The sequence below is a fragment of the Crocodylus siamensis genome, chromosome 2 (genome assembly GCF_052110815.1).
Source record: "Crocodylus siamensis isolate JL-2025a chromosome 2, ASM5211081v1, whole genome shotgun sequence".
Classification (NCBI taxonomy): Eukaryota; Metazoa; Chordata; order Crocodylia; family Crocodylidae; genus Crocodylus; species Crocodylus siamensis.
In genome coordinates this window covers 257,170,291-257,242,379 of record NC_143396.1, presented here as the reverse complement: position 1 = coordinate 257,242,379, position 72,089 = coordinate 257,170,291, and the positions used below count along the sequence as shown (strand labels likewise).

At 44.8% G+C, this 72,089-nt stretch overlaps 1 long non-coding RNA gene across 1 annotated transcript; it reads right to left on the bottom strand.

Annotated features, from left to right (window-relative positions):
- Positions 1-28,273: 28,273 nt before the first annotated feature.
- LOC149872089 (uncharacterized) lies at positions 28,274-57,719 on the bottom strand. Its single transcript, XR_016440577.1, has 3 exons — positions 57,358-57,719; positions 54,222-54,446; positions 28,274-28,577 (listed from the first exon to the last, which is right to left on the bottom strand). It is a non-coding gene; the product is annotated as an uncharacterized LOC149872089 (long non-coding RNA).
- Between the last annotated feature and the right edge of the window lie 14,370 nt (positions 57,720-72,089).

The window sequence follows — 72,089 nt, the reverse complement described above, 5'->3', positions numbered from 1 at the left end:
TATGATAGTGTTGTCAGGAACAGTACTATCTTTCAGTGGAGAACTTTACTCCACAAAAATGCATGTGTAGGCACTGACTGGAGGTGTAAATTGCTCCTGGTCAACCCAGCCAGCTCGGGGCCTGCACCATCTCAGCTCAAATTGCTGCTGTCCCAGGAGCACATGTAGACATTATACCCAGGAGCAGTTTACTCTGGCTCAATCTGCTCTGGACTTTATTGTGTTGCATTAATTGCACATGTAGATGCACCCACTGAGCACAAAAGTAAAATAAGGGATATTTAATTTTTTGGAAGAAAGGCTACCTAGTTGAGATTATTATTATTTATCCCATGGTGATTGTAACAGGATGCCATCCCCAGAGGCATTCATGAATGCCTGAAGGCAGCCCAGGTCCCTTTTTATTTTGAATTTTCTTCTGGGAACAGACTCCCTCTCACTTGCCTGCCACATCTTGATGTTTTTTCGGGTTTTCAAGAGGAAGACTGCCCAATGGCTTCCCAGATCTGGTTTTGGTTCTCAAACACCTAGAGCTTATTAGTTCCTGCCTTAAGGGCTGTTTGCACAGCTCCATACCATCCCTTTACTGTGCCCATTGCCCCGCAGCTGTTACCTGCATCTTTTTTTCCCCACTTTTTTGGGGTCTCAGTCAACACAGCTTCTACCCCTTTGTATGTAGCTAAGCCATCCAGCTTAGACACACTGTGTTGGGCCTGGCTTTGAGGCATAAGCTTCAATCAATCTTACTCTCATCTCTGGGTCCCTGGCCCTGTGTTTCTGTGCCCCTGGGCTCTCTGGCCCCGTAAGCGCTAATGAGGCCTACGCCTCCCCTATAGACTCATCCACAAACCATCAGTTTAAACTGCAACATAAACACTAAGCCTATGGGCTATAACAAAGAAAAATAATAGAGGAAGTTAGACTGCTTACCCATGGCTCATATGGGTCACTCTGCCTGGTGCTCTCACTTGGAGGGCTGCTTCCCAGTTCCTTGGAACCTTCAGGAGCCCCCACTCTGTCACAGCCTGGGCCAGCCCCTTCAGCTGGCTCAGGGCTTATATAGCTCTGGCCTGAGCTCTCACATAGTCATGTGACAGTCCCAGTCAGCTGACTGGCCTGTGGGCTACCCTTTAACCCCTGCTGTGCTGGCAGGCTGCATTCTGAAGGCTCTGGTCTTAAAGGGTCTGCTCTGCTTCCTAGTAACACGGCCAGGGTGCCCTGTTACAATGAACAACTGAATATTAAGCAGCAGTACTAGACAGGCCTCAGGATGTCCCAGTTCAATTTTGGTAGAGCCACATAGAATATTTAGGATACTTTTTCAAGCACTTTGAACCTCCTTAAAGCTTTTGGTATATGCCCAAAAATACCATAAAGAGTATTTCCTGTGGTATTTTGGTACTTCTGCTTGGCTCCAACTGAAATCAGGAAATGCAGAGGCAGTTGCAGACATGAGAAGTCATAATAATAGTTTGCATTTATAAAATGCTTTAAATACTAAAATTTCAAAGTGCTTTACAAACATGAATGGGTTGTGGTTTAAATGAGTAAGGTAAAATGGCTCGGTGACAAGTGCACTGTTTCAATTCATGCAGCAAAGAGATGTTAATTATGTCAGGGCTGGAAGACACAAACTAAAACTCAGTTGCCCACAAGACTGAAAAGGCCTTTAATCCAATCAGTGACCTCATTCCACACCAAAAAGTAAAGGGTGGTAATTTCTTAAATTAAATTAGTATAGTAAATCTGACTCTCTTGGATTTTAGGGAAAAAAGAGCAATGCAGTCTGTCATATCCTGTCCTGTTTCTCCCTCTCGTTTGCTCTCTGGCTGAGACCTTTATAACTGAATAGAGAATTTAGACACACAACTCCCATTCGTTTATGTGGCTAAACCATTTTGTCAGTTTTGTAGCATTCAACTGATTACTAAGGCACCTACCTCCTAAAGGCAAAACCAAATGCAAAATTATCCAAAAAATTACTATTTACAAAAAAGGGATTGTTTGGAACCACCTGGCATGTCTTGCCTTTGTATGAAATGAATATGCTGTAACAAGTTCATGAAAATTCAGTATCTGCACTTCAATTCAGAACCCAAGATAGAGCCCACTAAATCTGTCTGGTTTCTGAAACTTGTTCATTCTCCAAGTCCCAAACCCATGGACAGTCATCCCTGCCCATTTGCCACATATGATATTTCATAGAATCATAGACTCATAGAAAATTAGGGTTGGAAGAGACTTCTGGAGGTCATCTAATCCAGCCCCCTGCTCAAAGCAGGACCATCCCCAACTAGATCATCTCAACCAAAGCTTTGTCCGAGGATGGAGATTCCACAACCTCTCTGGGTAACCTGTTGCAGTGCTTTACTACCCTCCTAGTGAAAAAATTCTTCCTAATATCTAACCTAAACTTCCCTTGCTCCAAATTGAAACCATTGCTCCTTCTTCTGTCATTTGCCACCACTGAGAACAGTCTAGTTCTATCCTTTTTTAAAACCCAGGTAGTTGAACGCTGCTATCAAATCCCTTCTCAGTCTTCTCTTCTCCAAACTAAATAAGCCCAGTTCCCTAAGACTCTCTTCATAAGTCATGTGCCTCAGCCCACGAATCATTTCTGTTATCCTCTGGTGGACTCTCTCCAATTGGTCCACAACTTTTTATAGTGGGGGGGGGGTCCAAAACTGAACACAGTACTCCAGATGTGGCCTTACCAGTGCTGAATAGAGGGGAATAATCATTTCCCTTGACCTGCTGGCAACACACCTACCAATGCAACCCAGTATGCTGTTAGCCTTCTTTGCAACAAGGCCACAAAGTTGGCTCATATGCAGCTTATTGTCCACTGTAACCCTCACGTCCTTTTCGGCAGGGCCGCTCCCCAGCCAGTCAGCCCACAGCCTGTACTAGTGCATGGGATTTTTCCGTCCTAAGTGCAGAACTTTACACTCGTCCTTGTTGAACCCCGTGGGCATGTCCACACATGCAAGCATGTACGCTTGTAGCAGCTCAAAGAAGTGGTGCAAATTTGAGCTGGGGCTTTTTGCAACGGTGCACGTGCTTGGACATGCACTTTGTTGTGGAAAAAATTGTGCCACTTGGGGCAAAATAACCCTGTCTGGTTCCTCCCAGATCTGCAGCCAGGGGGAGCTAGAGCTCAGGGCCAGCACCTCTGCTGTCCCCACCAGTATAAAAAGCTGCCCTGTCCTGGCCCCATCCTTACAAAAAGCTGCCCTGGCAAGCAGCTCAGGACTACTCACTCTCAGGAGCTTCTGGGGAAGGAGCCTCTGGGAGGAAGTTGGTCATGCCCCTTCCTGTCCCAGGCTGCTGCTGCTGTAGTTGGTTGTTGTAAGCTTGGTTTCAGGAGATTCTGGGGAGAAGATGCCTCTGGCTACTATTAGTTGCTGGCTTGGTCTCAGAGTTTTTGGAGTAAGCTGGCTGCACCCCTTCCTGCCTTGGGTGGCTGCTGCTGCTCGCCCCCCCACCGGGGGGATCCTCTGCTGCATGCTACTACCCCCATCAGGGAGGGGCCCACTGCACTGCACCCTGCCAGCATCGCACCCCAGCTTTTACACCCCTGTTCTGATCTGCTGCCCAGCCTGCCACCAAGCTGCAGTCGGGGGACAGCCTGGGGAGGGAGTCTGCATTGCTTGTGGGCCCCTCCCCCACCATCACTGCCAGAGTCTAAAGGAACCTTGCCTGCCTCAGCTGCCTTGGCAGGCCACCCCCACCTTCACCTCCATTTTCACCAAAAGCACACCCTGAGTAGCTGGACTGGACAGCTCCTACCATCACTGCTGCTGGTGCCGTTGTTTCTGCTGCTGCCCCCTCTCAGGAGAGAGGAAGATTCCCTGCTGCATCTCCTGACACCACACCTGCCTCAGCAGTCTTCCTTGTGTGTTTTTTGTCCTTGTGTGGTAAGTCCTGTGGTCCACTCCTCCTGACCTGGTGTTTGTTGTGTGGCTGAGTAAGCCAGCTCAAGTTTCCCCAGCCCTTGTGTGTGTGTTCCCCCTCCCCACCACATTCTCAAAACATAGGCCTCCTGGTTCTTTTCTTCCTATGGGGCTGTGGCTCAGTGAGCTTCAGCCCTCTTCCTCCCTTCCTCCCTATCCTGCTTCTGCCTCACAACCCCAGCCTGCCCCTACTAGATTCACCAGCCCCATGGGATATTTTGTTTTTCTTTATTGTCTTCCCTGCCCTCATGTGAAACAGTGGCAGGGCAGGAACCTTCGGGGAGGGGGTGCACATGTCCCCACAGAGCTTCCTGCAGCCCCCACTATGGGAGTGAAGCCCAGCCAAGCCCCCAAGGGGATGCATACCCCTGCAGCCTCCACCATGGTGGCAGAGTCCAACCAACCTCCTTCAGGGATGGAAAAGCCTGCAACCTCCACTGCAGGGGCAGTGGGATTCTGGTAGGGAGTCACCCCTGGCCAGGGCTTCCCTGGAGGGGTTCACAAGCCCCCTCTCCCATCATTGGAGACCAAGGACAAGAGCAGTGGGAAGGGCTCCTCTTCAGCCTCCTCCACAGATGGGGTTAGGAAAGGCAAGGGCCCTGCCCTGAAGTCTACACCACCAGCACCTGAGGGGACCAGGTGCACTACACCAGCCAGTACACCCATTCAGCCTGTCCCTGGCCCTAGCTCAGGCCCCACCAACATGGCCCCCTGGGGAGGGAACTGCAGCTATGCACAGGCAGCTGAGGGGAGACCTGAAGTCAGGGGGCCTAGACCCTCCACTGCTGGCCCTTCCAGCTCAGGCAGCGGGGCCCCCTTTTCTGGCACTTACCAGCAGGCATGGGGTGAAGTGCCAACTGCGCAAGTGAGAGAACCTGCACTTTGACACCTGGGTGCAGGCCTTGGCTCGGGTAGTGGGGGCTCCCAAGATCATGGTGGCCTCCCGCTTTCATGGCAAGGGGGTCTTTTTCCTTGCCTCGGAGGCCACTGCACAAAAGGCGGTGGAGAGGGAGCTTGTGGTGGAGGATGAGTATGTCCCCCTTGAGCCTCTAGAAGAGCTGGGGACCAGGGTGGTCCTCAGCTCCATCCTTCCCTATATCCCCAATTGGGACCTGTTCCCACAGGTCCAAACCCTGGGGAAAATTATCTCCCCAGTGGTGACCCTCTCACTGGGGTGCTGAGACCCTGGCCTTCCACCACGTGTGCTCTTTCTGTCACCAGGTCATGATCCAGCTGGTGGTGGGAGCATGGCTGGAGACTGATATGGGTGCCTGGTAATTCCTTATCGGGGGCCCTGGTGAGGATTTTGTATACACTGGGGGACCTGTTGTGCTTCTGGTGCTGTGCTCCAGGGCACTTGCATCATGAGTGCTCCATGGGCCAGGAGGGGAGGGCATCTGTGGCTGCCACTGGAAAAAGGGATGCCCCTACCACTGGTGCTCCACCCCCCTCAGGCCCCCCTGGCACTCCAGCCACAACTATGAGCCCACCCATGAGCTCAAGGGACCCTGCCACCCCAACCAAGTCTAGTGGAGTCCCAGGGAGGGCACCAGCAACCAGGGGGAGAGAGGGAGCAGGGCCCCCCTGCCCCTAGTAATTCCCCTGTTATGGCTGCCCCCCCTCACCTTCTCTTGCTGGAGCTTGTCCACCTGAGGACCAGCTGAATGGGTGCAGGTCCCCTCTGGGTATAAAGGCAAGAGGAAGGCCCGGGCACAGCTGCGGTCCTTTGATGTGGAGAACTCCTCTCCCCCTCCCAAGACCACCACACGGGGGGAAGGAGTGGCCCAGTCTCAAGTGTCCTCCCCAGCTGTGCCTGACACCCCACCCTGGGAAAGATCAAATGGGTGAACCCCACAGAGGAGGTTTTGGGGCTACCAGATAGTCCTGAACAGGAGCTCATGGGGGAAGCCCTTCATTCTGCTGACCAAGGCTTACCCCCTGAAACCACAGGCATTGTGGCTGAGGCCTGCCCAAAGGAAGGCCTGGAGGCAGAGCCTCCTCCCTCTGATCTAGGGGATACAGAGGCCCTGGGGCTCACCCTGGTGAGTTCTGAGGGAAGAGGTCCCCTTTTCCAGGACCCTGAGGCAGACACCAGTGCCACCCTGGTGCCTGGTGGGTCTCTTCCCTCCCCCTTCCAGGAAAACCTCACTTGCAGCCTGCCCCATAGTCCCTCACCAGAGGGAGTCTTGGTAGGGTCCCCTAATCAACAGGCTGATTTGTTGGGGACCCTGCACAGACCCCCCCAGGGCTCCAGCTGTACCCCACCATTCTATGAAGGAGCTCCACCCCCACCCTTACCCCCATCCCTATCCCAGGGGGCTGCAGAGTTCTCCCAATCCCAACCAGACTCTGGAGTCTTAGTGGACCGGGGGGTTCAGATGGTGCCTGAAGAGCCCTCTGAACTCCAGGAGCAAGAGGAGGATGCCTAAGAACCAGCAGGCTCCAGTCCCAGCGGTTCCCAGGGATGAGCTACTTGCATTTCTTGACCGTGACTACACCTGCCGGTCCGCCAGCAAGGTACAGCTAGCCTTGGACTGCTGGGGAGATTTTGACAGCATCCTCGCCACTGCGAGTGTGCTGGCGGGGGAAAGCAAGGGTCCCAAAAGCTGTAACACCCAGATCTATGGGCAGGCCCACAGTTTCATAGATGCCCTCTATGTGTATGAGAGGGTGCTACATGAACTGGTGGGCCCCACACCAGGCATTGAGATGTGTGAGGCTCCTGCTGAACCATCTACTTCACCCCCCCCAGCCATTATGTCATTTAAGATCATGACCCTCAAAGTCCACAGCTGTAGGTAGGGTCTCTGTAGATGCTGGGTGCTCTCCTTCCTTCAAAAAGGGGTGTATCCCATGGTATTTTTGCAGGAGACCCTGACAACTACAGCCAATGAACCAAATTGGTGGCTGGAGTGGGGAGGCAGGATCTTTTTTAGTCACCTCTCAGCCACCTCATCTCGGGTGGCCACCCTGTTCTCCCCGGGATTGCAGCTGGAGTTTCTCCAGGACATTGAGGTGGTGCCAGGCTGCCTGATGCACCTCCAGGTCCAGGTGCGGGGTCTGGTCCTGAACCTTCTGAACGTGTCTGCCCCTGCAAAGGACCCAGAGTTGGCAGATTTCTTCCACCAGACAGCCACATACTTCAACCCTTGCAATTGCCTGGTCCTTGCCAGGGACTTTAATGTCACCCTAAAAGTGTGAGACTGGTCAGGCAGGGAGCGGAACCAGGCTTCCGTGGGTAACCTTGGGGAGATCCTGATGGACTACTCCCAGGCATGCCTGTCCACCCCACTGAACCCCCTGCCTTCACTTATGTGAGAGTGGGGGGAGGAGCAGGCATGCCACTCCTGATTAGACTGGGTTTATCTCTTTGCCGCACTTTGCCTAGGCCCACTCCTCTGGCATCCAGCTGACCCCTTTCAGTGATCACCACCTTATCTGGGCTCAGGTCATGCTGGGGCCTGGGCATCCGGGGTTGGCCTACTGGCATTTCAATGCCAGCCTGCTGGAGAACGTGGGCTTCAGGGAGGCCTTCCAGGAGTTCTGGTTGGCCTGGCGGAAGCAACAGGCAGCTTTCCTCTCAGCTCGGAGATGGTGAGATGTGGGGAATGTGCGCATCTGGCTTTCTTGCTGCAGCTACACTTGGGGGCACATCTGGCAGAGGGAGGCAGTCTGGGAGCAGCTGTAGTGGGAAGTGCTAGAGCTGGAGAGGTGCCTGGCCACCAATCCAACCAACCCATCCCTCTGCAGAGAGTGTTGGGAGAAGCGGGAAGAGCTTTGTGCTCTGGATGACCACCGTGCCTGTGGTGTCATCTGCAAACTTGCTAAAGGTGCACTCTATGCCATCTTCCAGGTTATTGATGAAGACATTGAACAAAACCGGCCCCAGGACCAAACCTTGGGGCACTCCATTTGATACTGGCTGCCAACCAGACATCAAAACATTGATTACTACCCTCTGGGCCATATGCTCCAACCAGTTTTCTATCCACCTTCCAGTCTATTCATCCAGCCTGTATTTCCTTAGCTTGCCTGTGAGAATGCTATGGGAGACTGTATCAAAAGCCTTGCTAAAATCAAGGTATACCACATCCACTGGTCTCCCCACATCCACAGAGCCAGTCATCTCATCGTAGAAGACAATCAGATTGGTCCGGTGTGACTTGCCCTTGCTGAATCCATGCTGACTGTTCCTAATCACCTTATTTTCCTCCAAGTGTTTAGAAATGGATTCCTTGAGGATTTTCTCTATGATTTTTCCAGAGACTGAGGTGAGGCTGACTGGTCAGTAGTTCCCTGGATCCTCCTTTCCCCCTTTTTTAAATATGGGCACTATGTTTGCCCTTTTCCAGTCATCTGGGACCTCTCCTGATAGCCATGAGTTTTCAAAGGTTATTGTTAGTGGCTCTGCAATCTCATCAGACAACTTCCTCAGCACCCTCAGGTGCATCACATCTGGCCCCATGGACCAGCTTTTCTAAATAGTCCCTGACCTGTTCTTTCACCACTGTTGGCTGCTCATCTCCTCCCCAAACTGTACTGCCCAATGTAGTAATCTGGGAGCTGCCCTTGCTTGTGAAGACTGAGGTGAAAAAGGCATCGAGTAATTCAGCCTTTTCTGCATCCTCTATCACTAGATTGCCTTCCCCATTCAGAAAGGGACCAACACTTCCATGGTCCTCCTCTTGCTACCAACTTACCTGTAGAAGCCCTTATTGTTACCCTTCACATCTCTTGCTAGCTGCAACTCCAATTACACTTTGGCCTTCCTGAATTCATCCCTCCATACCCAAGCAATGCTCTTATACTCCTCCCTAATTATTTATCCAAATTTCTACTTCTTATAAGCTTTCTTTTTGTTATTTAGTTTACTGAAGAGTTCCCTGCTAAGCCAAGCTGGTCTTCTGCCATACTTGCTGTCTTCCTGTGCACTGAGATGATTTGTTCCTCCACTCTCAGTAAGGCTTTTTAAAAGTACAGCCTGGACTCTTCTCCTCCTCAGACTGGCTTTCCAGGAGATCCTGCCCATAAATTCCCAAGTTGAAGTCTGCTTTTCTGAAGTCCAGGGTCCTCAGTCTGCTGCTCTCCATCATTCCTTTTCTCAGGATCCTGAACTCAATCATCTCATAGTCACTGCTGCCCAAGTTGCCATCCACTACTACGTCTCCACCAATTCATCCCTGTTTGTGAGCAACAGTCAAGAAGAGCATGGCTCCTAGTTGGCCACTCCAGCACTTGCACCAGTAAGTTGTCTACTCTACAAAAACTTCCTGGATTGCCTATGTACTGCTATATTGCCCCCACAGCAGATGTCAGGGTGATTAAAGTACCTCATGAGAACCAGGGCTTGTGATTGGGAAACTTCCACTAGTTGTTTGAAGAAAGCCTTGTCCACCATTTCCTCCTGGCCTTGTGGTCTATAGCACACCCCCACTACATATCACTCTCGTTGCTCTCCCCTCTAACCTTAACCCAGAGGCCTTTGACAGGCCTATCTCCAATTCCATACTGGAGCTCTGAGCAATCATATGGCTCTTTTACATGAAGTGGAACTCCTCCTCTTCTCCCCTGCCTGTCCTTCTTGAACAGTGTGTACCCATCCATGATTATGCTCCAGTCATGTGAGCTATCCCACGAAGTCTCTGTTATTCCAGTCACATCATAGTTCTGTGACTGTGCAAGGACTTCTAATTCTTCCTGCTTATTTTCCAGGCTCACTGCATTTGAAATATTACTGTGTTTGGTCTATACATAGGACCTGGAGAATTGGGCTAAAAAGGGACAACTGCCTTGGTTTGCATTTGAACATTTCATCTCACACCAAACCCCACACTTATAGACAAGGAAGTTCAATGTCCCACATTAAGTACTTGTGAATTATTCAAATTAACCTTTTGCCTTGGAACAATCATGACTAATCAGACTCAATTGCCTAGTGACTCAATTTAAGCCTAGTGTATAAATGGCTGGGCTGTGTCTGTTTTGAAGTGAGTCATATTCTGGCTTAATTACATCTGCATGAAATCAGTTATCTGTCCTAGTGTCATTACACTGGTACAGTACATCAATTTTGTGCACTTATATAAATTATCCTGGGATCTGGGACACAGAGAGGAGCAGCTATGCTAGGACAGATGCATTCACTAGGGCTACGTAGTGAATGACAACACACTTTTTCCAGTATAGGTGACTGAAAAGCAGTCTACACCCATAGCAGTACAGAAGTTCAGCATACATGGGCTCCTTTAAGAACCCAGTCTAAGATAGACCTGGATCAATGTGCATTCAAACTTAATTGATTTAGGATAGATGGGGGAAATAGTAGCTCTGTACCAGATCCCCTATTAATTCATGTTAGGGCACTGTCTGACCCAGCAGCCACTTCCTGCCCTTGTCCCCGCTGCCACCTCACACCATCTCATGCAGGCAATGGGTCTGGGTTCTCTGTCCAGCTTCTACACAAAGAAGTCTCTGGTCTTCACTTCCAAGTTTGGAAGATAGTGTGCCAGGTCTATGGTCCCCTACCCTGTGTCTCCCCTCCAAGATTTTCTGCCTGTTGAGTTCTGCCCCTAAAGCATTCTCTCTGTTTCCAACCACCCTCTCCCCGCTTCCCATTCTAACTGCCCCTTTCTCAAACTTCTCTTCCCCCTCCAAAGTTTTGTCTGTTTGTGTTACTTAGGAGGAGGGACCAATTTAAGACACAGGCAATATTCAACAGGTTTTCTTTATTAAACACAAGAAAAGTTTGGGAGTTGCAAGGGCATGGGCCCTCAAAGCCCTCTGGCCCTACTCATCTGGGGAGGACTCTTAGTCCTTGAGGGTAAGGAGGTAGTTGGCTAGGGCTTTTCAGATCCAGATGGCCTGCTGCTGTGCAGAGCTGCTCTGTGTATGCTTGCTCTGCAATGCCTGGTTCATGCACCATGCCTCCTTGGCTTTGTGAAAGACTTCCCCCATGGTCTTGCAAATGTTATGAAGGATGATGTGGTTCTCCTTGTCTACCTTGAGGTGCATGCTGAGAGCCTACCCGCACTCCCTGAGGCAGCCAAAGGTGCACTCCACTATCACGTAGCTCAAGGAGTAGTTGAAATGCTCCTTCTGGTGATCCAGTTGCTCCCATAGGGCTTCATCAACTAGGGAAGGAGAGGGTAAGCTACGTCCCTGATAGTGAGGGGAGAGACAGCAATGTCACTAAGCATGAAATACGTCAGCTCAGGAGCAGGGAGTTGCAGAAGACATGGCCAGCTGGCAAAGATGTGGATAAAGCAGGCTTGCAGGATGCCTTGCAAGATGATGGAGAAGTAGCCCTTGTGATTGATGAATGCCCTGGTGACCTGGGCCAGGCAGAGGATGCAGACGTGGGTTCCATCCATGGCCCCCAAGCAGCTGGGGAAGCCCATGTGGTAGAAACAGGTTGATGAGGCAGATGAAGTGGTTGACCAGGATGTTCTGGATCCTGGACGGCCTCTCCATCTGTGAACTTGCCTACACAGAACTGGTTAGTGATGTAGTGGAGACTAATGGGGCTGGCCAGTTTTAGGACGTTGATGCACATCCATTTCTCTGCAGTTGAGGGGGTTGCATTCTGACATCCTGGCATGCTATGTGGGGGCCAGCCGGCTGACAATGTTCATGAAGGTGGCCGAGTACATGTGGAAGGTCTGGACCTACTGGGTGCATCCAGAAAAGCCCACACATGCCTCTTGCAGTGTCTCAACCCCCTTTGAGATGCTGCAAGAGGCATGTGCCGGAAGGGGAAAATGCTCCCACACCTGCAAGGCAGGCCTGAGACCTTTATTGAATCCTGCCCCCTCAGGACATTGTAGTGTCCCCTATACCCCCTGGTTTATACTGGCTATGTTCCCAGTACTGTTCTCTCATTAAAAGGTATATGGTTAAGTCCCCATTGGTGACCTGGCTCTGCTCTACAGGGGGAGGTGGGTCCCTACACCTCCCACAGCGCTTGTGCCCCTGCTCTGATCCCTTCAATTGCAGAGGAGGTACCTCTTGGAGTACCGCCCGGGTTACACCACCAAAGAGTTCTGTTCGCTTCTGATCACCACCTACAGAAACCCATGTAGGTTTGAATGAGTCTGCCTTAGGTTTTTTGAATATTTGTACTTAACCTAGGTGGCTACTATAGTTCCATTGCCTTTTATAGTTTGCCTTTAGTAAAGAGCTACCCCAAGATAAACTGTAGACAGCTAACACCTATACTGCTTTATTTTACCTTGATTCTTTCGGGGGGGGTAATTCTGCACTATATTAGACAAAGTTATTCCAGTTTAAGGGCTTGCATTGTCTGACTGTTCTTTTTTTAACACCAGTGTAAAAGTCAGTTACACTAGTATAAAAGTAATTTGTCTAGGCCCGTAGAATAGGGAATAACTTTGGTGTCTCTAATGCTACTAAACTGGAAACTCTGTTTTTATGACTGTCATGTCTACTACAGAAGGAAACAAACACTCCAGTCAGGATGGGGTTATTTGGGATTGTATTGTGTTATGTCCTGGGAAAATCGCATTGGGAAAAACAGTCCGCCCTTTGAAACACTTACAGGCTAATATGAGTAACGCAGACAAACGTTGTTTTTTGTTTTGTGTTGTTTTTTATTTTGTAATAGTCACTGTTGGAGGCACATTCCAGTGGAAAACAAACAAGAATCACATTCATGCAGCACTTGTGAATGTGTAGAATGCAAAGCTACACAGAACAACATTTGTACAACATGATTCACTAAATGTGTAATGCACCCAATAAAATACCACAACATACCCAGAGAATCAGTTTTGTACAAGTACTGCAAATTCCTCACTACCAGCAAGAAAAATTCACTTAATACACACAATGCAAATTCCATAGCATATGTGAAAAACAAGTTCTACAATGTATGTGAGGTCTTAGAGACTAGGTAGTCTTGATAATCATTTAAACCTGAAATGAACCAAGCATCTCACCTATTGCATATGTATTTGTTTTGCATGGGCTTTTGTTGCCTCAGGAATTCACTTGTGAGGGTGAAATAATATGAAAGCTTGTCTTTTAAATGAACTAACACATCCATGACCTGAAATGCCTTGAAAAGACCAGATCTCACCTTTTATTGGCCCCATAAATGCCTCCCTGAGGCATTCAAGGTAGCTTCTGAAAAATAGAATCACAAACAGAAAGGAATACAACTACTTAAATGTAAGTACAAATACGATTTCCTGCACACACTTGAACATGTTTAGTATGACTTAGGAAAGTGTACAACCTACATTTTACGGCATGCAGGCTGAGGAAGTCTGTAAAAGGAGAGAATCCAAAATTCATCAGGCAGGCAAAAAAGAAATGGTGTAATAAGCTCTGAAAAATGTTGAGGAAGATCACTGCATGGCACAAACTGAGGATGGTATAGCATGGTTGCATTTTTGTCAGTGTCTGATAGTAATGTATAACTTTAGGTTTTCCTTTGCTACCTCCTTTGTCCCTGACTTCAGTTTTCTTTGTGTAGCTACTGATGGAGAAGGGTTTGGGTACAGTGAAGCAGGGATTGTTAAAGAGACTACAGAGAAAGGAAGGCTTGGGTTATGAGAGAAGATAAAGTTCAGAGGTGAAAAGAAAGGAAAAGCAGGCTAAGGAACAGCAAGATGGGGTAGGGGCTGAGAAAAAAGAATAATGGTACTAGAGCAAAATGTAAGGAGCTAAAACTCTGTCTGGGAAGAGCTCACCTAGGCTCAGCAGTCAGCAGGATAATAATTAAAAAAAATATAGAAACTGATCTCAATAAAGAGAACATCAACTGTTACATTATACAGGAAAAAACCCCAGAAGGAATGTAAGCTGACCTGCATCTGGACATAAGCCAAATACTAATGGCTTTAGGTTAAGAAAAACACTTCCCCCTTGTTTGGTTATGCCATTTTCTTGAGGCATAGGTTTCTTGTGTCTTCCTCTGAAGCATCTGGTTCTAGCTGCTGGTGGTGGGAGGATGCTGAATTGAGAAGGCTCTTGGATTGATATGGAAGGACAATTCCTATGTTCCCAAGAGACAGGACACTGGGGGAAAGTGCAATAACCCATAACAGGAAATGGGAGTAAGGTGTAAGAGAATGAGACATAGAAGGAGGATTCAAATGTTTGAGGTTTTGTTATGTTGTGTTGTTTTGTTGTGAGCAGAATAGGAGTTATGGGAGAAAAGCGTTGAAAGAAAAATGGGCTTGGTAGGAAATGAAGGGAGAGAGAAAGAAGGAAGAATAAAGAATGCAACCAGAGTGATTGTAGCTGAAATGTTTTTGTTCTAGCCAAAAATCAGAAAGGGTTAGCACCAAAATACCAAAATAAATAGTGGGAATAATAAGTGCCTCAGAAATGCCTTAGTAATTAGTGAGAGAGAGATCTCACGAGAAATTCACATATGCTATCTGTAGACCTAAACAGCTGGAAATTGTCCTAACCCCTGCTCCGTGGCTTTGATCCAGGGAAACATTTACGCACTCACATAATTTTATGCACGTGTCTACTTGCATTTTAATGAATAGGACTTGTATGCATAAAACTATGCACATCCTTTAGGGTTTTACTGGATTGGTGCACTTACAGTATTTCCTCATCTCTGAAGATGCTGTTTCCTTTTCCCAACATTTCCTACTCTTTTGAGATTGACTCTGTTCTACGTTTTTCACATTTCCCCTCCTTTTCCCATCCAAATGTCCTACAGCTGTCATTCCTAAGCTTCCTCTCTACATTTCTGACTCTGCTGCCTGCCTCTCTCTCCTTACTCCATTTGGTTTATATCCCTATATTCACTCACTGGATTATACCCTGGGCCTAGTCTTTATCTGGAACTGTTCTGTTCTCCGAATTGCTTCTTTGCACACACTTTCTTCTGACAACACAAGAAGAATATGAGTTTTGATTCCTCTCCCCTCTTCTCTGCTCACCTGCAGGTCCTGGACAAAACTTTCCACTTCTTCTTTTACAGCAGTGAGAGCTAATCTTTTGGCAGGTGTACTACAAATTGGCCCCGCACCCTCCCTGAGGGCCACTCTGATTCCTTTCCTTTACCTGATCTGCTGCTCTCTGTTCTGCTCCTTGCTCTGTGCTTCCCACCTGATCTGATGTTCTGGTTTCTGCCCTCTGCCCTACCTGCCATTGTGCTGCCTGTCACCTCCCCTATCTGCTGCATGACACAGAGGTTGCCCATGGCACTTTTGCTACAGGTTGGCCACCCCTGTTTTAGAGTATCCCAAAAGCTGACCCCATCCTATCTTCCCTCCTATTGCTAGGCCTGAAGTTTGTATCCTGATTACTTCCTTTGACTACCAAAACCTCCCACTTTCTTACCTCCTCCTTTCCCAACTCTTTCTACTTCATCCCCTCCTTGCCTGTTCTCTGGCTGCATCTCCCACTGACCATTTTATTATATGTCTGTGCTGACTTCCAGTCTTCTGCGTTAAGTCCCTTCTTTACCTCCCGGCTTCCAAAGATTTACATAACTTGCCTACATCTGCTCTTAATTCCTATGCCCTTTCCCCCTGCTCTGCACATCCTTACCTCCTGGCTATTCCATCTGTTTCCTCCTCCCACTCACAGGTGTGTCCTTTCTTTCATGTTGCCTGTGCATCTGGAACAGTTCTAGCCAGTGGATGCCAAAGCCTTTCTCTGAACAATGACAAGCCTCTTTGCTCTGACAAACTCTTCCTGCAATGCTATCTGCTTAGTGTAGTATTCCATTTGTGATGACCACATGCCACTGTGCTTGTTCTGCACTTATTTCTCTATCTTGTATCTGTTCATGCTGCTACGCTGTACTCCTTTACACTAGGGATCCATTTATGTGCCTTCCTCTTGGTATCTGTTGTGAAGCACTTTGTTTGCTTATGGCACTATACATGATAGAAATGGTCATGCAATTCTAAAGCACCATCAGAGAAAGGAGGTGAATAAAGTAGTACTTCTCCATTTGGTTAGGTTCTTGATCTGAGGCAAGTGAATAAATCGCCCTATGAATGCATTTGAAGCTCTTGCCTGCCAGTGTAAGTGTATTTGCCAAGGCAGGTTGGGCCCAGGACACCAAAAGATTTTTCTAAGAACTGATTGTTTCCCTGCTGTGCAGCCAGAGTCCTTGCAAAGCATCATGATCGTTTAGTCTACCGTTCTCTACCCACTTCTCCCTTGCCCCTCAATTATTTTGTGTCATTGTCTCCTAGCATAGTGTTTGTGGAAGTGTTAGAACAGAGATTACAGATGTCTGACATTTCAGCCAAACATCAACTATGCCAACAATTTTTACCTCGAGAAAACTGCTTTAAGAAAGAAAAGGTAAGGAATAATCTCTGTTTTAATCCAGCATTAAACAAATTAATTGGCTACTCTGAGGCATAAGTATTTGGCATGATGTGACTTTTTGGGAGCTGTTTCCAGGTACTGTATGTAGCAGATCAAGCCTTTTCTTGTTTCTGGGACTTCCCAGTCTTTGCCATGGAATTGCATTAAGCAGCAAGAATGCTGCAGTCAGTAGCAAATTTGGGTCTAATCCCTGAGACAAAGGGAATGAGAGCCAACAGGCTGGGAAGTGGGGAAATGTCGTGGGGGTAGGGGGAGATGGTTTCTGTAAATGGCTATAGTTAGGGCTGAGTATGAAAAGTTCATGAGTACTGGTAAACCTTCAGAAATTTTAAGAGACTCTCACCTTCCCTCCATTGAGGTACCTGAATTATACTAAGCATATAACCAAACTTCAGGGTTGTGTCTTACATTTGTACCTCCTTACTACCAAATACAAGTAGTAATGGCCCAAACTCAGTCAGACTTCTACTTATTTGGATACATTTTCTATTCTGCATCTCTAAGGTGACCCACTTCCTTGAGAGAGAACTTCTATTCATTGGCCAAATTTTCTCTCTGACACACACAACAGTGCTTCATAGCAGATAGGGATGAGAAGGCAGTTGTGGAAGTAGGTGAGAGGCAAAGAGGAATACAGATCACATCTGAGACCCCCTGTCTCCTGTGGTAGGACTCATTAATAGGTAGGAAGTAGAAACAACTGCAGGGGCAGCACGAAAACAACTTCCCAGTGAAGGAATATGAGTTTTCAGTGCCTCTTGGGACATGGTAGGAAAATACTGTCTATGTATACTTAAATGATTTTTAGTGTGAGTAGACAGGAGGAGCTTGGATCAGTTACATTTGGGGTGTGTCTACACGTCACCATATGGCAATGTTGCTATGGTGCCGTGCTTTAGTACTTTATTTTAGAAGTACTAAAGCACGGTGCAATATGAGTGGTTACTATGCCATGTGCATGGTGCGTGGTTGGATTTCATGGCTACATTGCCATAGTAGCGTGCTATAACCAGGGAGCTTGCTGGTACAGCAATGTAGCTGGCAATCATATGTAGACCCAGTGACCACTACGTTGCCATAGCTCACCATAGGGCAATTTGTTGACACACCCTTGGAGAAAGAAAGAGAATTTAGGTATTTTACACATAAAATAATTTGCTATGCAGTGTGTCAGACTGACTGTCTATGCTATCAGACTGACCATTATTTACAGTCCAACCATTGGCTGTCTGTTTTGCCATCAGTAAAATAAAGAGAAATAATGACATTAACCTTATGGTGGGATTCATAGGCTTCCTTAATTATTAGCAAAATGTTTTGAGATCCCCAGAAGATGTTCAAAGTACTAATATTCTTACAGAACTTTATTCTATTTTGTGGGTTCTTTTTTTACCCTCCAAAATGTAATGCATCAATTAATGTACTGAGAATGTTAACACTTGACCTGAGCAATTAGTTAATACTTGGGGCCTTTCTGAGTTATTTCTGTTAAGAGGATATATTGATGCTACAAGTCAGATATTTCTTTAGTGTGGTCCTGTTCATTTATACAGAATGGATATGAAGTCCTGTTTGCCTTTACATCAGATAGGATCATGGCCCACTGTTGCCAGCTCTGCCTCTCCAGGCAGAGCTAAAGTCCTGTGTTCCAAGAAGTTCTGACCCTCTGTTCCCTCTCAGGACTACTTTCATAACTGCTTCTCTCACTGTTTACTAGCTTTCCAGTAGTTTTCTGCTCTGTCACACGAAGATCAGCTTTTCTGATCAGCCTTGCCATGCAGCCCATTATCATTGGGTAATGGTCCCCTAGTATTTCCCGCTTTCATTACATCAAAGGGCATTTAATTGCACCTTCCATTTAGCCTGAAAGGAGGGTGCTTCACACAGTCATCATTTAAGATCAGTGATTGTCTATTGATCAAAGACCCAATGGATGAGAAGCAATTAACTGCTTCTAGCATAACAGGGAAATAAACCTCTCACCCTTGAGAGCTGGATTGTTAGACAAAAATCCTGCAAGTCCAGAAGAGAACATAGATACCATATGCACAGATATAAATAAGGCAAAGGCATGATCTAAAATCTAATGGGAGCAAGTGATTTTTCTTCAGCTCAAAATTGATGCTTTTTCAGTGCAGCAAAATGACTGTAAGACTGGCTGTGCCTACTTACAACTGGCACTGAAGCTGCTCCAGAGTGGGCTGGTTTGATGCAATTTAACTAATGAACTGGAGTCAAATTTAACAGCATGATGCATCTAATGATCTGTGAATCAAATGAAAGCTCCCAAGGAAGGGGAAAATAAATCTGGCTTATCATTTGTTAAATGTGAAAGTATGCCAGTGGTGGCTCAAGTGTCCTGGCTAGTAGACTTTCACACTGAAATGTGATACAGTGTATAGCATAATATAACCAAGACTCTGAGTGACAAGCTACTTTAGAGTAGAGCATGTGGGATACTTCCCCTCTGTACGGACTTGGGTAGTGAAAGAAAGATGTTTAAATTTCACAATAATTGAGTTTCTTACTCAGTTTTCTGTAATTCCTTACTGTGGAAACCTGATGTGGGCTTCCTAATTTGTGGAGAATGGCAGAAGTCTCTTAAGAAGGGAATTACTGAAATGCTGTGATATATTTAAAACAAGACAAGTGACAATTTGGAAGCTAAATTTAAGAATATTAATTCTAAATTAGATGACACCTGATACTACTTTTCTATACATCCTCAACTATGACTCTACAAAAAGACAAAATATACCCACTTTGTAAGGGCAAGTGTAAAATACATGGGAAATAGATGTGGGCTTAACACACAGATTGTTGTCTACAGTCTTAAAGCAGGTCACAGGCAGAATTAGGAACAGCATTTTCATAAGTTGTGACTCCTAGAACCAATCTTTAATCAGGATACTATGCTCCTTCCCTTGCTGACTGCAGCTTTAGCTTCATGTAGTTACCATTAATCTTTTACTCCACCTATACTGTATCTAGTCACGTGTAATATAATGAGTACATGACCCTGGGTTCTCCACAATGAAAATACAATGCAGATAAATATATCAAACCATGTATTTCTAACACTCATGGATAAATGAATGTTCTGTGTTCAATAGCCAGTAAAGCTAATTTTACAAGAGCCTGCCATTTTTGCTGGATTCTCCCATCTTTGGCTCATTGTATCCCCTGGTGTGTTTGGCTATTACAGCTAACGCCCATGCTGCTACATCAACTAAACCTCTTACAAATTTGTCCTTTCATGTGGATATGTCAGCTGTGTTCCATATTTCATTTCCCTTGTATGTCATTGCTGGGGGTATTTGCGTGACAACTGGATTTTTGCTCCTTAGGCATTCATCCTCTGCTGGCACTTGAAGTTACATTCCTTTCTATATCACATCATACTTAGTTGCTGTGGATACAATTATGATGCCACAAACAGAGAATTAGAATTCACTATAGTTCTTCTTATCTCTGAACAAGAGGTTCTGTCTGTGAATGTCATACCAGCAGTACAGGCAAACAGACCAGACTGTGGGTGGTAGGAACAATACTAGTAAGATCCTCAGCTGGTAGTGTATTAACCCCTTATGAGATCTCATGTCTCCATTCCGGCACTGATGTGAACATCTCATTCCAAGGCCTTGGGATAGGCAAAAAAAGGAGACAAGATCAGTGTCTCCCACTAGGTTCTTCCCTCCTGATTCCTTTGTGATAAACCAGACTTGTCTTTTGGTTCTTTGTTTGTCTAGATCTGGGAGGAGTAGAGGGCAGCAGGAAAAGAACGAAGTGTTTGTTGAACACTTGATTGGGGGTCCCCATCTAATTGTCAGACAAGACTTGGGATTTAGACAACAGATCTTTTTATTTTCAACTGCTTTACTCAAACTAGGGTGAAATGTGTCTAACCATATTAACATATAAAATAAGTCACGCAGAGATAAAAAAGCTCTGCAATCTAAGGTTATATAAAGAGTCTGGTAACTTTACAGCAATCTCCAAGCTCAACACAGAAATAAGTTTTTCCAAATTTTGGAGACTTACCATGTGAAGGGTGCAAACTGTGTGTGTTTATGCTAAGCCTTACAAAAAGTCTCTAACATATGAAACAAAAAGAAACATCTCTGGAAATCTTTTCCCTGCTCTTACAGTTAAGCTTTCTTTTTTGTTTCCTATCACTGAGGCAATCCATTAAGCAATGAGTGATCCAATGAAAGTAAGATTTAAAAAAAACACATTTAGTTAATAAAAATAAATGTTGACTATTTACTTTTTAGTAAAATAAGATTAAGGATAATGACGAAGCAATTTAACTTTTGGTCCCAGGTAAATTAATAACTGCTATTTGCATCTGTATGTCAATGTACAAAATTTACTCATATATTACACGCACCTTTCTCCCCAAAATCAGGTCTTCAAACTAGGGCTGTGTGTCCTAAGCAGGGAAGCTGGTTGTCTGCTCTAGAATGGAGAAATGGAACATGGATGGCAGCTGTAATGACTGACTTGTTTCTCTCTCTCCTGTCCTCAGACAGGAAAGGGCAGAGTTCATTGTTCAGGCTCAGAGTTACAGTGTAAACAATTTCACCCCTGCTAAACAGCCAAAAGTTGCTGCCAATTCAGCAGTGCCTAGGAGTGGGTTAACACTGTAGCTTTTGCTGATGCTGTGGAGTATATGATGCCTCTGTGGTCAGGACTGAGCCATGACTCTGGAAAAAATCTTTTTTCCCCTCTTTGTTCTGCCTTCCAAAACCAAGTGTGTCTTATTTGGGGAGCATGTGGTATGCAAAGAAAATATGGTATTTAATACCTTTATGCATCATTTTTAGACAGACTTTGTTGGATTATTTTACTGTTAGAATGGAAAATTAAACTTCTAGAATCCTTGATTCAATACTTCGCTGATTTAACATTTTCACTGATTTTTTTTTATAATAGTTTAAATAACCTAGGAATGATGCATTGTCTTTAGGTGCTTATCATGATCATGTTCAAGTATTTATCACCAGATGAACCTTCCACAATACACATGGATATATATTCATTTTTCTTCTTTTGGAATACTGACTCAGTTAAACATGTGCAGCTGCAAGAGGGAGACATTAAGTGGTCACCAAATGCTGGGGAAAGACAGTGATGGGACTGTAAGGTTCACAAGTTAGGAAGGACAATTTAGCTGTCAGGGTACCAAGTAAGGGCTCAAGAGACTTTGGTACTGAGTTTCTGGGTCAGTCACAGACCCTGGGCATATCACTTAATCTATACTGTGCTTCAGGTTTTTTCCTGCAAGAAAGGGACTGCACTCTTTTTCCTACCTCACTGGGTTTTGAGAAGATAAAAATAAATCCATTAGTACTGTGAAATGGCCATACACCAAGAATGTATCTTAAGGAAGAGAGAAGGAACTTTGATTATCTGATTACATACACAGGCATTAAATATTGGCATTTTGCAAGTAAAAAAATACAACTGTGTGAATGTATAAATAATTGCCCATATTTATTTGTATCCCCTGCCCTTTTCCCAGTGATATAATTCACCCTGCAGAGAGTTAATTATGGGTTAGATCTTTCTATGATCAAGATGATAAATTCTTCAGGGTTGGAAATGTAGATTTGTATTTGTTTATACTGCATTGCTGATCAGAGCATGTTGGGTCTATGGCAAAAAATATTAAGTTACAATAAAATTCCCTTTCTCACTAGTTTGTGCTCTTGTACGTGAGGCTGTTTTGGAACTGCTGCTGAGCATTTAATGGCTTTGGTGCTTCCCTTACACTGTTTGCACTGCAGGTATCTATCTCTATGATTTTGTAAAGCCCTTAAAGGAAAAGTGGTCTTGCAGGAGTCAGAAGACCCAGATTTTTTTCTTTGATTGCGTAACAGGCTTCTTTTTTGATGAACAGAACTGTTTAGTAATGGCCAATTTTTCAGTAATCAAGCCTGCATATTCTTTTTGGGTGTACATGTGTGACAACCATCATCTTTGCTGACACAGCGGGGATTGATAGGTTGTCCTCCAGAGCTAAAAACATGAACTGTTACACTGTGGCCTGAAGAGTCGAGGCTTTGTTCCTGGTAGATGTATAAACTCATATATCCTCTGTGGATTGCTTTGGTGCAGCACCTGAAATTACAGCTGCTCAGGAATATTTTCCAGAAAGAGAGCTGCCTTGAAAAATGCAGATTTGTTGAATCCATATTGCTTTACTTGAAATATCTAGGGTTTGACAAACTTTCAGTGAATCAAAGCCTAGACTCCTGGCAGGCTGCTGGGCAACCAGTAATGACAGGCCTCCTGCTTGTTGTTATAGAGCTGGGACCAGTACTGTACCAAGTGGTGTGTGAATGTGACACTAGTCCCAGATTCCAACTTGGAGGGGGTGCATGAATGGCAGCCAGTGCTGCTGTCTAGGGTATAGACCCTGGCTATTATGTCTCTGGCTGTGGCTTTAACTGAGTTCAGCTCTGAGCTGCACAACACAGTACCTAAGAGCCCTAGGAGCTCCAAACCTAGCCAGACCCAGGGCAATCACACCACCTGCTCTGGAGCTATGTTTCTGAAAGCCCTGGGAGCTCTGGTTTTAGCTCCACAGCAAGTAGCCTGGATGAATCTGGAAGCTCCAGCTGTAACAGGGGTTCCCAGGACTTCCAGCAGACAGGCTCCCAGGGGCTGTGACTCCAGAAAAACTCCACCACGCAGACTGCTCTAGATTGGCCTTTCAGATGCCTGGGTCAGCTTGTTTCCCAGATGGTTTGAGAGTCTAGAAGTTCTGGATTGCCTGGACTAGGGCTGTTCAAACAGAGGTTCTACTCTGGAGTTACAGACTCTGGGACCCTAGCACAGACCTGAGTGAAACTGGCTTTCCTGCTAGTTTCAAACTATAGTAGCAGCAATCAGTGATGAAGCCATCAAGAATGGCAATTCTGCTCAGAACATTCAAGGTCCAGGGAGCATAGTTTGTTTTGGAAACACCATGTTTTGTGTTTAGAAATATTTAGTTTGTAGGAAGTTTAAAAAGTACTGATTTTTACTATACTGAGATGGAAACCAAATTCAAAAACCCTCAAATTAAAAAAAAAAAAAAAAAAAATTCCTAGTGAACTTGAGATCCTGCTCTGCCTGCAGCATAAAGACATACCCAGGGCCTCTGCACCCTACCATGATTTGCATGTGCAAATTAAAGAAGCTTATTATTGAAAATCAAGTCTATTATGTTACTATGCCTTTGTCCCACCTTACATTTCAACAACAATATTCACTTGGTAGAGAGTTTACATTTTAGTAATGTCTGTAAAGAGCTTTGAGATCCATACATTCACAATATAAATTAAAAGTGCTGCTATTGAGACATCACAAATGAGAAGGAGCTGGATAAAACCCAGATTTATCTGGATGGCATTTTACATGCACCTTGCAACATCTGCTGTGATGAAATTAATTTGCTGGATCAATGAACAGAAGTATCCCCTTACATCAAAAATGATTATTATGGTGCAAAGTGTTATTTTTAAACCAATGACCTGAGAATGGTAGGGAGATAAAACTGGTTGCTAAGTATGTATATGAAATGTTGATTTTTTCTTTGAGTACACATCAGTCAGTGATATGCCCATTGTTCTGATTTTGGTTTTGCTGCAGTGCCCCTTTAAATTCTAGGGTTTTGTCCCTTAGGAGAAGGCAACTGCCATTTTGTATTTCAGGTTTTTTTGCAGGAAGTCAGGATAAAGCAGAATGTTTTCTTGCTTAGAGATGTTGTTTGCTTTTTGCTTCCTTTGTGGTTTTCCTTAATCTTGAAACAAGCAATTTTGCTTGAAAAATTTAGGATTTTTTCCTTCCTTTTTCATGAAAAAAATCATAGCTGTAGCTTTAGCTCATGTCATGAGTATATAAAATCACAGAAAACACTCATTCAAGTATGAGGAAAAAAAATAGAAAAGGGTGAAAGGTGTAAAATAAGAATTAATCTGAAACTTCACCTGAAACTTGAAAAAAACCCAGACCAAAGCATATAGCGGTGGGAAAAGGTTTGGAAAATATTTTTCTTTCTTCTTATCTTAGATTATGCATTTATTTCTCTTAGGGTGTATCTACCTGTGTCACTGTGGCAACATTATTACCACACCATGATTTACTACTTCCTTTTGGTTATTTTTAACAGCTAATTTGCCATAGTGGCACGCTGTACTGGGGGAACATGTCACTACGACAAAGTAGCTTCTGGTCACATGTAGATGCCCATGGATGCTACATTGCCATAGCATGTTTGTAGCAGGGCACTAAGGTGCCTGCTACTCTTGGAGTAGAGATAAGAACCCAGGTGCAGGTTGCTGGGACAACAAGTTAATGAGGGGATTGGCTCCACCTGCACCTGGTCAGCTGGCCATAGGAGGCAGGGCCCTAGGCCCATATAAACCCCAGGGCTGGGACCAGGGAGGGGCTGCCTGCAGCCAAGGGGAAAGGAGCACTCCCAAAGTAAGCAAAGGGGAGAGGCCTGACTGTAGGTACAGCCTCTGAGACTGGTGAAGGATGGAGTAACCCTGGTGTGGCTAGAATAATGTTATAGCCAGGTGGCTAGAATTTATGTTATAGCCCAGGGGCTTGTATTTTGTTTTCTGTTTGACCGGTGGTTTGGGTGAGGCTATTAGAGGAAGGAGGAGGCCTCATAGGGGACCCACAACAGCATGGGGACCCCAGCACCAGAGAGGGCACAACATTGGGTGTGCACCGTCCCAAGTGCCAGTGAAGGCACAGAGCCAGACAGGGCTGCAGAGGGTCCAGGGAGGACAAGGGGACCAAGTTATAATAAGGCCCAGACCAAACAACGTCAGTTCTATCTGCGAGGCTTGGGGTGCGGTGAAGGGGTGGTTGGAGCCACACATAGCCCATAAGGCTAGGGTACCCTGAAATACCCAATACAGAATGGGGCCCACAAGGGATTCAGGAGCCCCGGGGCCAGTGTACAGAAAGAAACTCTGTTCAAGATGACGGAAAGGCAGCCTCCCTATTATATACATTCCATCAAAGACGTGGCAGGAGAGAATTGAGGGTGTCCTTTAGGCCAGCTTGACATGGTAAGGGGGCCTTGGGGAAGATCACAGCTACCCCAATGACACCAACCTGTTACAGTGTTGCTATGGCGATATAACATCACATGTAGATGCACCCTTAGTGAACTATTCACAGGCATTATTTGTGGAGGTTCTTTATGAAAATAAAGAGCTCTCCTTGGTATGTTCCCATTTTTGTTCTGATCAAAACCAGAAACAGCAGAAATACCAGGATACTGTCTGTTATAGTTATCATTATCATTGTAATCATTATCATTACCTACTGTGGCTAAAAAGGAAAGCCTACAAAGGATGGAGGACGGGATTCACCTCCAAGGGGGATTACTCCGCGCTGGTCCGGTCCTGCAGGGAGCAAACCAGGAAAGCCAAGGCTGCAACTGAACTCTAACTAGCTTCAGGCATCAAGGACAACAAAAAGTCCTTTTTCAGATACGTGGGGAGCCGGAGGAAAAGCAAGGGCAATGTTGGACCCCTGCTAAACCAGATGGGGCAACTGACAACTGACGCCCAGGAAAAAGCCAACCTATTAAATAGGTACTTTGCGTCAGTCTTTCCTCAGTCACATGGGATGCCCATGCCTGCTATGGGACAGGGAAATCTGGGTGAGGGGGATCCCCTACCCTCCATCAATGCTGACCTCGTGAAGGAACACCTTGAGAAGCTGGATACCTTCAAGTCAGCTGGCCCTGACAACCTGCACCCCAGGGTACTCAAGGAGCTGGCGAGCATCATAGCCCAGCCCCTGGCACGGATCTTTGAAAACTCCTGGCGCTCTGGTGTAGTGCCCGAAGACTGGAAGAAGGCCAATGTGGTGCCGATCTTCAAGAAAGGGAGGAGAGTGGATCCGGCTAACTACAGGCCCATTAGCCTGACTTCTATCCTGGGGAAGATCTTAGAAAAGTTTATTAAGGAGGCCATCCTTGAGGGACTGGCCCAGGCTAACATTCTAAGGGACAGCCAGCATAGGTTTGTTGCGGGTAGGTCTTGTTTGACCAATCTCATTTCCTTCTATGACCAGGTGACCTATCACCTGGACAAGGGAGAAGAGATTGATGTCATATATCTTGACTTCAAAAAAGCTTTTGATCTGGTATCCCATGATCACCTCTTGGCCAAACTGCCCAGTTGTGGCTTTGGCTCCACCACGATCCGCTGGCTGGGAAATTGGCTTCGTGGTTGGACCCAGAGGGTTGTGATTGATGGCAGTCACTCATCGTGGTGCCCTGTGACCAGTGGGGTCCCTCAAAGCTCTGTCCTGGGACCCATACTGTTCAACATCTTCATTAATGATGTGGACATTGGAGTCAGGAGTGGACTGGCCAAGTTCGCCGATGACACCAAACTTTGGGGCAAAGCATCCACGGCAGAAGATAGGCGGGTGATCCAGGCTGACCTGGACAAGCTCAGCAAATGGGCAGACGAGAACCTCATGGTGTTTAACACCGAAAAATGCAAGGTTCTCCAGCTTGGGAGGAAAAACCTGCAGCACCCTTATAGGCTCGGCAGTGCTACGTTGGTTAGCACTACAGAAGAAAGAGACTTGGGGGTCATCATTGACCACAAGATGAACATGAGCCTCCAATGCGATGCTGAGGCTAGTAAAGCGACCAAAATGCTGGCGTGCATCCATAGATGCTTCTCGAGCAAATCCCGGGACGTCATTCTCCCCTTGTACTCGGCCTTGGTGAGGCCGCAGCTGGAGTACTGCATCCAGTTTTGGGCTCCACAATTCAAAAAGGATGTGGAGAAGCTTGAGAGAGTCCAGAGGAGAGCCACGTGCATGATCAGAGGTCAGGAAAACAGATCTTATGATGACAGGCTGAGAGCCATGGGACTCTTTAGCCTGGAAAAGCGCAAGCTCAGGGGTGATCTGATGGCCACCTATAAGTTTCTCAGGGGTGACCACCAGGATCTGGGGGAACATCTGTTCACCAGAGCGCCCCAAGGGATGACGAGGTCGAACGGTCACAAACTCCTGCAAGACCGTTTCAGGCTGGACATAAGGAAGAATTTCTTTACTGTCCGAGCCCCCAAGGTCTGGAACAGTCTGCCAGCGGAGGTGGTTCAAGCGCCTACATTGAACACCTTCAAGAGTAAATTGGATGCTTATCTTGCTGGGATCCTATGACCCCAGCTGACTTCCTGCCCTTTGGGTAGGGGGCTGGACTCGATGATCTCCCGAGGTCCCTTCCAGCCCTAATGTCTATGAAAAAATCTATGAAATCACATATTTGTATCTTGTGGTGTCATTGACAAGGTCTGCCTAACCAAGACTGGGGCTTGACTATATTTAACATTGTACAAATTAAAACAGCCTTTGTCTTGAAGATCTTACAGCCAAAAACTGGCTTCTGATACCTTTATGTCACATTAAAATCACTTCATTTTTTGACTAGCCGCACCACATTTGTAAAACCAGTTAAATATATGGAATAAAGCTATTGGAATCTCATCCTCAGAGGAAAAAGACCCTAAAGTAGACAAATAGTGTCTATTTTATATATTTATATTTATATTTATATGTGTGTGTGCATGTGTATACACACATCTATCTATCTATATATATATATATATACACACACACACACACACATACACACACGTACACATATATTTGTCTATTTTATCAATGTGTTATATATATAGACATTTTAACAATGTGTTCGTTTGAATTTCTATTTTCTCTTTTTTTCACACTTTCCCAACTAAATGCCATTTACTGTCTTATTAAGCAGTTACAAGAATAGTTTCATTGACTTTGGGCAAGTAAAGTTCTATATATTGTCTCTAGTTTTGCTAATTTAAGTAGCTTGGGAATTTCCTAGAAGTCTCAGACTTTTGGCTACTAATTTAAACTAATTTCAAAAGTCTGAAATGTTGGAGGTGTTCCTATCCCAAGAAAAACCACAGGTTCTCAGGTTACAATTGTTACTGGAATGTGTAACTACAAACTGCAGTAAAATATGTTTCCATGATTCCCAAAGATCAGTTTGAACTTGTGATTCATTATTTGTATGGCTTTTTTTATTTGTAACCAGTGCCCTTTTTATGGAAGCATATCTGATTATACAATACAATAAATGAAAGACACATTATGTCCCACTTGGGCATGCTCTTAATATGCAAAGCAAAACATTTGGAGTAAGAGAAGCATTTCTGAAATGGCGTTTTCATCCTCTCCATCATTCAGTCCAGAAGTCTTCAAGACATACTGTCATCTATCAGACTAAACAGAGAAAGGAAAGCATTATTCCATTCCTGAAATATTTCAGTGCCCACACATCTTCAGTTCTCATGACTCTTTTGTTCACCCATTTATATCAGGGATGTTAGCTATTCATTAGAATATTGGGCAATACTGTAGAATTTAAAATTCTATAGTGTCTTTCTTTCAGAGTATATCCCCAAACAAACACTTTATAAAGTTAAATAATATAGCTACAGAGCTGAAATACCCCAGAGGGAGAAAGAGGCGCGGGAGAAAAACAATCTTTTCAGTTGCAGTTAGAAAAGTGATGGCAAGTTTATAAGAAATAGAAATACAGGGAGGCACTTCTGGAAATCAGTGAAGATTTTTGTAATTCCAGTTTCTGAATTTCTGGTGGTTTTCTTTGTTAAGTATAGATTGGACCAAACTGGAACTTTTAAGTTGGAATGTTGCATAGATTCAGAAAGACTGGGAGGAATATGGATTTGTCACCAGATCCAAACCTCCTCCTATGAACTCAGTTCTGGGTTAGATCCCAAACTAGAAGAGAACCTATCTTCCAGATCTTGGGCAGAGATTCAAATGGTGTAACTCAGGGGTTTTCAACCTTTTTTTAAACAAATGTACCCCTCTGCCTCAAAGTTTCAACTCATGTACACCTTTATGTTTTTTTCTTGGTTTTAAGGGGGCGGGGCAGATTGAGGCCCCTGTGGCGAGGGAGACAGAGGCAGGGGTAGGCTCTGTATAGCCAGGGCAGAGTGTGGAATGGAGCCACCAGAGTGGTTGGCTGGGAAGTTTGAGGAGGAGTGGGCAATTCCTGCTGCTGCATTCACCCTGGTGGTGGTTGACGGGGGGTGGGGGGGCACATGCTGCCCAGATCTTTGTGCAGGGCAGAGCCAGCTGCTGCTGCAGGCTGGACTCTGCACCCCGCTGCCCCAAGAGCCACGCGACATCATGTGCCTGCTGCGGTTGAGTGGGCAGGGGACAGACACACTCACACACACATACACTGACACAAAAACACAGACACGCACACATGCAGGCATAGACACAGACACACAGAGATGCAGACAACCCCCGCCCCCCCCAGGGAGGTAAGAGTATGTGGGGAGAAGGGGTGGGGGAGAGGGAAGGGGCTGGGGGAAGGCAGATCGAGAATGGAGTGGAGCATTTCTCTGTGCCTGCTCACAGGAGCAGGGCAAGGGGGGCCAGGGCAGTAGTGCCCCTCTGTGGGCCGCACACATGCCACTCGGCTGGGTGGCCAGGGGGATGGGGCTTGCACGCAGCAGCTGCCACTGCCTCACACCACCACTGTTGCACCCTGTGCTGCTTTCCCACAACCGGTCACATGTGCAGCTCTGTGGGCGGTGCACAAGGTGCGAGGCATGTCAGCAGCCTGTGGAGTCACACGTGTGACTGGCTGCAGGAAAGCAGCACGAGGCACGGCAGTGGCTGTGGCAGTGGCGGCCACCGTATGTGAGCCCTACTTTCTGCCCCCCATCCAGCCAGGCAGGCAGCATGTGTGCGGCCCGCAGAAGGGCACAGCTGCCCTTGCCCCGCAGCCCTGTACCTGGGAGTAGGCACAGAGAGCGAGCTGACGTAGGGGGCATGGAGGCACTATGGTGTGCCACCTGTTGCCACAGCACCTCACGTGCCCCACCTCCTCCCCCGGTTAAGAAGCAAAGTATGGGAAGGCACCGAAGGAGACACCAATGTCACTGCTGTGCCCCAGGATGAACTCCACTGCTGCCCACCTGGCTACCTGTGCGTACCCCCTATGTCCTTTCTAAGTACCCCCAGAGGTACGTGTACCCCCAGTTGACAACCCCTGGTGTAACTCATAAACATTATGGAGCTATGCAAATTGATGCATTTTAACTTGAGATTAAATAGAAGATATTAATTCAAGGTCTGATACATATTCAGAAATCACCCAGACTAGTTAGAATCTTGGGAGATCAATTGATCTTGCAGGACTCGTTGCAATTGTGAGCTATAACCTTCCTAAAATAGTTTGAAGAAGTTTTGGTGCTGTGATATTTCAATTTAATTCCTACTCCTGGGTTGGTATTTCCAACCCTAACTCTGAATGTTACTAACTCTAATCCAAATGTGAACTCCTTCTCTATAATCTATTAGAGATTAACTAGTAACATACTAGAAGCATATTTGAAAAATAAATATGAGATCAAATGATATCATAATTATGTTAAAGTCAAGTCCTTGACAATTGTCAGGTGAATTGTGTTAAAATAAGTCATAAAAAATCTACATGACACTAGCATATTTTTCACTAGTAAATAAGAGCAATTCTTCTCCTAATTAAAAACATTTCCCAGTGGAAGTTATGTTTCCAAACTGCTACTGTTTTTTCAGAAATCAAATAATTCACATTCAGGAAAAATGGAATCAAATATATCATCCTCATGAGAACCATTTATATTACCATCAACCATACCATTACTACTTGACATCTGATGTTCATTTAAAAATGTCACACCACCTGCATATTCAAAATATGTATATTTCTAGCTTTGATAATAACATGAAATTCAACTGGAAAGTACTAAAACTTTGATGCCTAATGAAAGAAACTGATCAAAGATTTTTTTTTTTAATAAGTGAACATGATTAAGTAGTTCTGACCAGATCCAGAAGGAACTATACTCCTTTGCATGGTAGAATATAATAATGAATGTAACAGTTGTATATAAAATAGAAGAGTTAAGTTTTCAATGGATGGGCTACTCTTAAACAGAATACCAAATGATTTAATAATCATTAGAGAAGGAATAAATGTGTCACATAACATGAAATCTAATCACTTACTATACATAGAAGTTTGTACTTAAAAATCTTCAGGTAATACAAATACACAAATGTTACATGCTTTGGCCTTGTCTTCCAATAATTTAGTTTTACACCACAAAACTGCCTGTAACAGTAATACAAAGTTTTTAACCTCTTAGTATATGAATTTTTACATTGCAACATCTCAATGTATTTGTGTGTTTTTCAACCAATTCTGCACCTTAATAGAGCCAAAAATTTCTGAATTAATGGACTTAACTTTGGATTCCATTCAATCAAAGCAGAATTGCAATGGCTGTAGAACAGTAATGACAGCAGCTGGCAGGAGCTGAGATGCTGTTTAAAAAAACAACCAAAAAACTTGATGTGGGATTGCCAGCTGGTCAGCAGATTGAACTATTTCAGTTGTACTAACTGTTAGAGGGAATTAAAGGATAAGGATAAAGCAGGAGAACACTTCCTGCCACGTCACCCTGTAGTACTTGCCACAAGTGTCAGTAGCATGGCCCCTCTTTGTTCTTCACTCATATTAGGAGGTACATCAAAGAAAGGAAGAAGGAACACAAGGAATTCTCCTCCAAGATTGACACAGGATATGGGACAGCCCAAATATCATGAACAGGAAGCATATTTAGCCATGGATCAATATTTCCACACTTTTACAGAAAATAGACCTCTCACTGCCCTCTTTGACGAGCAGTGGCTTTCTTAAGCAGTGAGCAGAAAGAATAAAGCAGTGACGGTCCTCTGAATGGGGCCTCACAGTTCTCCTTCTAACTCTTCTCAGACTTCAAAATGAGGTGCAGCCTTACCTGTTGAAAGGCTGAGCAATGACAAATCTCAGTCCTCCTCAGACACGGGGAAAGGCAGAGGGAAGGTCCTCAGCACAATGGTAAATTTTCTTCGTCAAATAGTAACACTGTACAGACCTACACCTGCCTTAACTTAGCTACACAGATACACAGTAAACACATCCTCAGGAGTGAGGTTAGGGTATGATTAAAGGAATATCTTTAGCTAAAGAAATGCATCTTCACACCTCGGAAACCCTGTGTAGTGTTCTGCTGTTTAGACCTGTCCTTGTACAACAAGTAATACCCTACAACTGCACTGGCGATTCCAGTAACATCTCTTGTAGTATAACCTACTATCAAGAGAATAAAGAGCAAGGATACACTTTCTGACCAGTTTCAACCACTTGCCATACAGCTTATTTTGCTTCAGAAATTGCCATGCTGTTTGGAACATTTCATTCCTGACAATTTTTCTTGTACAGAAAATGCCTTATTCCATTACAAGTCCAAATGAAATCCCTGTCAGTCACATGTGGGCAGTTGTCTGTCTAATAGAAGGTAAAATGACATATACACACACACACACACACACACACACACACAGGTGCACACAAAGGGACATGTTTGTTATTTCATTGGCAGAGCTTCAACATGCGTATACAGACTCTTGTGCTAATCTCTGTTACCTGGGGCTCTCAGGTTACAGCAGTGCATTGCATCACAGTAGAGGCACTTAACAAAGTTTAGATTTAATATCAAGACATGTTGCCAACCCTCAATATGTAAGCTCCTAAATATTCATGAGATTTCATTAAAAGAAATACCAGTAAGAATGCTTTTCTTTACTTTGAGCTTTCTGAGATTTTAGGAGCACCCAGGTCACATTTGCAAGCTTTTCTCACTATGGCAAGGGCTAGAAGCTGGCTTTTATTTTCCATGAAAACTGAAGTGCTCATATAACCATTTGTCGAGTAAGCTGAGGCTTTAAGCAAAGCACCAAATATCACAGGAGCTGGCACTAAGTCATTCTCTGAGGTTTGAAAAGCTTGGGTTAACTTTCACAGCCACTAGTACATTCCTTTTCCCTGCAGTTCCAGACAGTAGAGGAAATGCTTAACTACCCAGAATGAGGAGCTTCTCTGCCTCAGCAGGAAGTACTGGTGCAAATTTCATGAGAGCCTTATTATTAGTATTATTATTTTGAGTTATCCCACTAGCTTTTACAGACTCATGACATTTGGATACTTTGGCTAAGGTGTGGGGAAGTAGATTCAGACCCTTTCGGTGAGCTGCCCTGATTAAAAGCACGATAATCACATAGGGCGCACCTACATGCAATATTTACTGTGGAGTTGCCCAATTAGCTCTTCAGTAAAGTCTCAGCATCTACACCTGTGGTCCTATTAGGCTGCAGAAAAAACTAATTAACTGCACCACAGGTTTGTACTTGTAAATACAAGTGCTATCCTACAGTGGAGTTATTTACTCCGCAGCAAATGCATATGTAGATGCTGATGGGGCTGGCTGGAGCTGCCTGTCAGCTAGCCCTGTGCTGGAGCACCCTTGGGCCCCAGCCAGCCCCTCTGCAGCACACTGAGCTGGGTCAGAACAGCCCTGGGCTGGCAGGCTGGACCCCACCGAGCCCCCAGCCAGCTGGGGCTGGTCTGACCCAGCTCAATGTGCTGTGGTCCCAGCCACACGTATAAGCACAGTACCCAGGACCAAAAAGCTCTGGCACAATATATGCCAGAGTTGATTGCTCCATGCTAATAGCATGTGTAGATGCACTTGTAAAGTGTTATTCTTTGCTCTTTTGTTGTTTGTTAAGTGCATGCTAAGAGCTTGCTGTGGTGTAAGACACAAATGATATCACTTATGCTGCTTTGTGGAGGTAATGAATGAAAAGATAGAGGAAGATACAACAGTGGTCCAGGAAATGATGAAAACATGGTGTGTTATTAATTGTAATGGCAATGGTATTTTACTGGCAGTGAATTATATTTGTAGGTTTTGTAGATATAGTAAACTTTTCAAAGGAATTTCATGAGGTAATTCAAGAGGGACCCAGGGAGGTGAATGTTTGGTGTTCTGGGAATGAGAGGCAATTCTAGGCATGGAGGATGTCAGGAAAAAAGACTAGAGAGAGAATTGATGGAAAGATTTGAAGAGAACAAATGATAAGGCTGCCAGTGTTAGCAAGAAGAAGGGAGTGAGGCAGGAGATGTTAAGAGATGAAAGAGAGATGGTGGGGAGCAAAACTGCTTTATTAATTGAAATGACATTTTCTACACAAAGCATAATTAATCCATGGGAGCAGAGTCAAAAGGAATGATGTCTAAAGTACCAGATTCTGAATTAACTAACTCAATTTCTGAATTCTGTGCTATGCAGTATCAGGGGTAGAGGAGAGCTCATGAGTCTCTTTGCTCCTGCTATCTCAACTGGGTAGATTTGCCCCTTCCAATAGATTGACTGAACCTGGGATTCCCAAACTGTGGTACATTTACCATGCCAGCATTGGGGAAACCTTCCTGTTTCACATAAGCAGTGATTGCGTGCACTGCAGTGTGCCAGAAAATGTCTGAGAAGCAAACTGCATTTTTCTAGCTGCTTTAAGCCAGAATGGTGAATAACACTTGCCAAGCAAGCTGGCATAATACGTGGAGCTTTATTTAGTTGTGTTTTATGCATTGTGGCTGCACAGATGGCCACTATACCCTCTCTGGCACATGACTGGTTGGTTTACTGTTCTGCCTGGCTTTGAGCTTGTCACAAGCCACACAGCTTAAATACAAAGGAGGACTGGTGAAGGTCCATCTCACATACAAGAGCTTTACTTATTTGAAGAGCAACATGCTTGCCCAGCTAGTTTGGAGTGAGTGTAATGCCTCTAGGGATCCCTGAGAGTAAAGCCTCCCCCCCATAGGAAACCCCTGCAAGACAGGAGTTCTTTCTAAAACCCCTGTGCTGCAGAGCTGGAAAATTTGGGCACATGGGGAGTTTCCACCTCTTTTTAAGGAAGTTTGAGGTACGAGCAGTTGTTTACTTCTGGTGGATAACGGCTTGGCTCCAGCACTATGGAGAGCAGCCATTTGGCTACAGTTGGAGCCTCTTTCCAACAGGGCTAGCACATCTGTCCATTTTGCCCAATATCACAGGCATCTGGGGTCCTGTACTTGGGAAAGGACAGGAACAACTGAGGAGCCAGGTGCCTTTTGGTGTGTACACTGCTTGATGGCCAGGTAAAATCCCTTCCTTTCCAACCAGAAGTCTGCTACTTCTGTGGCTCTTTCCTCTTACCGCCCTTCCCTTTCAAACATACCCACACTCTTTGTATTAATGGCACCTTATTTGTTTTTTTGAGCTCTACTCAAAATGTTTTGTAATTTCTTTTTTATTTAAATTTTGTTAAAAGGTCAGCACAGTGAACTTTGGCTCATCTTCAACATTAATTCAGATAAGAATTAGCAGGAACTTCAGACTTTAAATTAGACAAGTTAAAAAGTCAAGTCCCTGAATGTAGTCCAGCAGCATGCTAGAACAGATTGAGCTGTGATTTACGACCTATTTAATTGTTTCTTGTAATTTGGGTAACATGAAATACATAAATAATAATAGTGACTGCCTCACTGTGTTTCTTTCTGATGCAATGTCTAGAAAACTAGGAAATTAAAAATTATACTTGGAGCTGATTGGGAACTTTAAGATGAACAGATTCTTGTCAGAAAATGCCGATTAGGTAAAACCAAAGATTTTGCTGTAATGCTTCTGTTTCAATTACATTTTTCTCACCAGGGGTTTTCACATGTAGAATGGAACTTTTGGACAAAATGAGAGAGACCCCAGGAAAGCTTAATGACCTGGTTAGATTCAGATCAAGGATTTTTTTCTAATTCTTCAATAACCCAAGTTAGCGCTCTCTCTTCCTCCCTCCCACTCCCCCATTTTTTAAATAACACTTTAAACGTCTCCTTTTCATTCTGCATCAAAACAAATGTTAAAAAACACAGGTTTTTTTAATTGATTTTTTTGTTTTCTATCCATACCTAGTTATAGTCAAACATGTTAGGCTTCTTTGGGTGCCTATTTTACTATACAGCCTGGAAATATTTCAGTCAAGACCATCAACGTCTAAAATATATGGGCACCTGTGCACATGACAGACCTCTGCTCCAACATGTACTTATTAGCATGTGTTGGTGCAGACTTGATTAATCAAGTTTGCTGTGAGTCTGCCAGAGCATGCTAATTAGCGCATTCCAGCAGCTCTGCATTGTGTGTATTCAGTGTCCCCATGTTTAAAAATGGCAGCAGAGGCACTTTAAGGAAAGCTTGTCGAACGAGCTTTAGTTAAAGTGTCCCAGCTGCCATTTGGAAACACAGGACACTGGCTACATGTGATGCTGCAGGTGCTTTAATTTGAGTGGCTTTTACAGGCACTCTTATTAAAGTGCCTCTCCCCCCCAAAGCATGTGTACAGATTCCCATTGAGCCCCAACAGAAAAAATTTGCACGTGATACTTCAAACTTTTTTTTTTGAAAGATGACATCAAACACGAAGTCAGAGATCTTCCATTGTAGACTACAATTAAGATGACAAAGTGTGTGTGTCTACATGTGTATGTGTGTGCATATGTGAGGAAGGCAAGGGACTGATAGGAGGGAAAAGCCTTATTGTCACACTTTTTAAGCCACTCAGCATACAACTAATTTTACTTATTTGTGCTAACTTCTGGAACTGGGAGAAAAACAAAGAAAATATTTAGGCTTATTTTAGCATGAGTAGGCTCAAAACCAGACATCCCATAATAGACATCCTCTATATAATGGAATTGGGTAATGAGATGAACGTCTAGTTAATGAGAAAAGATCTAGTTTTGGAGAAAACTGGCAGAGCTATAGGAAAATGTTGTATCTGTGTTCAGCCTAGCTCTACTGATCCTGGTCTGGCATTGGCTTTAGTGAAGGAAGGAAATAATTGAGCAGTTACAAAAATACAGAGGTCAATCCTGCTTTACTTCAGCTTTTCTTCAGTGTTTGCCTTGCAAAGACCTGGTGAAATCAGCCCACCTTAGAAGGGAGAAAATCTGGCAATGTCCATTAAATGAGTTCCCTCATGTTTTGGATGTTTGATGATCCTTGGATGTGTTTAAGACTCATCTAAACAAATCTTGGCTCAGATTATCTAGTTGGGGATGGTCGTGTTTTGAGCAGCGGGTAGGACTAGATGACTTTATTTCCCGAGGTCCCTTCCAACCCTCATTTTCGATGATTCTAACCCTCTCAGCAGACAAGGAATGTGTGGTGAAGTTATTAAGCATGTCGGAACTGCAAGAGAAACGTGCAAGGCTTGCAGCAGACTGACAGATCCAGCATGAACCTCTGAGGAGGATCTGAGTGCAGGGATTGGCTTGTGGGGTGACTCAGCAAAATCTGGAGCAATATTACTGAACCTTCTCTGTGTGTCTCTGTCTGATGCCAGATGCACATGTAAGACACAAGGACACATGCACTGGGACTGGGGTTTGTTTGCATTTCAGACTAGAAATAGCGCTCATGAGTTTATTTTACTCTGTCCTTGGATTTGGCAATATTACCTGTTGCTAAGCAAGGGGCATCATTTCAGGACAGCTATTTTCTTTCTCTGGATTCAGCCCTAGTAAAATTCTTCATGGCGTGATGCAATCACACAGTCCCATTTCATTTGGCTGGCTGCTCTACTTTTGGCCAGATACAAATGTCCATTCCTAACAGTGAAAAATTTCCACTGCTAGAAAATATTCTGGGAAATGTTCAGTCTACAATTGCCCTGTCTCCATTACCCCTCATGTCTTTCCAAGACTGGTGTGTTCCTGGTCTGGGGAACAGCATGAGCTGCTCCATGTGTCTGGTTTTCCAGAGGACTGGAGCAACAGAGCAAATCTCCTGCCTGCTTTTCACAATGGAGCTTCTGGAGTGACAAGCAGGCAGGAGCTCCTCCCCTCCTGGTCTGTGGGAAGGCAGAGAGCAGCTGCCCCCTACGTCACTGACCCTGGTCTTGAGAAAACACAGGAGTTTTTCCCTGCAGTTCCACTCCTTCTGTTCCCCCGTAGGATTTAAGCTGTGGAAAAGTGTACAGACATTCATTCTCCTGGGAGAAACTCACCTGACAGTGAATTCTACCTGGTTGCAGTTGGTTTATTTTTCACCTGAAACACCATTTTCCTCTGGCAGAAAAAGAACAGAACATCTGTACACTTTCAGTTTCTACCAGGAGAGCAGAGAGTCTCCTGGTAGAAACTGAATGTTTGTACATAGCCTTTGTTGTCTAGCAAAGGGCTGCTTCTTTGACACATTCTAAAGAAGGAACAGCAATATAAAAGCATTTGAACAGGTTACAAACCGATGGCATTCCCTCACAAATCAGTAAGAGAACTGTAACTGTACTGGATATTTTCAAATATTGGGAGTGGGGTTACAACATATAAAGCTGTGTAAAAACCCTTGATACTTGTAGATTTTACATTTGGCTTTGCATGTAATTAACTCATTTATTGAAAAACTGCATATTTTTCATATTTCATTTAGGAGCTGTTAGCATCTCATTTATATATATTAACATGTTCAAATTATTTTTAGAACAAAAGCCTCAACATTCTAAAAGTGTAGGCATCAAAATGTTGAGTATTTTTACACATGCAAGTGCCCAGCGCCGCAATGCTTACAGTTGTATAAGTGGATAATGGGCATTAACACTGAGAAAATGGCTGTGGCGTGCTTTTGAACTAAAACACATTGGAGGTGCTTCAGTTCAAAAGCACACCACTGCCATTTTCTGCACACTGACACACATTTTGCCACTTATACAACTGTACATGGTGCAGTGCAGTTTGCCTTAGCTCGCATGTGGTGCAGACTTGATTAATTGAGTTTGCTCCAAAGCATAGGATCTCTAGTGCATCATGAGACAAAAAAGTATGTGTATAAATGTGTTGTGTATATGTAGATCAGTTTTTTCCCCAAGAAAATATGAAAAATGGAATTCTCACATGTTCTGATTAACATGCTGTGATGGGGGTGAACTCGAGGCCAGATCACAAATTGTCCCACCCACCTGTCTAGGGCAGTTTGCCCTAACTCACCTGCCACAGCTTGAATGTTAATATGGTTTATTAAGCGGGAGGCTGTCCTTACATTACCCCTATGCCAGAGGGTGCTATCCATGTCTCCAACCCTCCCCTACACCATGACCCATATCTCATAGATGGCATCCAGATTATGATAGCTCCCTGGTCTAAGGTCAAGCCAAACTCAGTCCACCATTGGACTCCATTCATTCTCACACTCACTCTGCCCCCACTCACACAGGCCTCTAGCATACTGCCCATTACTGGGCCATACTCCACCACCCTTGCTCTCCTTGAGCGGCCCATTTGGGCCATTGCGCTTCACTACTTGCACTCCAGTAGGATACATAGTCCTTTAGTTTCCTTGAGGTCCCCTACTCTACGTGGCCTGGTCTTATGCCAAATACCAGGCTGACTCCGCCCCAAGCCCCTCACCAGTGGGGGTTGGTCCATGTGCTGTCCTTCAGACCACTCTCGCTGCCCTACTCAGTACCCCCTTGGTGCAGCCCTTCAAGTCTCCCCCAGAGACCCTACTCTGTACTCCACACATGCAGCCCTTCAAGTGCCCCTTTTTGCACCCTACTCTGCATGGGCCCTCACAATACCTCTTCCCAACAACACTGCCTCCTCCAGGGCCTCGAGGACCCTTTGCCCCTGCTGGGCTAAGGTGCCTACTAATGCTCATGACTGGCCACAGTACTCCCAGAACTCTCATAACTCCCCACCACATGGTGGGGGCCAGGGTTAAGGCACTCCTACCCACCTTTCACTGGAAGGGGTACTTGGTCTGGTATTTCTTGGGGGCAGTCCTGCCACAGACAGCCCTTCCAGTCTCTTCTTACCCAGCAGGGTGCAGTTTTAGGTCATGCCCAGGACCAGGAGCTTCCAACCATCCCCACAGCTCCTACACTTACCTCCAAGTTGTTTCTTGATGTATCTCAACCAGCTGATGTTTTTTTCTCAGCCACCAACAGCAAACTGCTACCTCACCCTATAAGTACTGGGTCCTAAAATGGCCACCCTAATCAGGCACCTGCTGGCTGCCTGCCTCCAGCCCTTAAAATGACAGGCACCAAAGGTACGCTGCCACAGATTATTCCACTTTATAACCTCAATGTCATGGAATTTTGTAGAACAACCTAATATTCACACACACAAAAATCCCTGAAATAAAATGGTGAAAACGTTAATAATGAAATCCTGGCAGAGTTTCAGTTTCCTTTATCTTTAATGTATAGATACTGACTTATATTCCAGAAATAGCTGTCTACCATCAGCCTTTTTTTTAATATATTGTGTAGAGATAAGGTGGCCTCAATTTTCACCAAGTAGAATAGCAGCAGTGCAATACAATGAATGCTCAAAAATGTGCAGCTCCCTGGGCGAACTCATGGTGCTTCACAGAAAGTTCCATGAATTATACCAGAGGTTCCCAACCTTTTTTTTTAACTTTGGCCGGGAGAGAGTGGGATGGGGCATGAGGAGCCAGCTGCCTCCCTCCCACGGCTCCCCCATCACCAGAAGCTCAGCTGTGACCCAAAAGCCTCTCACCTGGGTGGACATATGAGGTTCCCAGCGGGTGGCTTGTGCCATGACCCTATAGCCAAATTGCCATGGCCAGGTGGTTGGGAACTTCTGAGTTAGACTGACCCCCACCATGTTGGGTTGGGGGAGAGGGGATTGAGCTCCACTTTGGAGCTGATCGAGCCCAGGAGCTACCTGCCTGGAGCCTATCTCCCTTAGCCCTGCCCCCATCCTTCCCAGCTCTGGTGCTGTCTACAGGATGGAAGGGGGGACAGGAGAGGGAGGGACCTGCAAGCTGGGGTGTGCCCAGCCTGAGCTGGAGCAGGTTGATTGGAGCCCCCTTGGCATATGTAGAGACAGAAAAAAATATTTGGGGGGGGTGAGTGTATGTGTGAATGCTTTCCCCCCACCCACTAGGTAAGTCTGTGGGAGAAGGAGTCGGGGGAAGGGAAAGGGCCATAGGGGGCATATCAAGGCCTCAGCAGTGAGGGAGGTAGTGAGGCGGAGGCATGGGCAGGGGCTAGGGTGAATGGGACCTCTGGTCCATGCACAGATTGAGGGACACATACCCCCCTGGGCCTCTGCTGGGGTGCACACAGCAGCGGGAACCCCCCTGCACATTTGAATGCACCATCTGGGCTCCAACTGTCCCACCACTGGGGCCAAATTCACCGGGGCCGAATTCACCCCAGCCCTCACTGCTGGAGCCTTGATCTGCCCCCCACAAACCCGTTCCCTTTCAGAGTAGACTTGCCTGCCATGTTGCTAATGATCTACACGTGCATATGTGAACACAACGCTGCAAAATCTTTCTGAGAGTATGTCCTTTATTTATTGTAACAGTTCACAGAGCTCCCTATGCAAAGACCAGTTCAGACTCATCTGGAGCATCAGTTATGTCCTGCAGAATGTTATAATGAGACCCTGTGTGCTTGGCAGCACAAAACTAACAGGGACAGAGTGAAATGTCAAACAATTTGACATAGGTTATGAGGACCTTCATGGTGGCTCAGATCTGTGTTGTGATACCTACAGCCTTACCTCCCACTTTCCCCAATCTATCGCCACTGCAGTTTGGGTACATTGCAGATTATTTTAGCTTTTCTCTATAAGTCAGGTGGGATAAACACCTGTCCACCGCAAGCTGCCTGAAACGAGCAAATTCATCTCACCGAAGGTACTGAAACAGCAATCAACTGGCAAACTGACAGCTACTGATGGGCTTAGGCTTAGGCTAAACAGTGTCCATATTTGAAAGTCATTTTTCAGGCCCTGGGCTCTAGCGCATCCTCATCTTTTCATTTTTTCATTTTTTCTTTGGCAAAGATCTGTTCCCTCCTATCCACCCACACCACTAAAACCATCATCCAGGTCCATCTCACTTCATAATGTCTTATTTTCTGGCCCCTTAACTACTTATGTGGCTCCCTCCTTCCATGCCAGTCAAAATGTAGTTTCAAATACCATATTTCTTTCTGGTTGTTTTTGAAACATCTCATCCCTTCATCTTTTCCACCGCTACCCTCCACCCTCCTCTAGCTTCCACTTCCTAATTCCATCACCTTTGTGGCCTTTCGTAGTTCTGCCTCTTCCTGTTAACTGATGGAGCTCTAATTATGATGTGGAAAGAAGGGAAAGTGGCTAAAGAAGTCAAAGAACATCTCACTTACCTATCTACTATTTGTATCTTGTCTTGTTGCCAGCCTGTCCCTCCTTCTTACAACCCAATTACATACTTCTCCCACTACTCCTTTTGGTTTCTTCCATGCTGACCTTGACTCCTGGAATGCCTTCCCTGAACTGATTCAGGAGGCCACACCACACTCTCTTCTTTCAACTCCCTCTTCTTGCCTACAAGAATTTTGCTAACTAATAAAGGGTATGGTAACTGAATGTACACATGTTTTTATAAGCACTGTACATATGTTAGTGATTGCATTCCTGTTCCCCAACTTGTTTCATGTTGCTTGTTTACTTAGGCTTTGGGGCTGGGTCCATGTCTTTCTGTGTATGTGAGCAATGCTTACCATGACACTGGTACAAAGAAAGAAAGAATATAGCTTCTAGGCAGAAAAGGGAATGAATTCACATAGCTGTGACATCTTGCTACAAAAAAATATAATTATGCTGAGCCTCTTTATACCTATAATAGATAAAGAGATGTTGATGGGGTAGAGGCAACAAAACACTGATTTCCTTTGTAGTTGAGAGAAGAGACTGAGCTCTAAGGCTGAGTCAAAGATGCCTTAGCTCATCCATACTGGCTAAGCACAGAGTCAAAAAGCCCAAGGCTGAATTGATTCAATTTTCACAGGTTAGTCTAACCTGCATAGATTGAACTGATAAGCAAGTGAACAGACTTTCACTTTTGATTCTGGAAATGCAGGCATATGCTTGTAGTGGCCCAGGCCAGAACCTGGTGGGTGCTAGAACACTCCTCTCTGCTTGGCTAGCCTGCCTACCCTGTGAGGCAGGGTTTTCCTGGGAGGTGCAAGGCATCCTAGGATGCTGGGGGACTGTGAGTTAACTTGAATCTGGAAGGGATCTGGGACAGAAGTTCAAATAGCCGATTTAACCAAAATCGGTTAAGTCTGATACTACACCTGTCCAGGTTTATTTTAAACTGGTTTCAGCCATTTTGAAAGCAGTTTATATGCACTGAACTTCTGTTGTTTTACAGATGTGAACCTGTTTCTGATCATTTACACTGGTTTATTTGTAATTTCTGTACCTAGCTGCTGTGTCACTGAGTTATTGGTTCACTTGAGTTTTTAGTTTATCTGCCCTTATTTCTTGCTCTATAAAATGACAGTACCTACTTCACAGTGCTAGGGTAAAGAAGAATTTCTTAGTCATTTTTTATACCAAAATCTTTAAAGCACTAATGATGAATAAATAATATTTTATAGTATTGGATTTGGATGAGAAAAAGGGTCTTGCAATGTGTCTTGTTCTGTTTCAGTGAATTTATTTGTTCCTTATTTAACTGTGGCTGTAAAGCAAAAAATGTTTGCTGTGGGGATTTACCAGGGAGGAGATGATGTATAGGAATTTTCCTGAATAACAACTGTTAACATGGCCAGATGTTAAACACTGGTTTGGTCACTGAGACCTAAGCTCACAGTCTCCTCTAACTAACATGACTTGCCCTTAGTCTATTCCATACCATATACCACTTTGACTCTGGCTGAGTCTGGAAGGGAGAGAACAGAAGTCTTTTCTTTCTTACTGCCACTGAATTCACCATTGCAGCCTTTCTCTAGCAGAGAAGGCATTTTTCTTTTCTTGTAATAATCTGATTTATTAATTTTAAAGTGCTTCCTCTACACTTTCTTCTGAAAGATGAGATCATTGGAAAGTTATACACTGAACAGGTAGGCCTTCAGTAAATAAGTGGCCGTAAACATATCTCATCTTTATTTTAAGTTCACCCATCTGAGCTACTCCAGCAGCTGGGATGCCCCAGAAGGCTGAAGGCTATAACATCAGACATGCTTCACATTCCCTTCGAGTATGGAGTCTACTTCTAAGGTTTCAGGTAAGTGGAATCTTTATTTTTAATAACATTGAATTGGTTTTAATTGATTAGAAAAAAACAAAACCCTATACATATTTGGTATTCTCCAAATCTAAAAGCTCACGCTTGCTTATAACTATATGAAGGTAATGTGGGCCTTCAGTTCTATTCAGTCCTGCAATCCTGTCCTAATTCTAAGTGCCACTGACCACATCTACATGAGTGGAGGACTGCACAGTTGTTACTGCACAGTTAGTACTTGTATAGCTAAGTACTAAATGGCTGTGCAGTAATCGGTGTTACTGTACAGTAGTGTCCCCACAAGTTTTTTTTCTGATGCTACTGGGCAGTAGCATCTTGTATAGATGTGGCCACTGAGGATTTTTGGTAACTGAAGACTAACAGCCAAGTAATACACCAAGTAGTACACTGAATGACAAAGTTCTGAAGTAACGCTGCTGGACAGAAAAGGTACACTCATTCTCTACCTGCCCCTCACAGGAGACCCAAGTTAACTTGTTTTTCTCTGCTGTAATGTAGGTAAGTAAAATTTTGTTTTCTAGTTCAGCATTTTTAATATAAGAAATCTGGCTGCTAGCAGGAACTCTAGCTAGGTATTAATACGGTCTCTATTACCATAGTAACTGAGTATTCCACAAACACGTAAATTCTCAGTACCCCAGTAGATAGCAAAGTGCTCTTACTCCTGAATTAGAAATGTGAAACTGAGATGCAGAGCGATTGCATAGCCTGTCCAAGGTTATAAAATGTATCTGTGGCAAAATCCAGAGCTCCTAAGTTCCAGTCCAGTCACTTCTTATAACCACAAGGCCATCCGCCACTCCACTGGAAATAGAGACACTAATTGTCTCTAATTAACTGATCTCTTTCTATAAGGAGAGAGACAGAGAGAGAGAGAGAAGAACAGGATGGTTTTTAGGGAGAGGCACAAGTCACTCTTCCAGGTCCAAAGAAGGACCAGAGGTTTGATTTTGTGTTTATTCTTCTTTTGTTTTTTGTTATCAGAAGCTTTATGCATGGACAATAAATGGAGTGGAACTAAGAAATGAATGACTTCTTTGAGAAATGTCCTGGGTCTGCCTAAGGGAGTGTCAACCCATTACACTCTCCCAGAGTTGCATGTGTTTTTTCCACAATCTAGATTGAAATTTTTCACTAGTCTTGAAGAGTATGTTTTGCCCTTTAGGTCTGAGCAACATAACACACACATGCATTTCAGTCTTATATTTAACAGGTGTAAATAGTCATCACTACTGAAGTTATATGGACTGTGGCAATTTATGGCAGCTGTGGATCTGCTCAATAGTGTTTTTCCATGTTTACTGCACTAAATAAATGTTCTTAGGTCAACAGAATAATGACGCAGAGATTTTAGAAAATCTTGCTCTATTGGTTCCTTGTGTTCTTCATATGGATCATTGAGTTGCATTACATTTGTTCTATATTTTAATCATACCTCTTTTCTTCCCTGTCTATACATTTTTGGGCAAGGACAAAGGAAATTGTGGAATCTGTCACTGGAGGTGTTCAAGAAGAAGTGGGATAGCCACTGGTCAGGGTTGATCTAGATCAGAGGTGAGCAAAATGGCAGATCCAGCCAGTGGCAGGACTCCATTTCCCAGCAGCCCCAGCTTGCATCACTGGCTGGTTTCCATGGAGACCCCACAAATGGTGGGACTATGACAGTGTGGGACCAGGGTTTCCATGGAGACTGGTCTCAGCAGCACTGGCAGGGTGCATGACTGGGCGGGAAGCTGCTTTGGGGATGGGATATTGCGCCAGTGACAGCGTGGTCAAGAGCCGGGACAGAGCCATGATCTGCTGCCTGCATGCCCCTGCCCGGGATGTGTGTGCAGAAGATCACAGCTCTGCCCCAGCTATGGCCCACACAGGCACTGCTGCAAGATCCTGGCCCTGGAGCAGCTCTCTGCCCAGCCATGCACCCTGCCAGCACTGCTGGGGCTGGTCTCTATGGAAACCCTGGCCCCACACTGTCATAGCCCTGCGGCTTGTGGGGTCTCCATGGAGACTGGCTGTAGCAATATGGGCAGGGGCTGCTGGGAAATAGTCTTCTGTGGGCCTGATCTGACCCTGATCTAGGTATAGCTATACTTATATTCTACTATGACTTTTTCCCATGCTTCTGGTTTTGCTGGTTGTCTCTGCTCCCTCTGCCCCTCTTTATGCTACATGTGGCAGGGTATTCTTAATCTTCTCCCGGAGGCACTGGATGTTGTCTACAGCCAAGACTGCAGACTTTGACTGGGGTGTGTCAATGCTCATGCTGGGACCAAAGCTGCAGGTTCGTGGCTGGAGAATCTTGCCCGTCTGCTCAGGGTCAGACCGATCACCATATTTGGGGTCAAGAGGAATTTTACCCCATGGCCAGACTGGTATGGACTGCAGGGGTGTTTTGCCTTCCTTTGTAATGCAGGGTGTGGCCCTCTACCTGGGTTCTCTTGAGCATATATTGATAACAATTCACAGAAGCAGCACACTGGCTGCCACGGTTCCCTGGCTTTACCTGTGGCAAGTTAGGGTGTTATGTCTGTGTTGTGTCAGGGTTGACAGCAGTTTTATGTAGAATTTAGATGATGGATTGTATAGGATGGTTTGGATAAGGATGATCCTGCCTGAGGCAGGGGGTTGGACTCCTCTAAAGGTCCCTTCTAGCCCTTTTTTCTATGATTCTGCAACATGCATTTCAACAAGTTAATGTGAAGTAAAGAAGAGCAGGACTTTGTAGCTTGCTAGCAGCTTTGTGGCAAATGCCTGGATGTACATTTTTATCCCACAGTAAATGAAAACTGACTGGGGTCAGTTTCTAAAAATCAGTAGTCCCTATGAATTAGCTTTCATTTACCTTGGGGTAAAAGCATATACACAGCCAGTAACTGTGGAGCAGCTGCAGTGCTGTAGAAACAAAGTTTGGAGCCTGGGGCAAGACCACAGTGGCAGCCTGCCCTTGCCCTGTGCATGGATCCAGGGGGCACCTCCCCATGCTTGCCTGGGAGTGCATGCAGTGGTGGGAGCTGCCTTCCCCCGCCTCCCCCCATGTCCCCTCCCTCCAAACAAACGGTTCACGGCTCCACCCTACACCTCTCCCTGGCTGGGCAGCACCTGTTGGTGCCCCTTCACTTTGGCGCCTGGGCCAGTTGCCCTGCTTTCCCCCTGCCCCTTGCTATGGCACTGAGTAGCTGACATGCTGTACACCCCTGCCTCCTTTATAGTACAGTGACTTGTTTGTGTGTCTGTTCCTTCAGACACACTGGACTGGGAGGGATTCAGGAAATCTTGGTTTAAATTCTGGTTAATCCAGCAGATGACCTTCATCTATGACCTTGACCCAGTTAGGTAAGTTCCTTGAGCTGAATCACCATTTTCTTGAACTCAGTGGCAGTTTTGTCTGTATAACCAGACAAAGATTAAGGTCTTTGAAGTAATGTTTCCCCGTTGGTAATATGGGACTAAGAATGCTTTCTTGCTTAACAAGGATTTTGTAGGATAAATTTACCAACTTGCTGTAGGCAAATGAAGTATGAAAAGGCAAATTAATGAATAATATATCTAGTTCCTTAGAAATCTCACCCACAAAGCCTTATTTGTGATGACCTGGTGACCTGGTGAGGGGGCTGCGAGTGCTCGACCACCTGGGCTACAGCGATCATCGCCTGCTGGAATTCACCATCCAGCGCAAGGTGGCAAAGGCATGCAGTAAGGCAGCGGCCCTAGATTTTAGGAGGGCAGACTTCAACGAGCTAAGGAGGATAGTTGGAGAAGCGCTGAGGTCCCGGGGGGGAGGGGAGCCAGGTGTCCAAGGAGAGTGGTCGCTCCTTAAGGAGACGATCCTCCAAGCCCAAAGAAGGTAATCCCAACAAGGATCAAAGGGAGCAGGAGAGCACACAAGCCTCTGTGGCTCACCAAAAGCATCCGGGAATGTCTCCTTGCTAAAAAGGAGGCTTATACCCAGTGGAAAGAAGGGGTCATCACCAGGGAGGATGATTCTATAGTTGCTCGGGGATGTAGGGGGGCAGTTAGGAAGGCCAAGGCAGAGATGGAACTGAGACTAGCTTCCCAGATTAAGGACAATAAGAAGTCTTTTTTTAAATACATAGGGGGTAAAAAGAAGGTCCCGGGTAATGTGGGGCCCCTGCAGGACGCGATAGGAAACTTGGTCGTCACACCAGATGGCAAAGCTAACATGTTTAACGATTTCTTTGCCTCCATCTTCCTAATTAGGGACCAGAACAGCCACCTCCCTGCTGGGCCCCCCTCGGGAGGCACACCTGGACCACGGGTTCGTGAGGATTTAGTTAGGGAGCTTCTGGAGGGGTTGGACGTATTCAAGTCAGCTGGTCCGGATGATCTCCACCCTAAAGGAACTGGCCGGGGTCATTGCAGGTCCCCTGGCACAACTTTACGAGCACTCGTGGTACCGGAGGACTGGAAGAGGGCCAACGTGGTCCCCATCTTCAAAAAAGGCAGGAAGGAGGACCCGGGAAACAATAGGCCGGTTAGTCTCACCTTGATCCTAGGCAAGCTGTTTGAGAAAATTATGCTGGCACACATCCAGGGGGGCCAGCAGGAGACTGCATGCTTAGGGGCAACCCACATAGGTTCATCAGTGGCAGGTCCTGTCAGACCAACCCGGTGGCCTTTTACGATCAGATCACCAGATCGTTAGACGCAGGGGTAGCAGTGGATATAGTCTTCCTGGGCTTCAGAAGGCTTTTGACACTGTCTCTCACCCTGTTCTCATTAAGAAACTGGGGGGCTGTGGTGTCGACGCCCACACAGTCAAATGGGTTGCCAACTGGCTGGAGGGCCGCACCCAGAGGGTGGTAGTGGATGGGTCCTTCTCAACCTGGAAGGACGTGGGCAGCGGGGTTCCGCAGGGCTCGGTCCTCGGGCCCGCACGGTTCAACATCTTCATCAGCGATTTGGATGAGGAGGTAAAAAGCACCCTGTTCAAATTTGCTGATGACACTAAGATGTGGGGGGACGTGGGTACATTGGGAGGATGCAACAGGCTACAATCAGACCTCGACAGGTTACAGGGGTGGGCAGACGAGAATAGGATGGGTTTCAACACAGACAAGTGCAAGGTGATGCACCTTGGGAGGAACAGCCGGCACCATACCTACAGGTTGGGGAACTCCTCTCTTGTCAGCACGGAGGCGGAAAGGGATCTGGGGGTCATCATTGACTCCAAGATGAACATGGGCCGGCAGTGTGGAGAGGCAGCCAGGAAGCCCAACCGCACCTTGGCATGCATCCACAGATGCATCTCGAGCAGGTCCAAGGAGGTGATCCTCCCCCTCTATGCGGCACTGGTCAGGCCACAGCTGGAGTACTGCATCCAATTGTGGGCGCCGCACTTCAAGAGGGATGTCGACAGCATGGAGAGGGTCCAGAGGAGGGCCACTCGTATGATCAGGGGACAGCTGGGCAGGCCCTACGAGGACAGGCTGCAGGACCTAAACCTGTTCAGCCTCCAAAAGAGAAGGCTGAGGGGGGATCTAGTGGCCTGTTACAAACTAGTCAGGGGGGATCAGCAGGCATTGGGGAGGTCACTGTTTCCCCGAGCACCGCCAGGAGTGACCAGGAATAACGGTCACAAGCTGGCAGAGGGTAGATTTTGGTTAGATATCAGGAGGTGCTACTTCACTGTCAGGGCGGCTAGGGTCTGGAACCAGCTTCCAAGAGAAGTGGTGCAGGCTCCTACCCTTGGGGTCTTTAAGAGGAGGTTAGATGAACATCTTGCTGGGGTCATTTGACCCCAGTATTCTTTCCTGCCATGGCAGGGGGTCGGACTAGATGATCTGCTCAGGTCCCTTCCGACCCTACAAACTATGAAACTATGAAATTATTTCTGTTATATCTTGCATACTCAGAAAGAATGATACCGAATAAGAACACACAATGATTTGGGATATGGCAGGTTGAGAAGTGCTATGTGTTTGTCTAATTACAAGCATGAAGCCCCTTTGCATGGAAGAGATAGTGGCCTGGCACATGCCTCTCACATATTATTTCTTTTGCTGTGTTTCTCTGTCCCTGTTCATGCCATTGCAAATATTCTCTTAACCTTCCTGCCAGCGATCAGTGTGCATGCAAGTGATTTAATTAAAATAGCTTTTATCTATTATGCCAAAAACAAGAAATTAACAATATCCATTAAAAAGATGGCTATTGTTCACATCAAATAGATTTCAGCATCAGACAAAAATATATAGAGGGGAGCCACACAGCCAGCAGAACATGGTGTATAAAATTAATAACAAGAAAAAAATTCAGAATGCTTTTAATCTCCCAGGGTAATTATTCTGACTGCCAGTCAAACCATCTTTTGAACCCTTTTTCCGCAGAACCTAAAGAACAAAATTCAGTTTAAATGCAGAGAACTCAAACTGTGGAAGTGTTTATTAACCCAAGTGCTCATTATTCTTATACTCTTATTATTACATTTACAAAGCCTAAGAAGGATCGCTAATATGTTGGGTGCTATATAAGCATTGGTGTTAGCCAAGGGTGTCACACTCACCTCGTGATCTCGGCTAGATCCAGACTTCAGGACTCCTGGCATCCAAGAGTCCTGACCTCCTCAGGATCTGGCCTGTGGCACACAGGGGCAACAGAGCTCGGGATGAAGGATGTAAGGCAAGAATGGTAGTGGAAGTGGCAATGGGCCAAGCAGCCACAGGGTGACCTTGTGGAGATCACCATGCACAGGGCCCAGTGATTCTGGATTCTGTGGCAAGCCACTCCCTTTGCTGAGCCAGATGGCTTCATGGGCCAGATCTAGCCTGTGGGCTAGGTATTTGACACCCCTGGTGTTAGTAACTTAAAAGCCTGTTCAATAGACAAACCTTCTGAAAAGGGCAGACCTTAGGTAATGGCTAGAGTAACAGTAAGGTGCCTAGGGAGAAACTATAGTGTAGATATGGGTGTAAGCATCTCTTGATCACACTAAAGTGAACTATTCTAATATCCAGATGAGCTATGTATTATTTTTCCCATTTTGCAGATGGGGAAATTAAGACATGGAAATTGAAGGCATTGCTGAAAGCAACACAGATAATAAATGTTAAGGCTAGGTTAAGAAACAAGTCTCCAGACTCCCAATTCCTTGTTGTAACTAGATTATATTGTATCCTTTGCAACTAGTAACAACATGCCACAATCATTATTTTTAATAAAATCTCAATTTTCTTAATGCCATCAAATTCCAAACCAGGATAAACATGGCATGTATCAAGTTAGGCTTTTCCTACCTACACATGAAACTCTACTGGTCAAAGTCCCAAACTTAACTTGGAGTCATCTTCTAAAAATGTCCCCCTGGGCTTGTTCTTACTTAAGTGTTAAAAATGTATTGAAAACCTTTTAGGCTTGAAGATGTTCTGCATCTGGCTTGCCAACTCACAGCAGCAGCCTGAGCATTCAAAGTAAAGCCAGAATTCCTGTACAATGTAAGAAAACAGACGGTATCTATTGATGGCATTTACTGCAAATGTTTTCTATCAGCTTCTGTGTACCCATTCTGAGCAGGTGTCAGCTTCAGGTTGTTTCACTGTGGTGTTTTTTTCCCCCCATTCAGTTTATCCTTGGTGCCTCATTCACTTTCGCCAAAGAAGCTTTTTAATTTTTCATGACTCACTGTGGGACATAGACTGGTGGTGAAAGGTGTTGTGGCTGGCAGAGCTTCCAGGCTTTGTGAAACTGGGAACAGTGGTTCATCTCTTTCCCACTGGCTAATCTTAGCTTAAAATCATATTGACTTATGAAGACCAAAATAAAATGGATTAAAAAAGCCCAGTTGACTGAAATTTCTGTGGTTGATTTTATCATACAGAGAATTTCGCAACAAAGACACATGGTTGAATTAGAAGCATTGGCTGGTTTGCCATATTTTTTCAAGGGCTATATCAAACATTTGAGAACTGAACACTAGGGCTGTGTGAAGCTTCAGGTAGTGATTCGATTCGGAGGAGATTTGGCCCAATTTGGTGGCAGAATCTCTGAATCTGAATCGAATCAGGGGACCAATTTAAAGGTTCAAATCTCTCCAAATCTTTGGAGAGGGCTCTTTTGGAAAAGATTTGGAGAGCTCTGATGATTTGGACAGTCCTCAGTGGCTGCAGCTGACTCTGAACTGGTAAGTACTAGGGGCAGGGAGGGAGGCTGGGGGAGGGAACCATGAGAGAATCTCTGACGGCCCCCCCGACCCTCCTTGCTCCTCCAGCCCCCACTCAACCCCCGCCCACCCCCCCAGCCCGCCCATGGCTGCCCCCACCTGCCCCAGCTCTTGGTACTTTAAAAAAAAGTCTCGGTGCTCACCTGGTGCTGCCAAGCAGGGGAGCGATCCCTGCTACCCCCCCACTGCCCCATGCTGCATGAGGGGCTCTACCATGAGCCCCCCAACCCCTCATGGGTGCCCTGTCTGGGTCAGCTCTGGCCTTTTAAGAAAAAAAAAAGCCGAAAAAAGCCCCGGGACTCACTGCTTCTGCAGTGGCCTTGGGGCTTTGGGGGCTCATGCAGACCTCCGCCCCTCATGTGGCACAAGGCAGGGGGGGCAGCAGGTTTTGCCCCCCTTTGGCAGAAGTGGTGAGCCTGGGGGTTTTTTCATTTTTTTTTCCTTAAAGGGCCAGATCTGGCCTGGGTGGGGCACCTCTGGTGGGGCTAGGGGCAGAGGTGGGGCTTGTACAGAGCCCCCCATGCAGCATGGGGCAGTGGGGGGCAGCGGGGATCACCCCAGGCCTGGCAGCACTTAGTGAGCACCCTGGCTTTTTTTTTTAACAAGTGCAGGAGCTGGGGCAGGCGGGGGCAGCTGTTGCCGGGCTGGCAGAGGGGCAGGGGATGGGCGTGGCCTGGCTGATTTGGAGATTCGGCGGCAGCCAAATCTCCGAATCAGATTCCATGGAATTGAATTAGGACAGTGATTCAAATCACCAGATTGAATTACTGTCCCCCAAATTGGCCAAATCTGAACCCGAAGCAAATACTAACTACTTTGCACAGGCCTACTGAACATCATATATAATGAGCTAAAAATGAAGCACTTGTACCAAATGCTTGTTTTCCGAGTTGCTCAGTTTTAAGATTGTGAGGTGACGACAAGAAGGCACAGCCGTTTTATAAGCCAACTTAAGACTTGGAATCCGCCTAAGCTATTATGACCTTAACTTTTCATCAACACACTGTATAGTTTTAATTTTCCTTATGTCTCTCATGAGGTCTCAGATTTCTGCCTATTATCTTTTAAATCTGACTTGGTTTATGACCTTGAAGATTTATATATGAACTTTTTCAAGTTTATTAGGAAGCTCTGGCCATGTGGTATTGTTTTTACTTGTTATTACTTGTTGAGCAGTGATAATCTTCTATGCAGTTCTTAGCAGATGCTGTATGCAAGGTCCTTGTGTAATTTTGCAATAGTATCTTTTACCATGAACTGTTAGGCCTGTGCAGAAATATGCTGAAATCAATGGGACATGGTGTGCAGAGAAAGGTCTACACTAGCAGTATGCATTGCATGGGCAGTGTCTTAGGCTGTAAACTTTGGGCAAAAAGCTTCCTGTAACCCACTCAACTGAATTGCTCGCATCAGCTTGTAGAGTGCATCGGGATGAGCAATTCACATGATCTAGGCTGTGAGCCATCACTAATATGCATTTGTTGCTTTACCAACTTTAGTATCACCTTCCCTGGCTCTCTCAAGTTAAGCAAAATGTTCCTACACTAAAAACGGGTAATAGAATACCAGAAGACAGTCAATACATCTCAGAAAATGACATTAGTGATTCATTATTAAAGAGCAATCTTTTGACCTTTCATCTAAGAAGCTCAATGTGCTTCAGAAATATTAGAAAATTAATATTCACGGTACCTCAGAGAGACTGGGTCAGTGTTGTTCTCTTCAGTTTCCTCATAATGACTGAAGTTCTCCGGTGAAGTAAGCAGCACTTCAACTTCACATATCATGCCCTGAGATTTGTGTAAGGATTCATCCTTAATGTAACTCTACTGCATTTAGAAGTAGTAAACCAGTGATTTATTTGGACCAATATTCATTCTTAACACAGAATGCACTGGGCTTGTTTGAACTGTGTAACTGTAGTGAAAACAAATGATAGAATTAGGATGAAATTAGGAAAGAAAACTCTAGGCTGAAAGCTTTCCTGACTCTGAAATTTTAGGGTATAGAATCACCTCCTCAAGAGAAGTGGAAATCCTATCTCTTGGAATTTCTGTTAGTCTGGATAAACCTGCAGAGGATGTCCTTTAGGGAACAATTTTGCTTAGGCATGGAGATGGACTGAATGACCTACTGGATCTCTGCGTGTGTGGTCAAACTTGTATGAATCAGACATTGCGACACTGAGGGACACACATACGTGTATCTGGCATGACAGTTGGTCAGAATGACTGATTTGAATGTACTTTCAGTTAAAAAAGAAAACTCACTCAGTGACTCACTTTCTTCTCATCCTACAATTTTGTTACTAAGAGGTTCAAGTCAGCTATCTGATATTTTAGATGTTCTGAAAAAACACATTTAGGCAAACTGACCACAAAAATCCACATAAGAAAGTGGATTATATGAGGCCATAATTGTTCATTTGGTGGTGATTTACAGGCAAACTGAAATGTTCTAAAAATAAATAAATGAAACTTTGAACAAGATCTCAAATCTTCAACCCCAACCATGTTTAGAATTCACCTAATATGTCTGAACATCATGCCCCATTTTTATATACCTGCTGAAATCTGAATTTTGAACTCTTTTGTTTCCCTCTCTGGCTAGAGCTCATGCCCCCATGGAATCCAGGTACAGACATTACACTTTTACCAGTATCAGTGACAGGAAACTGGTCTAAACCTGTAACAGAACAGAAGTTTGGCATACACAGACTGGTTGAAAAATGGCAAAACCCAGTTAAGATAGGCAGCCTGCATGCTCCCTCTCCTCCCTCCCCTCCTCCCCACAAAGGGTACATGTGTGTTCACTACCAATCTAAAATACACTGCCTACAGAAAATCGTGTAACTTAAATTGATTCTGCCTTGGGTTTTTTGAATGTCTGTACCTAGCCCTAAAGCTTAGAAAGACGAGAGGAAGCAGCGCTGCTTGCACAACATTAAGTATTAGCACTCTCAGTAATTGCTGCAAGAAAAAAGACAATAGGCCTCTGTACTTAGGTCTTAGCAGGCAGAAGTGTTTCAGTTCACTTGCTGCAAGGTAAATAGTTACCCTCCTCTGCAGGGCCCCCCATTATTTTTCATGAGCTACTAATCAGCTCTCCAATTCAGGCCACTCAAGTTAATGAACGTGAATAATGTACAATGTAGCAATTGCCTCTGCCTTTGTGCTTATTAATACACATAAGAGTAGAGTCCGCTTTACTGAACACCTGTCCTTGGAATAACCTATGCAAACAAACTGCTATATATGATTGCTTCTCAGAAGTAACACCCACAGTCGTTTCTTGCTATTCCCTGCTGCTGACTGACGTAGGATCATGTGATCTTAGCACTGACAAAACATGCTGCACTGAATGCTTTAGAAAATTAAATCATTGTGCATGTTGGCTACATCTGAATTAAGCTCACCATAGCTTTAGGTGTGGAGGCTAGCGACAGTTCTAGCTTGACCAGGTTTTCTGGTTTTCTCTGGTTTAAAAAAAATCCCCAAGTTTTCAGATTAAAAATGTAACTCCAAATTCATGTTTTTTTTCAGTTATTAAAATGAAACGCCACTAATATATAGATATAGCTAACATTTTAATCACAGGAAAACATGGATTTGGGGTTACTTTTTAAAATCCGATAATTGGGGATTTTTAAATCAGAGAAAACCAGTATCCCTGCTCATGACCCTGTCTGTCTGTTTGTCTGTCTGCCTGTCTTGTCTGTATATCTATATGTTGTTTTGGCTTGCATCACTGTAATATGGGAGGGCCTCATTAATGTTACTGTATCTTTTGTTACAGCCACCCTGTAAGGTAGGTCACTATAATCATAGTTTTAGGTATGGTGAACTATGACACAGAGGGCAGAATTCAGCGCAGTGGCCCACACACGTGAGACTGATTCAATGTAATGGCTGTCAGCTGACTGTTTCCACAGGAGTCAGGTTCAGTCACCCTGAGATATTCCTTTGACTTACTCAAGGTCACACACAGACTAGACCTGTATATAGACACCAGCTCTCAGTCTGAAATCCCAAGAACACCTTTTGAGAAATCTGATGTTGAATTCCCAGCACTCTTGACCTTTTCCAAGAGGCTGAAAAGAAGTGACTGAATCATGTAACTTACTTCTAACATATGGTCCATAGAGCTGCCAATTATTAAGTGAGATCCTCAAGGGTCATTTCTGCAGTTGTGAGAGTGAGAAGTGAAGCTTTTTCCAGTTTGGCCTGTCTCTTTCCCTGCTCCCTCTCCCCTCTTGTCTGATGATGGCAACATAGTGTTGGTGGGCACAAGCCATGACACTGAGGCTACTGTGCAGTAGGGTTGAAAACGACACACGTGCTGCTGAGACTGCGCAGTAACAGCTAAAGCAAGTACCGCTACTAGCTTACTTCTAATATATGGTCCACATAGCTGCCAATTATGAAGTGAGCTCCTCACTTAATAACTACAATTTTACCAGACATTACACTTTTACCAGTATAAGTAACAGGAAACAGGACTAAACCTGTAACAAAACAGAAGTTTGCCATACATACACAGGTTTAAAAATGGCAGAACCCAGTCTAAGATAGGTTGGACTACACAACCTCCTGGGGTCCCTTCCAACCCTCATTTTCTATGATTCTGTAATTCTATAGGCTGCCTGCATGCCCCCCTCCGATCCTCCCAAAGGGTGAATGTGCGTTCACTACTTATGTGACACTGCTACACAGTAGCAACGAGCTACTGTGCCGTCAGAAGCACGTGTAGACATGCTCAGTGAATGGTAATATTTACATCTCAGCACCAAAATGCTTTGGTGTACCTCTGAGGCAGTCATGTAACTCACCGAAGTCAGCGAGCCAGTTGCAGAATGTGAAATAGAATCCCGGAGTCCTGATTCTCATCCTGTGCACAAGGTAAGAGGTTCCCCAGTTTGTCCCTGTAGCGTTTTCTTTCCTGCCTTTCCATCTGTGAAAGGATCCGTAATCTGCTGTCTGTTTTTCACTGACCCTTGTCTCTTTCTTTCATACCTCTGGGCCTTTTCCCTGTTCTCTAGCTACAGTGACCCAGTCTCCCCTTCTTTTCTCCCCTTGTTCTTTCTCCCTCTCTGGCTAGACTTTAATCCTTCTGCTCCTGTCTCCTTCCCTCACAGTATGGGATGGAATGTCCTGCTGCTTTGAGCCAAGAAGTAGTAGTGCAGGCCACCTGTTCCATGCCATGTCCTGCCCTGAGTCACAGTAGGGGAGAGAAGTCAGCAGAAGGGACAGTGGAAAGAGATCAAGGGGAGGTGTGAAGAACTAGTGGCTGTCAGGTTAGCAGCACTGGCAGTAGCCATTGGTAGTAAGGAGGAACTGAAGTATAAATCTTGTTCATTGCTTGTAGCCCTGACATTTCAGCTGCTGTGACTGAGAGAGTGGCAGCTGCTGTAAATGTGTGACTGTCACTCCAAATAAATGACACCTAGCAAAAAGGAGTAAAATGCAATAAATAAATGAAGGGAGGCTGTAAAAGGCAATGAGTATTGTGTTGTTTATACAGCCTCATACATGTGTATGATCCTTGCAAGTAAACCTGATGTTTCAAAGAACAAAAGTAAAGGCTCCCTGAGTGAAGCCCAGTGTGTCTTTTCTGTAGCAGGCTGAAGCAGCTCTGCAAATAAGTTTCTTCTGTTTCTGCAGCAGTGCTTTTAGGCCCTTAAGAGGTATGCTTCATGGAGAATAAAAATAAACTAATGTAATAGATTCAAACCACAACTGACACTTACAATTGGACAATTCAGGAACAAAGAGCACTTTAGCAAAGGGCCAGCTCCTGTAGATGTCACTGTTTTTGCCACTGGATTGACTAGTTTACAATGGGCCTGTATTCAGTAGAGGACCAATAGTGTGGGGCAAATGAAAAGGGTCAGGATATTTGCAATCTCAGAGTCTTGATCTGACACCCCATACTCATAAAGGGAGATCCAATGACTTCACTATAGCTATGCATTTAAGGGTTGTTTTTCTGTATCGAGGCTGCATGATCGATTCCTTAAGCAACTGCAAACGATAATGTTTTTAGGGCCAGACACTGCTCCCATTGAAGTAAATGGCCAAACTCCCACTAAGTTCAAGGTCCTTTAATCCCTTCAAGGCCTCTCTAATTAGGTTGAATTATTTAGTGTTTGTAAAGCACTTTGGAAGTGTAGTGAGCTATGTAAGTGCAAAAGATTATTATTATTAAACTCATTATTTTATCTTTTATGTTTCTCATAAAGTTGGATATGACTTAACACTAAGCTTGTCAGTGCTTGAACAAATCAAAAAGATTGTTCTGGCTTTTTAAAATAAACCGCAATGAAATGATGATGATGGTGATGATGATCATGATTTACTGAACACTTGGCATTACTGAGCCAGTACAGGATCTGTACCTGCCAGACTTACAAAAGGAACTGTACTCAGCTAAGTGATTTTCACAGAATCATAGAATCAGAAAATTAGGGTTGGAAGAGACCTCAAAAGGTCATCTAGTCCAACCCACTTCTCAAAGCTGGACCATCCCCAACTAGATCATCCCAGCCAAGGTTTTGTCTAGCCACATCTTAAAAACCTCCGAAGAGCTTGTCAGGTCCACAAAGTGCTTTACACTTCCAAAATGCTTTCTTTGCATTTGTTAAATGCCCTCCTTTGTTGAACCTTTCTTGGAGGTTTTCGAGATGAAGCATAGACATCTGCCTGAAGTGATTTAGGAAAAAATAATCCTGCATGCACTGGGTGTTAAGCTAGATGAGTCTTGTGGTCCTTTCCCATCCAGTGATTTTATGATTCCTGTGGGTGTGTCTATGCATGTGTTAAAGTACTCCAGGTCTCATGTCTACAGGTGCATCACCATCGTGAGCAAATTGTGCCTGACGAGATCAGCCCTGTCCAGGGCTGTTCCTGCCCTGCTCTGCCCCTTTGCAGCAACCAGTAGGAGCTTCTTGGGCTATGAGGGGACATGGGGGCTGGTCCCGATACCCATGTGGTCAGGAGACCTGTCCCCATTTGGCAGGGATGCTGCCTGCCAGCCACACAGGGATCGAGAGGGTCCCAATCCTCATGTGGCCAACAGAGCCATCCCTGCTAAGTGGGAATGTTGCCTGCCAGCCACATGAGGATCAGGAGGGTGCCAATCCCCACATGCCTAGGAGACAGCTGCCCTTGCAGCCGGGACTGTTGCCCTCTGCATCAGGGCTTTGCCAGGCAGCAGTGGGACCCCTGCTGCCTGAGTTTACTGGGAGCAGATTACTCCCTGTCAGTGTCTACATCGGTGTAGTCGCTAAGGCATCATTATTCTAGTACCTATATTTCTTGGTACTAGCAAATGGCACATTAGCCTAATTTACTGTGAAGTACGTGTAGATGCTGATGCTTTACTGGACTTTAGATTAGTCTGATGTGCAGTAAACCATCTCGTGTAGATGTGCCCAATGATTCAATAACTCTGAACTTCTTGTAGGTAAGTATTTGCAGGCTTAAGCCCCTACAAATTAATATAGAACCTGATTTGCCATTGCTCTGCATTTTTCAGGTTAGTTACATGGGTGCTCACCAGAAGTAAAATGCAATCAAATTACATGGGTATCAATTTACATCCACTTTACACTGAGATAAAGACTATGCAAGATGAAGGACAATGACAAATCCATCCTAGGGTCCTGATTCCAGGAAGCTTACATTCTAAAGATTCAGTTCTGGAAACAATTAACTCTGGTTGTGGAAATGGTCCCATTAAATTTATTGTTTTGTGCATAAGCACTTGGAGAATCAGGCTCTTCATCTGATCTAAGCTTTCTAAACTAGTTTTGGGCACATGCAAAATATTCTCAGTTCTGTTTCAGAATGAATATATTTTAAGTCCTTTCATTGGCCCCATTTCCGCTGTACTTAAGGTAAGAAATGTGCTTAAGTCTCTCACTGAATTGGGTCCATTTCCTGATTTTAATCAATTGGTCACATTTTGCTAGAAAGTTGTAAAATTTAATTTTCTTTTTCATGAAACTTGATAGAAATTTAGGGCAAAGACCTTTTAGGGATCTTTTGAGACTTTGTTCTAAGAAGTATTTTTTTCTTATCAACAGCTACCCCGATATACATGTATTGATGTAAAAAAATCCAAAAGTTTGCTACATTTTTTTCTGAGCACATTTTTTAGGCCAAAAAATAGGCAGTGATGAAAATATTTTAGGGGAACTTTTGTACTATGGTATCATAGCATACGCTAGTGTGGAATTATAATACAGTCGAGTCGCATCTTACACGTATTTAACTTATTCAGATTCAGCTATATGCATTGGGCTGCTGGGGCTGGCCGCCGGGTGCCGGCCGGGACACGGCACATAGTGCGGTGCTGTGTGGTACTGCCTGCACGCGCCGGCATGGCTGGGGGGGTGGCAGCTCGCTCACATTCAGCTGGCTGCCCTGACAGGATGATGCAGCAGAGGACGAGAGAGGCAAGGAGTGCAGCGGGAAGGGCGATTTCAACTACACGCGATTTTCGCCTTATGCGCTGACTTCAGCACATAACCCCCATGTAAGATATGACTCCACTGTATAACATTTCCTGTAAGATACTTGCAGTTTCATCATTGCCCATTTTGTGGCCCCCAAATGTTTTGCTTACAGTGAAGATAGGTGCTGTGTGGCTAAATTGCTTTCTCTCCTGCTAGCTGAACTACTTGTCCAGGCTCCTATTATCCTATTTCATTCATTATTAGAGGACAAATTTTAAGTAACCAAAGCCACATTAATGTAGGAGCAGTATGTCTAGTACAGAAAAAACCTGTAGTTTTGGGGATTTTTAAAAGGGATGCATTGATCCACATTGGGCATAGTTTATTATATATATTTCTTAAAACAACACAGTATTAACCCTGTTAGTAACTTATGAATTGTAAGGACTTTTTTCCCACCTGTAATGAGACTACAGAAAGAAAATCCCATGAAATATTCATAAGGTTGGTGGTATCTTGGGCTTGGGAAATAATAATATGATGCCTAGATTACTTCTGGTAAATACAACACGATTTTCCCATAATTGTATCTTACAACTGTAGTAATATCAGCTCATATTACTATTACTACTGTTTCTATTCACACTCTATATAATGTCTTCCACTAATGTCAAAGACATTTTACAAACCTTAATTAAGTCTCACAACACCAATGTGTCATGCAAGGCCAAAGGTAAATATTGTTAAAGATAAGGAGACTAAAGCACAGATTCTATTCCACCTGTCATGGACAGAAGTGGACTTTGGCACTTAAGTGCAATTATATTCCACCCTGTTTGAGTCCCTGAAAAATCTATTAATACACCTGTTTTTGTAAGAACTGTCATCTTACGTTTAACACAGGGTCACAAAAAATAGCAAGGAGTAGGAGGACCCATCTGTTGTTTGGTTTAAGAGTTGTTCAGGAACTTAAGCAAGGTGGAATCAAATCCCACTCAAGCACCTAAGTCCACTTTTGAGCCTAACAGGTGGAAGAGATTCAGGCTCAAAGAGTTTAAATGATTTGCTTAATGTCACACAGTCAGTCAATGGCTATGCTGGTAAAAAAAAACCCAGAAGTCTTGATTCAGTCTCCTTCTAGGCACTGGAACCCACATTTGACCATCTCCTTTATGATAATGAAATAATATTTGTTTCACTGAATTGCGGCTTGTTTCCTTTGAGAAAGTTAAATAAATCAAGATGGACAGGGAGTTGTAAAATGAATGTGCTGTTCAGGCTTTACTAGCAGAAAATGAAAATGAATGTGTTCAGGTCCCTGCCCATTGCAGTTATTGAAAGGACTTGTCAAAGTGAAACTCTAAACAAGCTGGTTTCATTGTATGTAATGATTCTACCTTTCCCAAGTAGAGGCTATCTGCTTGGCAATTGTTTGTCTCATAAGGTCAGGAAGGTGCCATGACAAGCCCCTTAACAGAGATTTATACAACTTTACACTACTGAACATGTGCTCAAGCCAAAAAAAATAAAAATAAACAAGCTGAAGATTAAACCCTGAACCTTTTTTAAATTTAACTACAAAACAAGAAGTTGCAGTTCGCTATCATGGAAGTTATTTAATTTTACCCCCTCCCCCTTTTTCTCAGTTCCTTGTGTTCTATTTGTCTTCCTTCAGCCCTAATTCTGCCCAACTCTTTTAGCCAAAGGTGGTCCACCTCTGGCCCATGAAACCAACACATCTGGTCCATGGAGCTCCCCATGGATCCAGAAATTTCTCAGTATGGAAGCAGTAGCCATTAATTCAACCCTCCCCCTTTTTAAATCCCCATATCCCAACCTTTGAATGCCCAGTCAGAGCCAAGCTACACTTCCTTTCCCATGCAGCCAGGCCACATCCCTCCCATTTCTGGATCAGGGCCGGACCATGTCCTTCCCTCCCTACGGGGCCAGGTTGGATCAGGCCATGGGGCCAGGTTGGGCCAGGCTCCTTTTCTCTCAGCAGGGCCAGGTCAAACCCCTTACCACTCATGGGGCTGGGTTGGGGCTTGGCTATACCCCTTCCTGCCTCCCTCACAGGGCTGAGCCATGACCCCTTCCCTCTTCACAGGGATGTGTTGGGGTCTGGCCACACTGCCTTCTGTCCACAGGGCCAAGTTAAACTCCTTTCCCTTGTGGGGCTGCACTGGGGGCAGCCTGCCACCCACCTCCTCCAGCACAGCCAGATGTTGCGTGTTGTGCCTGCCCAGGCACTGCATCAGGAATCCTGGCTGGATCTGGCCTCTGGATAGACTAGGCATTGCCAATCTGGCCCTGTGGACAAAAAGGTTGGCACCACTACTTTAAGCCCTTCCTCAGTGTTTCTTTACCCCTTACTATTGTAAAGTTGCTGATGGCACCTGGCCTTCTGTTTTACCCTATGTCCTGAGCAAAGGTGCTTCTTTGATGTTAAAGATAGTAAAGCTGATCTTGTGATTTAAGCACTAGGTCAGGCCTCTAGGAGCATGGCTTTTATTCCTGACTCCTATATGATTTCATAGATTTCATAGACATTAGGGCTGGAAGGGACCTTGGGAGATCATCGAGTCCAGCCCCCTGCCCAAAGGGCAGGAAGTCAGCTGGGGTCATAGGATCCCAGCAAGATAAGCATCCAATTTACTCTTGAAGGTGTTCAATGTAGTTGCTTGAACCACCTCCGCTGGCAGACTGTTCCAGACCTTGGGGGCTCAGACAGTAAAGAAATTCTTCCTTATGTCCAGCCTAAAAGGGTCTTGCAGGAGTTTGTGACCGTTCGACCTCGTCATCCCTTGGGGCGCTCTGGTGACAGACAAGTAACTGAAACTCTCTATGTTTTGGTTCCCATCTGTAAAACACTTCCTTCCTCCAATCCTTTGTAAGGCAGTAAGCTCTTGAGGGCAGGCATTGTCTATTGGCTGTACATATAGTACCTTAACAGGGTCCCAGCTTCAGCTGATTCACTTAAGCTTATAATATAATAGAAACATGTCTGAATGTAGTGCCCAGTATGCAGAACCGTACCTTTAAAAGGTGTTTGCAAAAGCCTTTGGGACTGGCTGTGTGTTCAGAATAGACCAGTTAGAATGCAAGGGTGAATGAAGCAAACTTTGTCAGATACCTTGGCTCTGAGAAGCAGGGTTGCCAACCCAAGAATATTTTTTTACTGGCAGTCAATAAACTTTTTACTTATTGACACTTTTTTACTGACATATGTTTTCACTAGTCTTAGAAAAACATTCTTGGGTTGGATGCTTTGTGTGACTGCAGCAATGGTTTTACACCTTATTGCCCCCGCCGCAGGGGTCCCCTATTCACCCCACATTTTGATGTATCTTGCTGCACCCTACACAATGCTGCCCCTGCCAGCCCACCCCCAGCCTTATACCACTGGCCCCAACTAACCAAAATAACTAACTATGTGGGGGAAAAGAATTTTTCCCAATACCTATGAGGGGAGATATTTTTTGAAGAGGTGGCTGACTCCAAATATTTGTCTATGCTTGATGTGTCAGCAGGGTTCTGGCGGTTGCCTTTAGAAAAACAGTAATGTTTGTCTACATTCATCACCCCTTTGGGAGACAGACACTGTTACCTTAGACTTCCATTTGGGTTGTATATGGCTCCTGGGTTATTTCACAGAATAATCAAACTATTTATGATGATACAGAAGATACCAAGGTCTAGACACAAGAAGTTCTGATCTGGTGAAAGACAGGAGAAGTCTTTGATTAGAGGCCCCAGAAAACAAAGGCAGCATACAAGAATTCCTTGGAGTGGTGAACTATAGAGGGAAAATTTCACTGAATATATCTGCCTGAAAACAATCAAAGAGCATTAATGTGCAAAGATGTCTACTGGATGCAGGATACAAATCTTAATAAAGCATTTAAGAAAACTGAGAGTTATTTAAAGAGGCTCCAGTCCTGAGATACTATTATAGTAAGTCCAAAGCAAGTTGTGCAAACACTTCCGAAGAGTAATGCGCTTTCAGCGGTATGGTCAGAACTGGATACAAATGGCTTATGCATCACAAGATTTAACCAAAACTGAATAACAGTATAGTCAAAACGAAAAGGAGGCCTGAGCCGTAATCCACATTAAAAAAAAAAAAATGCCTTTCTTTATGGGAGGCCTATGTTAGTTGCAACTTTTCATAAACTATTTGTTTCTGTTGTCAAAGATGGTCCTACAGACGCTCCCATAACTGATGATACATGGGGTTCTTGTAAACTAAATACAAGCCTGGGAGATATTTGGTGGTCACACATACTTTCTACAGAGCATTTGTCCAAAGTGCAATGGAGAAATGTCCAACACTAGATTATGTACATGTGAATGTGATTAAAAACTCCTGCCTGGTCATGGATGAAATATGAACTGTGACTGCAAGAGGTACTGTTGAGAGTAAGACTCTTCAGAAAATAATTGAGGCTTATAAGTACAGGTGGCTGGGAGTGCATATTCCCAGAGAGAGTTCAGGTGGCTAGCTGTGGCTTTGTTTAAAGGTTCCAGGTTGCTGATTTCTACATTTCAGAAAAAAAAAGTATCAAAATAATATTTCAAGGTCATTTTACAGATTGAAAAATATGAGAGAGGTTTTATACTGGTCTCAGATAAACAGTCATTTCGACGAAGCTTGTTAAATATGCCCCAAATACTGAACAAGTCAACCTACTAGCATTGTCAGTCAATTTTACATGTAATTAATGTTTTATATTATGTTAATGTTGATTATTAATTGTTACTATTTCAGTGTTTGGGGAAAGAAGTTGTGGAGAATCATACCATTAAGAGGCTACCACAGCGACTGTCTTTTACAAAAGCTCACATTCCACAGATAAACAAGAAATAAGAAATCAGGTGGTAAATGAAGCAGACTTCCTTGTCTCAGTGATTTCTGAAGTATACATTCAGAACTGTACTGCCCAAAACTTCTGGGGAGTTCTTTGTTTGAATGCTTCAAATCCTCTCCATGTTTACAGTATTGAATTAAAGAAAAATCCTGATCTCAGCATCCTCAATTTAAATACAATACCCAAGTTTATAGCATGCTCCCATATCTAGTTCTCAGAACGAAGAGCACTGCACCTGAACAAGGATAAAATAATAATGTGAGGATTTGTAGGGACTCATCACCCTGAGTTCCAAAAATGTGTTTTAGACCTGTGTCTAAAACATGTGGGGCGTTCAGTTTCTAAGTCCTTGTTCCTGTGGATGCAACTGGTCTGGAAAAACAGTTCACCACTTAGGGTCCCCCATGAGGAGGGATTGTGGTTGACCGACACTTCTATTCCTTTTTGGACTTCTAGATATCTGTCACTCTGGACTTGCAGCCTGGGTTCTCAATCCCACTGTTTATCTGAATTATCTCAGCTTCTTGGTTTGGGAAAAGATGGTTGGAGACTTGAAGGGAAGATAATTTCTTGGTACTTCCTGCTTCTGGGTGAACAAGAAATATAATGAATGATAAAGAGCCTTTCTTGTGGTTTTGCATCATTTTTGCGTAAGGTACTGGAGAGAAAACAAATCATAGAAGGCAGAGCTAAAAATGAGTCAAGATGGGAAAGCGGGGGATGAAGTTTGGGTGGGGTAATGCTGCCAGCTTTTGAAATGTACCTACAGGAGTGCATGAGCAGGAAGACTGTGACATAAACCTGGATTATGTCTGTTGAAATAACTTGGGTTAGCAGAGCTTCTAAGAGGGACACTGTGAAGAAACTGGTAAATATTTTGTTGGGATTGCTGGGATCATTCCTTCCCTGTATGGATGGTTGGGATTAGAGTGCTCCTTTGGAATCTCAGACTAACCCAAAATGAAGGTGCCTTTGGGTTCTGGAGGGCAGGACAGTTGCACAAATGCTACAAAGTGGTTACTTAGGCAAGCTGTCACTGGTATCAATGGGAGTTCTGCCTTGGGAAGGTTTGAATAAGGACCTCCGGAAGGCACATCAGAGATGCTGAGCTCTGATAATGTGGGATAAGTCATTAATTGCTTCCCAAGTGCACTGGCAAGCATACAGGGTGTTTATATTTACATTTCACAATAGTACTCCAGGGGCATTATCCAAAACCATTGTGATCACAGAGACATAAACCAGTAAGTCAAGGTCTCCTCTTTTTGTTGGGTTTTTGGCTAGGTGGATGCAACCCCTCAAACCAATTAGGATTGCCTTGTTATGCCTATGTACTGAAACCTATAGGGTTTTTCCATCCCTTTTGCCATGTCTTCAGAGGGATTACATTAATTTGGATCTCTTCTGAAAAAAAGTTTTCTTACAGTTTATAATTATAAATAAATCTTCCTTTTTCTCCTAAGAGAAAATATGTGGTCTATTGGGTTGGGAGTGGTGTTTATTTTTGTTCCAAAATCAAGTCTGACTCACCTAGGTGTGTTTTATCATGAGGTTTGTTCATGCAACTTCATTTAAGCAAGGGAAATTATTTTTGTGTCACCCAGAAAGTTGAAGCTCATCAGCCAAATGGATGCGGAAATCTTTCTGACCTCAAACCTGCCACTCATGCTCATGCAGACACCCACATTTGCATCCAGATACATGATTCAATTACCCCACTCATGGAAGGTGCCACATTGACAGTTTTGAAGCTGATAGGGCAGGTTTTGTGAAGGCAGCAGCCATGGTAATGGTAGGCTTCACCATGTGGGTGAAGATACTGAGAATAAATTACATTGATGTGCCCTTTTTATTGCCTTTCTCCTTAGCACAGTTTTATGTCTCTGTGATCACAATGGTTTTGGACAATGCCCCTGGAGTACTATTGTGAAATGTAAATATAAACACCCTGTATGCTTGCCAGTGCACTTGGGATGCAATTAATGACTTATCCCACATTATCAGAGTTCAGCATCTCTTATGTGCCTTCCTGAGGTCCTTATTCAAACTTTCCCAAGGCAAAACTCCCATTGATACCAGTGACAGTTTGCCTAAGTAACCACTTTGTAGCACAGAAACCTTTTCTCATCTGATTTATTTTAAATACTATCTTAGTCCATGTCCTATTGGACAAAGTGCTCCCTTGTAAACCACATATAATTGTCTCATAAGAGACCAAGGACTATGAGTCCAGTGAAGCTGAGGCTGTAGGAATTTTTTCTTTGGACTATAATGAAGGTTCATTGGCAATGAGTGTGCTGGAAGCTTACTGGAAATCTTGGATGTCCAGGCTGTACCTGCTCTGTGGATAAATAGAAGAGTTTCCTCTCCAGGTCTGTCAAGTCAGTGCCTTTCACTAGTGCCAAATTCATGATACATTTTTTTAAACTGAAGAAAATTGCATCCACTCAAAAAATCTGTTGCTTACTCCAGTCAGAAGGTAGAGACAGATAGTAAATCAGCTTCTTGATAACCTCTGAGGCAGGGGCTTGGGTAAAGGAGAGAAGAGATTTTACTTTACTGGCAAAGAAAAATAGGGAAATATTAAGGGGCCCAATTCTTGTCCCTGTGTAAAGCCTTAGGAAGCAGGTTTCATAGTTGGTAGTGAGACAGAGGGGAAGCTAGACAAATTCCCTCCCTATCCCCATCTGTCTCAAGGCACATCACTGGGCAGCTGCACTGCCTGTCTGGGAATGATACTTCAGACTCCCAAGAAGTAATTGTGGTTGGAACCTGCCCAGTCCCTCCACATGGGAGTAAAGATTAGAAGAACCTTTGAATCTGAGGAACTGCTGTTCCACTCCCAAGTGCAAACCTTTCCTTCTTGTTGCAGTAGCTACAAATCAGAGAAGCAACACTCTGTGATGCACAGCTTTCTCTAATTACTTCTCAATATACATGGCCCCTGAGAAGAAAACTATAGCAGCTGGTCTGAGTACCTCTTGCTGCGAGGAGGTCTTGTTCTGCTGTGTGGAGAAACAATAAATATTTTGAGATATTCTGTTTAGGTGTGAGGAAGACAAGTCAGAGAAAAATACCACCATCAAGTTAAGATTCTTAGGTTCAAAGAACAGCCTTTATGCTTGCCTGTGCACTTGAAATGTAATTTATGACTTCTTCTCCCACATTTTTGGAGTTCAGCATCTCTGATGCACCTTCCTGATGTTCTTATTCAAACTTTACCAAGTTATTTTGCATACCATGGGTACACAGACAATATGGTGATGGGAACCACTACAGAAACCTACATAGATAGGTAATCCTAGTCTCACAAATGAAGGCCTTAAAAGTACCAAGGGATTTTTGGCATCTAAATCTAAACCAGATGTGTGTCCTCCTAAGCTACAGAAAGCTAGGACCCAGAGTATTAATGCCTCCTACAGGTAAGATCATCTGCAAACACCCCTAAAGTAAATAACAATCCAGTTGGCTCTATAGAAACATACACATGAGGTCAGTGATCTCAGTAACAATCACTCTGTCTCCAACTTCCCATGCCTGGGAAAAGTCAATACTTACTTTCTGCCCGTATCCTTGACTCTATGCTCCTGTGGCTGAAAACAGAGCGTGGCATGTGGATAATTTTGTTGGTGTTGGGTGTGAGATCTCTTAGTGTTACAGTGACACGGTAGCCACTATGATGGTTCAGAAGTTATGTGAGAGGCAAGGATTTCTTAGGGTGACATCTTTTACTGGACCAACTAAGTAGCTGGGATAGAGTTAGACAACCTTTAGAATATCTCATATTCAAAAGTTTTTCTAACTTTATCCCAACTATATACTATTTAGGGCTGTGCAAAGTTTTGGTCCCTGATTCGACTCGGCCCAATTCAGTGGCTGAATCTCTGAATATGAATCAAATCAGAGGACCCTTAAATCTCTCCAAATTGAAACGGAATCCTCTGGATTGATTTGGAGAGATTTGGAAAGATTCGGCGAATTGGACAAAGATACAACTTTAAAAGTAGCAGGGGCTTGTGAATGCTGCAATGCTGGGGCACATGGAGTGTCCCACAGGAGTCCAGGGGCTCCCTAGCATGCTCAGCAGCAGACCCAGAAGTGGACTAGAACCACTTCCAGTCCACTCCCAGGTCAACCAGGGAGCACACTGGGGGTCCCCCTGCACCCTCCATCTAGGCGACTAGTGCCTCCTGGGTCTGACAGGGCACCCAGGGTCCCCCTCTGGCCGATCGCTGAGCTGGGAGGACGTAGGGGGCCCCCAGCATGCTCCTCAGAAGACCCAGAAGTGGACCAGAAGTACTTCCAGTACAATTCTGCGTTCACCGCTGAGCATAGTTTCATAGTTTCTAGGGTCAGAAGGGACCTGAGTAGATCATCTAGTCCGACCCCCTGCCATGGCAGGAAAGATTACTGGGGTCAAACGACCCCAGCAAGGTGTGCATCTAGCCTCCTCTTAAAGACCCCAAGGGTGGGAGCCAGCACCACTTCTCTTGGAAGTTGGTTCCAGATCCTAGCTGCCCTGACCGAGAAGTAGCACCTCCTGATATCTAGCCTAAATCTACCCTCTGCCAGCTTGTGACCGTTATTCCTGGTCACTCCTCGTACTGCACGGGGGAACAGGGACTTCCCCAGTGCCTGCTGGTCCCCTCTGACTAGTTTGTAACAGGCCACTAGATCCCCCCTCAGCCTTCTCTTGTGGAGGATGAACAGGTTTAGGTCCTGTAGCCTCTCCTCGTAGGGCCTGCCCTGCTGCCCCCGATCATGCGAGTGGCCCTCCTCTGGACCCTCTCCTCTGGACCCTCTCCATGTTGTCCACATCCCTCCTGAAGTGCGGTGCCCAGAACTGGACGCAGTACTCCAACTGCGGCCTGACCAGTGCTGCATAGAGGGGGAGGATCACCTCCTTGAACCTACTCGAGATGCATCTGTGGCTGCATGACAAGGTGCGGTTGGCCTTCCTGACTGCACCCCCACACTGCCGGCCCATGTTCATCTTGGAGTCAACGATGATTCCAAGGTCCTTTTCCACCTCTGTACTGACAAGAAGGGAGTTCCCCAGCCTGTAGGTGTGGTGCCGGTTGTTCCTCCCTAGGTACATCACTTTGCACTTGTTGGTGTTGAATCCCATCCTATTCTCATCCGCCCACCCCTGTAACCTGTCTAGGTCCAATTGTAGCCTATTCCTTCCTTCTAGCATGCCCACATCCCCCCACATCTTAGTATCATCAGCAAATTTGAACAGGGTGCTATTTACCCCCTCATCCAAGTCACTGATGAAGATGTTGAACAGTGCGGGCCCGAGGACCAAGCCCTGGGGGACCCCACTGCCCACATCCCTCCAGGTTGAAAATGACCCATCCACCACCACTGTCTGGGTGCAGCCCCCCAGCCAGTTGGCGACCCAATTGACTGTGTGGGTGTCGACACCATAGTCCCCCAGTTTCTTAATGAGAACGGGGTGAGAGACAGTGTCGAAAGGCCTTCCGAAAGTCCAGGAAGACTATGTCCACTGCTACCCCTGCATCTAATGATTTGGTGATCTGATCATAGAAGGCCACCAGGTTGGTCTGACAGGACCTGCCACTGATGAACCCATGTTGATTGCCCCTAAGCATGAAATCCCCTGCTGGCCCCTCATGGATGTGTACCAGAATAATTTTCTCAAACAGCTTGCCTAGGATCAAGGTAAGACTAACTGGCCTATAGTTTCCCAGGTCCTCCTTCTTACCCTTTTTGAAGATGGGAACCACGTTGGCCCTCTTCCAGTCCTCTGGCCTCCGCCCTCCATCTGTCTCAGCATTGCAACATTAATGAGCTACACCTGGTACCTCAAGGTATGTAGAAAAAGCATTTAAAGCAGAGTCTGTGTCTGAATTACTGATTCTCCAAATCAGCATTGAATCTTCATATTTGGATTTAGCTGAATCAAATCGGAGACAGTGATCCGAATCAACGAATTGAATCACTGTGCCCCATTCGGGCTAAATCCAAATCTGAATCAAATAGGGCCCATTTCACACACCCCTAATAGTCTGTCCCAGGGACAACAAGCCAGATGATCCAGGAACTGTGCCCATGGGACCTGGCAAAGACAAATACAAAAAGAAAAGAAAAAATGGTTACTTACCTGTAGGAGAAATAATGCCGGAGGGGCGGAGGAGAGAGCCCACGCTTTATTCAATTAAAGCTGGTGGGTGATGTCAGAGGGAATCATCAGCCGGTGGAAATAAAGGTGGG